We start from the raw sequence: 72,089 nt of genomic DNA on the forward strand, positions 1-72,089 counted from the left end.
GGAAATTGGGGAAGGGGGGGAGCTTTTAACCTCTCAGTGTGTTCCTGTCCTATCAGGAGGAGGCAATCTCAATTGGTGCTGTCGTGGAGACTCCTGGAAACCTGATTATCAGGTAGGTATAATCCATTTTTTTATGGGATGCGGATTTGTGGTTTTTTTTCACGCGCGGTTTGCTAAGTATAATTTCCCGGTGGACATGGAGCCTAAGGCTTCATTCACACGAGCGTATATGGCTGCGCTTTCGTGCCCATCTGATGCATTGGTGTACAATACATTTTGTTCAGATGGGCATATTCCTGCGGAGTAAAAGTGCCCGGCCGAAATGTGCTCCATACACGCTATCACGGAAGCTTTTATGCCAGCCTGGAACTAGTTCAGTAAGTATCTTTACCGTCCGGAATATGTCGGCCGCTGCCATAGACTCCTATGGGAGCCTATGGTAGCTGCCAGGGAAAGGAGTTGGGAGGGAGTTTAGCAGTGTGTCTGCTAAACCCCCACCCCCTTCCCTCCTCCTCTCCACCCCTTGCTGGCTGTTTGCAATGGGAGGGGGCGGGAGGGGGCAGGAGCTAGTTGCTAAGCTCCTGCCACGCCTCCTCCCATTGCTAGCAGCTGACAAGGGGTGGAGAGGGGGTGGGAGCTTAGCAACTAGCTCCTGCCCCTTTCCCTTGCCAAGACCTGGAAAGGGGGAGTCTGTTTAGCAAAGCTAAACTGTCTTCCCTTACCCAACGACAATCTGCGGGCGGTCAGACCCGGGCTCTCTGAACGGGTGCACAAACAGCAAATTTGTGTGCCCCTTCACACGCTTTTCGGTTGCACTGTGGCCCTTTTCACATGAGCATAAGCTTATTTGCAACTGCCAATTTTTTATTTTTTTTAGTGCATTTTACGCATGCAACCAATAAAAAAAAATGCACTGATGTGCCAGCCGTTAAGATGCCCAAATTCTTTAATAGGTGCCAGATTATATATATATATATATATATATATATATATATATATATATATATATATATATATATATATATATATATATATATATATTTTATATATCTTTTTTTTTTTTTTTTTGGCGCTTTTTTTTTATTTTTTATTTATTTATTTATTTTTTTTAGCACATTTGCGCACAACGATTGTCGTTTTCGTATGAACTAATTAACTATATTTATAGACATAATCATGTGATATCCTCGCCATTTCCCTCCTTAGCTGTGTACACACTGTGTATATGTGTGCTCGGAGGGTTGCAAGTGGTTATGTGAGGAATCTCTAGCAGGAGGTTTTAAATTAGTGTGAAGAAAAGCCATTGTGTACTGTGACATGTGTAAGCCAGGAGTCATTGTGTTTAGTAGGGCGAACAATCGCCCCTCCCCCCAGTCCTTTACTCTTTCAAAGGACTGGTGATTTAAACCAGGAAAAAAGCAACAACCATTTTTATGCAGGTTGAAACCCGGTGATGAGCAACAAGTGCAGAAATAGTGTAGGATGACGTCACATTCATACATAACGATTATCGTGCAAATTTTGTTCAATTGAATGAATTTCAAGGGATAATCGTTGCGTGTAAATGGGCCCTAAAGCAGTGTTCAAGAAATCACTGGAGCAGGAGGAACACCAGATGGTCAAACTGAATTTGTCACTGTAGGGTTCAGAACTAAAATATAACTTTTATTAAATCTTTATAAAAAAGAACTTGATGAACAAGTCTCAAATAGGACACACATATAGCTAAAAGAGAGTACTCCTTAAACAAAATTCCCAGAGATGACGGAATGGCCGTATTTCGGGATAGAGAATTTAAAGCTATACAGCTTTAAAAGGAGTAGACCATAGAAGGTTCAAAACAATCAGTGATTTGCTACAGAATTATGTAGTGTAGCTATAACCTTTTACTCAAAGGGTCAAACTAGCTAGTACGTTCAGAAGTTTCTCAGAACACCAACAACCTCGAGAAGTCTCCGTAGCCCTCTAAACGAGGGGTTAACTCGGTGATTGGGTTCAGAATTTTTGGAACTTCACACGTTACCCCAGCCTAGTTTAGTGCACAGAGGTATACATAAATCCCTCTAAATTGCACTCCAATAGAGACTTCAGGGTAATCTCAGCAGAAAAGAGAAGATCCACTCCTCCCAGATCTAGTCCACTATATATAGATAACTTCCCATGTGGCTATATCTGATGGAGAACAGACCATTGATAACTTAGAAAAAATTCCAAAATTGATTACTTCCAATCCAAAATAAGGAGAGGAAAGATAATCCATCAATTATATGGAATAGTCTTAGGACGTCACTTCTTAAGAAAAATTACACGGTTCGACGCGTTTCTGCTACAGTTAGAGAAGCGTCATCTGGAACCAAATTCCATATCTGGACGTCAAAAAGTCAGTAAACAATGTCCTTAAACTGCTCGACAAAAATTAGATTGTAGCGGAAGTTGTAAAGGTAAAGGAGAGGTAGACGATGCTAGCATTCAAAGGGTTAAATATCCCCCAGAGATTCCCCCCTAGAAAGCAATAAGAACGAGAGAAGGTAGCAGCACCAGCCTCTGTGGTAGGCAGGCGGCTAATGAGATTTATAAAGATTTAATAAAAGTTATATTTTAGTTCTGAACCCTACAGTGACAAACTAAAGCAGTGTTCACGCTGCGGTTTCTGTGTGCGCTAAACATATGTTTTTATGCTGTTAAAGGGGTTGTCCCGCGGCAGCAAGTGGGTCTATACACTTCTGTATGGCCATAATAATGCACTTTGTAATGTACATTGTGCATTAATTATGAGCCATACAGAAGTTATCAAAAGTTTTATACTTACCTGCTCCGTTGCTAGCGTCCTCGTCTCCATGGTGCCGACTAATTTTCGGCCTCTAATGGCCAAATTAGCCGCGCTTGCGCAGTCCGGGTCTTCTGCTGTCTTCAATGGGGCCGCTCGTGCAGAATGCCGGCTCCGTGTAGCTCCGCCCCGTCACGTGCCGATTCCAGCCAATCAGGAGGCTGGAATCGGCAATGGACCGCACAGAAGCCCTGCGGTCCACAGAGAGAGAGGATCCCGGCGGCCATCTTCAGCAGGTGAGTATGAAGACGCCGGACCGCCGGGATTCGGGTAAGTACTACCCGGTTTGTTTTTTTAACCCCTGCATCGGGGTTGTCTCGCGCCGAACCGGGGGGGGGGGGGGGGGGGATTAAAAAAAAATAAAAAAATCTGTTTCGGCGCAGGACAACCCCTTTTAATAATATAAAAGTGCGTACTTTGCGGAGCGTTTATGTATAATCTCTCTCTAACTCTTCACAGGTTTGCGGGTTTTTTATGGTTTTGCTACAGCCTGACGTATTCTACAGTATGCCGGACTGTAAAGTACATTCTCACTTTAGAAAACATACGTTTTTAAAAACAGAGCGAGGAAGATCTGCACCCTAGGCAAATAATTTTCATTTTCGATAAGTCTCCTTTTTATAAAAAAAAACATTTTTTCCAAACCGTATGCAAACATCTGCTTTACCAATGATATACCTTTGCATGTTCTTTACACTTTAGTGACACCTATGCAGGTGACATAAGGAGTAGTGCCGCCTCCTAGTCACACAGACTGTGCTGGTGCCTACTAGAGGTGTCACCATGCTCTTCCCGCTACCTCCCTCCCCAACTACTAGAGAGTAGCAGTATTCTACAACCGTCTTCACACAGGCCCAAAATGCTGCTGACTATTTCCGCTGGTGGAATGTCTGTGAACATTCCGCAGCGTTTACAGAAGAGGGGATTCTATAAAATCCTCCCACCATCTGGAAAGTTTCCGCAACGAATCCGAAGCATGTCTATTTATGCTGCTGTTTTGCCAACTGGGAAGGCAACAAGGTCGGATACGGCTTTAAAGGAGATGTCCCGCGCCGAAACGGGTTTTTTTTTTTTTAAACCCCCCCCCGTTCGGCGCGAGACAACCCCGATGCAGGGGTTAAAAAAACCACCCGCACAGCGCTTACCTGAATCCCGGCGGTCCGGTGACTTCAATACTTACCGCTGAAGATGGCCGCCGGGATCTTCTACCTTCGTGGACCGCAGCTCTTCTGTGCGCTCCACTGCCGATTCCAGCCTCCTGATTGGCTGGAATCGGCACGTGACGGGGCGGAGCTACACGGAGCCGCTCTCTGGCATGAGCGGCTCCATAGAAGAAAGCAGAAGACCCGGACTGCGCAAGCGCGGCTAATTTGGCCATCGGAGGCCGAAAATTAGTCGGCTCCATGGGAACGAGGACGCCAGCAACGGAGCAGGTAAGTATAAAACTTTTTATAACTTCTGTATGGCTCATAATTAATGCACAATGTATATTACAAAGTGCATTAATATGGCCATACAGAAGTGTATAGACCCACTTGCTGCCTCGGGACAACCCCTTTAAGGAAGGACCAGTGGGTTGGTATATAGCAGCTTATTAATACAAATGGATATATGATAAGAATAAAGCAGTTACATAAAAATAGGTAATATTGTATATACAATTCTTAGGCCTCATGTCCACGGGGACAGATCCGCAGCGGGTGGCCCCGCATGCGTGATCCGCGCCCCATAGGGATGCATTGGACACCCACAGGTAGTTAAATGCCTGCGGATGTCATTTTCCCCTGAGGCACAGATTGCGTGTGCGGGAAAACACCCGCAGCATGCTCCATTTTAGTGCGGGTCTCCCCCGGCGGTGGCTCCCGCAGGCTTGGAAGCCGTCCGGATCCGCAGCACACCCGCAGCTGAATTCCTGCTCTCCGGCGCGGGAGAGCAGGAGTTTAAAAAAAAAGAGTGCACGGTGCATGCATGCAGCACGCTGCTGGCGGGCCGGGCACATCCGCCGGCCCGAAGAAAGAAGATCTGGCCGCGATGGAGGGAAGATCCGCAGCGTCCGGACAGGTAAGTAAATCTTCTTTTTAGGCCTCATGTCTGTGGGAAAGAAGGGACCCGCTGTGGGATTCTGCATGAAGAATCTGCGGCGGGCCTGACTTTCCTCGTGGACATGAGGCCTAAATCAACGGTTACATCAATACTTACATCACCAAGAGCCTTAAGTGGACTTATCTCCTTTGTGCATCAACCTGAGAAGCAAAGGCGAAAAGTCAGAGAACGGGGAGGGGGCCTCTTGGAAACGACACTGTGAGAGGGCATTCCCCATCACAGGTCCAAAATGTTTCTGACTCCCCAAAACCCTCTCCTGTCTTTATACTTAGTAGGAGCTATTACTTGAATATTTGTATCACAAATATCAATGCATGGAGTTGCTTGTCTGAATAGGTCACAATCTGAACTGACCATTAGGGCTTATTTAGACGACCGTATATCAGCTCGGTTTTCATGCCGAGCCGATTTATGGTGTCTTTGTCTGCAAGGTTGTGGGGGGGGAGGGGGGGGGATGGAAGAGCCAGGAGCAGGAACTGAGCTCCTGCCCCTTCCCCGCCCCTCTCCACTATTTGCAATGGGAGGGGTGGGGTGGAGCTAAGCATCGGGACTTAGCTCCACCCTTGTCTCGCCCCCTCCTATTGCAAATAGTGGCAAGGGGCGGGAGCTCAGTTCCTGCTCCTGGCTCTTCCATCCTCCCCCCACCCTGCAGACAAGGACACCGTATATCGGCTCGGCGTGAAAACTGAGCTGATATACTGTCGTCTAAACAAGATCAGACAAACAAGACTGATTCTTACAACAATGGCAGCACTAAGCTTCCAATATACCTAAGGCCCCAGTTGAGTCTTAAGACAATGATGATAGATTTGCATAATTAATTAGATAATAGATAACCTGACTCTATAGACAATGGGATAGAATTACAGGACCATGGTGACCCTGTGTGCTGACACTAACACGGCTCCAACACGTCTAAGACTCAGATCTACAATCCTTATAACTTCTACATTGAACGTTCGTTTGGTGTGCATTTTCTACCAGATTTCCGCGGTGGAAAGCCTGCAGTAAATACCCCACGTGAGAAGGAAAAGGCCCCGTTCAGACGGCAGTATGACTTGGGCTGTATGCTGTCTATTACACAGCCCCATAGTACCCTGGGAGGGAGTATACACGGAGCAAGACTCCTTGTGGAATAAATCGCTGTGTGTTCTATTCTCCGTTTTCTCGCACTAGAATAGCGCGTGCAGCGTGCAGGGCGTGTGAATGGTGAACGGCACCAACGTGGGTATCCATGGGCTGTCACATGTGATTTGCACCCCAGTTTCTTGGCAGCAACTCCCATACAGATGTCTGATTACAGCCTAAGGGCTCTTTTACGGAAGAGTATTTGCGCAGTGTACAATTTTTGCGTGCGTAATACACAGTGATTTGAACCCATTTATTTGACTTTGTTTGTTCACATGACAGTATTTTTCACGCAGTGTTCGATCATGTGAAAAACTACGTGGAAGGACCTATTTGGGTGTGGATTACTTGCCACAATAAGACATTGAAGAGACTAGGTCGGCGCAAATCCGCAGTAAAGTGTGCAGCAAAGACCTGGGCCCTTCTGCGTATTTTTTACGTGCGCAAATCCATAGTGTATTGGCATGCACAAAAAACAGCAGTTCTAAGTGATTTTTGATCACGTAAATACACAGATGGAATGCGCTAATGCCCCTAAAATCACAGCAATATGCCTGGCAGGGAACTGCACTGCAGCCCCTTCATACTAATGATCAGCGGGGGTCCCAGCAGTCAGAGCCCACCAACAACGAGAAAACCCTTTTAGTTATTCTTTGTGTTATGAAACATTCTACAGTTTCCGGTAAAGATTCTGTTTCTCACGGATCACCAGATCTTCTTGCTGTCGTTTAATAGGATCCTTCAGTGTTTGCTTCCAGTCACACGTAGCTGCATGGTTGTTATGTTTGCAGGGGTTGAGTTTGCTGTAAACTGTCTGTAGCGGACAGTTCACGCTATTTGGTGCAGATTTTAAGGGACCTTCAACACGGGCAGAATTTTCTGCAAGTCACGGCAAATTCCGCACGGCTGTGTGTCTTTTGATGCCTAATTAAAATGGCTTAAATCCGCCTCTAAATCCGCAGTCGCCCATCTGGATTTTGATGTGAAATTCCACAATAGCAAATTCCGCTCATGTGAAAGGTCCCTAAGGCTGCCATCGCACTGGTGTGAAAATCGTGCGAGATTTGTACATTGCGAGATGCAGAAATATGAGCATCATTCTTTGGAATGGGCTTATACATATTAGCTAGGCGGGAAACAAAGACTTGTTCCAGGGGCGTACCTAAGGGCTCAGGGGCCCGGGTGCAAAAGTTCAGCTCGGGGCCTCCCCCCTGGGCCTCCACCCCACACTCCCCCGTACCCATACCTAGATCGTGCTGCATACATGATCTGCCCCTTGGCATAATCTTCCCAAACATGACGCATTTCCTGCACTACATGAAGATTTGTTTGTAGCCCCGCAGGCCACTCTCACACACACCGCTTTTTACCGCTATTAGCACAGTGCCCCGAGTGCCGTACTAACCGCGGTACAACACTCCCATTGATTTTAATGAGCTTAATCAAATCTGCGCTGGAACGCGGTGTCCCTATCACTGTGATTTTCGAGAGCTGTCTGTTCTATTTTTGCGTTTTCATGGTTTTTAACACATCTCATCACCCATCACAATCATGGGACGCATTAAAAAGCGCTGTCAAACGTGGTAACCTGTGTTCAAAAGCGCTGCTCGAAATTCCGGTAAAAATTCCACGATTTCAAGCTGCGTTTTCTGAACACGTGTGAGAGCGGCCTCAGGGGGGGTCATGTTTTTGTTGTACTTTATAAAGAAAAACACTAAAAAAAACTGCAGACACTATTAAAAACTGCATGTGGTTTAGATGCGTTTTTTTTTATTGTGTGTAAAGTGTGAAATTATATACAGTAAATCCAGGAAGATGTGTAACTTATGAGATAGGTAGATATGAGATAGATATTGGATGGATGGATAGATGATGGACAGCTAGATGGATAGATGTGAGATAGATAGATAGATAGATAGATAGATAGATAGATAGATAGATGTGAGATAGATAGATACATACACATATATACACTTACCCCGACACTGCAGCTCCACATTCAGCAGGAAGCAGTGGGCAGCACATGATCACTGTGCCCTGCCAGCCCATGTGACTTCCTCCTTCCTACTCCTCCTCCTCCTCCCTGTTCTGCCGGGATACACTCGGTCTGGCCCTTCTGCATGCAGCCTGATTGGAATCTTGCTGCACATAGAACGGCCACCCATTAATGCACTGAATGTGCATGTAGGTATGGCGGAGGGCGGCCTCGGGGCCCTCTGAGCTCAGGGGCCAGGTCGCCATGGCGACCGCAGCAACCCCTGACGCTACACCTATGACCTGTTCTATCGAGCTGCAAGATCTCGCATCTTAGCCCATTGTTTTACAGTGGGTTTAGCAACGCCGGCCACATTAAAAAGCAATCGGAGGACCCTGCAATCCCCTGCCGTGGCTCTGACCTCTACAGCGGGGGATTCCCTTGATCCTCAAAGTGATGTGTGGCTGGTTCAAGTGAAAACACCTTGCAACCCTGGGACTTTCACATGTTGGCAAGTGCAATATCAGACCATGATTCACGGCACGTATTGCATTCGCCACTGTGAAGAAACACTAACCCAGTTTAATACGACTGAGAAACTCGCGTGAGATTTGTGCGTTATGAGATTCTCGAACATGAACTTCAGTCATGAACGATGCGGTGAGAGGAAAAAATCGTGGCATGCTCTACCTTTTTCTGTTCCTCGAAACGCCTCGCCCATTGATATCAATGTGAGTGCGATGTGAGGTTTACCATCGACATCAATGTGAGTGCGGTGTGAGGTTTCCCATTGATATCAATGTGAGTGCGATGTGAGGTTTACCATCGATATCAATGTGTGTGTGCGATGTAAGGTTTACCATCGATATCAATGTGTGTGCGGTGTAAGGTTTACCATCGATATCAATGTGAGTGTGATGTGAGGTTTACCATTAGAGATGAGCGAGCACCAAAATGCTCGGGTGCTTCGTACTCGGGACGAAATTTTCGCGATGCTCGAGGGTTCGTTTCGAGTAACGAACCCTATTGAAGTCAATGGGCGACCCGAGCATTTTTGTATATCGCCGATGCTCGCTAAGGTTTCCATTTGTGAAAATCTGGGCAATTCAAGAAAGTGATGGGAACGACAAAGCAATGGATAGGGCAGGTGAGGGGCTACATGTTGGGCTGCATCTCAAGTTCCCAGGTCCCACTATTAAGCCACAATAGCGGCAAGAGTGGCCCCTCCCAACAATTTTTACTTCTGAAAAGCCCTCATTAGCAATGCATACCTTAGCTAAGCACCACACTACCTCCAACAAAGCACAATCACTGCCTGCATGACACTCCGCTGCCACTTCTCCTGGGACACATGCTGCCCAACCCCCCCCCCCCCCCCCGCACGACCCAGTGTCCACAGCGCACACCAAAGTGTCCCTGCGCAGCCTTCAGCTGCCCTCATGCCACACCACCCTCATGTCTATTTATAAGTGCGTCTGCCATAAGGAGGAACCGCAGGCACACACTGCAGAGGGTTGGCACGGCTAGGCAGCGACCCTCTTTAAAAGGGGCGGGGCGATAGCCCACAATGGTGTACAGAAACAATGAGAAATATAATCCTGTGCCACCGCCATCAGGAGCTGCACACGTGGGCATAGCAATGGGGAACCTATGTGCCACACACTATTCATTCTGTCAAGGTGTCTGCATGCCCCAGTCAGACCGCGGTTTTTTATAAATAGTTACAGGCAGGTACAACTCCGCAATGGGAATGCCGTGTGCACCCACAGCATGGGTGGCTCCCTGGAACCCACCGGCTGTACATAAATGTATCCCATTGCAGTGCCCTGGACAGCAGAGCTAACGTCAGATTAAATGCAGGTGGGCTTCGGCCCACACTGCATGCCCCAACCTGACCGGGCTTTTTAATTCATAGACACAGGCAGGTACAACTCCCTATTGTGAAATCCCTGTGGACCGACAGCATGGGTGGGTGCCAGGAAGCCACCGGCGGTACATAAATATATCCCATTGCATTGCCCATCACAGCTGAGGTAATATCATGTTTAATGCAGGTGGGCTTCGGCCCACACTGCATGCCCCAGTCAGACTGGGGTTCTTTAGAAGTGGACACATGCAGTTACAACTCCGTGTGGACTGACAGCATGGGTGGGTGCCAAGAAGCCACCGGCGGTACATAAATATATCCCATTGCAGTGCCCAGCACAGCTGATGTAACGTAAGCTTTAATGCAGGTGGGCAAAAAATGTATTGGATTACACTGTAGGCAAGGGCCCCAAAAAATTGGTGTACCAACAGTACTAATGTACGTCAGAAAAATTGCCCATGCCCAACCAAGAGGGCAGGTGAAACCCATTAATCGCTTTGGTTAAATGTGGCTTAATTTGTAACTAGGCCTGTAGGCAGCCCAGTTAAAATAAAAATTGCTGGAGGTGAAAGTTTCAACGCTTTAATGAGCATTGAAACGTATAAAAATTGTTTACAAAAATTATATGACTGAGCCTTGTGGGCCTAAGAAAAATTGCCCGTTCGGCGTGATTATGTGAGGTTTCAGGAGGAGGAGCAGGAGGAGGAGGATGAATATTAGACACAGATTGATGAAGCTAAAAGGTCCACGTTTTTGATGGTGATAGAGAACAATGCTTCCATCCGCGGGTGCAGGCTACGTATTGCTTAGGAATCGCTGCTGTCCGCTGGTGGAGAAGAGAAGTCTGGGGAAATCCAGGCTTTGTTCATCTTGATGAGTGTAAGCCTGTCGGCACTGTCGGTTGACAGGCGGGTACGCTTATCTGTGATGATTCCCCCAGCCGCACTAAACACCCTCTCTGACAAGACGCTAGCCGCAGGACAAGCAAGCACCTCCAGGGCATACAGCGCGAGTTCAGGCCACGTGTCCAGCTTCAACACCCAGTAGTTGTAGGGGGCAGAGGCGTCACGGAGGACGGTCGTGCGATCGGCTACGTACTCCCTCACCATCCCTTTACAGTGCTCCCGCCGAATCAGCCTTGACTGGGCAACGGTGACACAGTCTTGCTGGGGAGCCAGAAAGCTGTCAAAGGCCTTAGAGAGTGTTCCCCTGCCTGTGCTGTACATGCTGCCTGATCTCCGCGCCTCCCCTGTTCCCTGGCCCTCTGAACTGCGCCTTCGGCCACTAGCGCTGTCGGATGGCAATTTTACCATCAGTTTGTCCGCCAGGGACCTGTGGTATAGCATCACTCTCGAACCCCTTTCCTCTTCGGGTATGAGAGTGGAAAGGTTCTCCTTATACCGTGGGTCGAGCAGTGTGTACACCCAGTAATCCGTAGTGGCCAGAATGTGTGTAACGCGAGGGTCACGAGAAAGGCATCCTAACATGAAGTCAGCCATGTGTGCCAGGGTACCTGTACGCAACACATGGCTGTCCTCACTAGGAAGATCACTTTCAGGATCCTCCTCCTCCTCAGGCCATACACGCTGAAAGCATGACAGGCAAGCAGCATGGGTACCCTCAGCAGTGGGCCAAGCTGTCTCTTCCCCCTCCTCCTTATCCTCCTCATGCTCCTCCTCCTCCTCAACGCGCTGAGATATAGACAGGAGGGTGCTCTGACTATCCAGCGACATATTGTCTTCCCCCGCCTCTGTTTCCGAGCGCAAAGCGTCTGCCTTTATGATTTGCAGGGAACTTCTCAAGAGGCATAGCAGAGGAATGGTGACGCTAATGATTGCAGCATCGCCGCTCACCATCTGGGTAGACTCCTCAAAGTTTCCAAGGACCTGGCAGATGTCTGCCAACCAGGCCCACTCTTCTGTAAAGAATTGAGGAGGCTGACTCCCACTGCGCCGCCCATGTTGGAGTTGGTATTCCACTATAGCTCTACACTGCTCATAGAGCTTGGCCAACATGTGGAGCGTAGAGTTCCACCGTGTGGGCACGTCGCACAGCAGTCGGGGCACTGGCAGATGAAACCGATATTGCAGGGTGCGCAGGGTGGCAGCGTCCGTGTGGGACTTGCGGAAATGTGCGCAGAGCCAGCGCCCCTTTCCGAGCAGGTCTGACAAGCGTGGGTAGCTTTTCAGAAAGCGCTGAACCACCAAATTAAAGACGTGGGCCAGGCATGGCACGTGCGTGAGGCTGCCGAGCTGCAGAGCCGCCACCAGGTTACGGCCGTTGTCACACACGACCATGCCCGGTTGGAGGCTCACCAGCGGTCGGTCTGCTCTGTCAGACCCTGCAGCAGTTCGTGGGCCATGTGCCTCTTCTCTCCTAAGCTGAGTAGTTTCAGCACGGCCTGCTGACGCTTGCCCACCGCTGTGCTGCCGTGCCGCGCGACACCGACTGCTGGCGACGTGCTGCTGCTGACACATCCTGATTGCGAGACAGAGGTTGCGTAGGAGGAGGAGGAGGGGGGTGGTTTAGTGGAGGAAGCATACACCGCCGCAGATACCACCACCGAGCTGGGGCCCGCAATTCTGGGGGTGGGTAGGACGTGAGCGGTCCCAGGCTCTGACTCTGTCCCAGCCTCCACTAAATTCACCCAATGTGCCGTCAGGGAGATATAGTGGCCCTGCCCGCCTGTGCTTGTCCACGTGTCCGTTGTTAAGTGGACCTTGGCAGTGACCGCGTTGGTGAGGGCGCGGTCGTGCAGGGCTGGGACGGCACATCGGGAAAAGTAGTGGCGACTGGAAACTGAGTAGCGTGAGGCCGCCGCCGCCATCATACCTTTGAAAACCTCCGTTTCCACAACCCTATACGGCAGCATCTCCAGGCTGATAAATTTGGCTATGTGCACGTTTAACGCTTGAGCGTGCGGGTGCGTGACGGCGTACTTGTGCTTGCGCTCCAACACTTGCACTAGCGACGGCTGGACGGTGCGCTGAGAAACATTGGTGGATGGGGCCGAGGTCAGCGGAGTTGAGGGTGTGGGTGCAGGCCAGGAGACGGTAGTGCCTGTGTCCTGAGAGGGGGGTTGGATCTCAGTGGCAGGTTGGGGCACAGGGGGAGAGGCAGCGGTGTAAACCGGAGGCGGTGAGCGGCCTTCGTCCCACCTTGTGGGGTGCTTGGCCACCATATGTCTGCGCATGCTGGTGGTGGTGGCTCCCCGGCTGATCTTGGGGCGACAAAGGTTGCACACCACTGTTCGTCGGTCGTCTGCACTCTCAGTGAAAAACTGCCAGACCTTTGAGCACCTCGGCCTCTGCAGGGTGGCATGGCGCGAGGGGGCGCTTTGGGAAACAGTTGGTGGATTATTCGGTCTGGCCCTGCCTCTACCCCTGGCCACCGCACTGCCTCTTCCAACCTGCCCTGCTGCTGCACTTGCCTCCCCCTCTGAAGACCTGTCCTCAGTAGGCTTAGCAAACCAGGTGGGGTCAGTCACCTCATCGTCCTGCTGCTCTTCCTCCGAATCCTCTGTGCGCTCCTCCCTCGGACTTACTCCAATTACTACTACCTGAGTGATAGACAACTGTGTCTCATCGTCATCGTCCTCCTCACCCACTGAAAGCTCTTGAGACAGTTGCCGGAAGTCCCCAGCCTCATCCCCCGGACCCCGGGAACTTTCCAAAGGTTGGGCATCGGTCACGACAAACTCCTCCAGTGGGAGAGGATTCGGAACCATTGCTGCCCATTCTGGGCAGGGGCCCGAGAACAGTTCCTGGGAGTCTGCCTGCTCCTCAGAATGTGTCATTGTAATGGAGTGAGGAGGCTGGGAGGAAGGAGCAGCAGCCAGAGGATTCAGAGTTGCAGCAGTGGACGGCGCAGAATTCTGGGTGGTTGATAGATTGCTGGATGCACTTTCTGCCATCCACGACAGGACCTGCTCACACTGCTCATTTTCTAATAAAGGTCTACCGCGTGGACCCATTAATTGTGAGATGAATATGGGGACGCCAGAAACGTGCCTCTCTTCTAATCCCACAGCAGTCGGCTGCGATACACCTGGATCAGGAGCTCGGCCTGTGCCCACACCCTGACTTGGGCCTCCGCATCCTCGCCCGCGTCCACGTCCTCTAGGCCTACCCCTACCCCTCAGCATGCTGTATTACCAGTAGTGCGGAAACAGAACGCTGTAATTAAATGTGCCGCTTATTGGCCTGTGGTTGGAGGCTGACTTCGCTTACGGAACGCACAGCAGAGGCAGGAAAGAATTTTGCGCAAACCTGCTGTAACACTTAGCTGGCTGCGTATGAATTAGGACAACTACCCCCAGCAGAGACGCAGTACAGTCAGGACGGTCACAGGCAGCCCAAATAGATTTTTTTTCCCAAATTTATTTGGAAAAGCCCGCTGCCTATATAGACTGGATATGTCTTGCACTGTCCCTGCCTCACCACCACTACTGGCCGTGGACTATGTAAAATTACTGCAGACTGTTTCACTCTGGACAGGATGACAGCGGTGATGTAAGAGGCAACGCAGAGGCAGGAAAGAATTTTGTGCAAGCCTGCTGTAACACTTAGCTGGCTGCGTATGAATTAGGACAACTACCCCCAGCAGAGACGCAGTACAGTCAGGACGGTCACAGGCAGCCCAAATAGATTTTTTTTCCCCAAATTTTTTTGGAAAAGCCCACTGCCTATATAGACTGGATATGTCTTTCACTGTCCCTGCCTCACCACCACTAATGGCCGTGGACAATGTAAAATTACTGCAGGACGCAATGCTCTGGACGCAATGCTCTGCACGGCCGATATACAAAAAAAAAAAAAAAGTGCAACACTGCAAAAAGCAGCCTCAACAGTACTGCACACGGTCAGATGTGGCCCTAAGAAGGACCATTGGGGTTCTTGAAGCCTAAAATCAATCCTAACACTCTCCCTATAGCAGCTCCGGCATCAGCAGCACTTTCCCTGATCTCTGTCAGAATGCATCTGTGGCGAGCCACGGGAGGGGCCGATTTATATACTCGGGTGACACCTGATCTCGCCAGCCACTCACTGCAGGGGGGTGGTATAGGGCTTGAATGTCGCAGGGGGAAGTTGTAATGCCTTCCCTGTCTTTCTATTGGCCAGAAAAGCGCGCTAACGTCTCAGAGATGAAAGTGAAAGTAACTCGAACATCGCGTGGTGCTCGCCTCTAGTAACGAGCATCTTGAACACGCTAATACTCGAACGAGTATCAAGCTCGGACGAGTACGTTCGCTCATCTCTATTTACCATCGATATCAGTGTGAGTGCGATGTGAGGTTTACCATCAATATCAATGTGAGTGCGATGTGAGGTTTCCCATCGATATCAATTTGTGTGCGATGTGAGGTTTACCATCGATATCAATGTGAGTGCGATGTGAGGTTTACCATCGATATCAATGTGAGTGCGATGTGAGGTTTACCATCGATATCAATGTGAGTGCGATGTGAAGTTTACCATCGATATCAATGTGAGTGCGATGTGAGGTTTCCCATTGATATCAATGTGAGTGCGATGTGAGGTTTCCCATCGATATCAATGTGAGTGCGATGTGAGGTTTCCCATCGATATCAATGTGAGTGCGATGTGAGGTTTACCATCGATATCAATGTGCGTGCGATGTGAGGTTTACCATCGATATCAATGTGCGTGCGATGTGAGGTTTACCATCGATATCAATGTGAGTGCGATGTTAGGTTTCCCATCGATATCAATGTGCGTGCGGTGTGAGGTTTCCCATCGATATCAATGTGAGTGCGATGTGAGGTTTACCATCGATATCAATGTGAGTGCGATGTGAAGTTTACCATCGATATCAATGTGAGTGCGATGTGAGGTTTCCCATTGATATCAATGTGAGTGCGATGTGAGGTTTCCCATCGATATCAATGTGAGTGCGATGTGAGGTTTCCCATCGATATCAATGTGAGTGCGATGTGAGGTTTACCATCGATATCAATGTGCGTGCGATGTGAGGTTTACCATCGATATCAATGTGCGTGCGATGTGAGGTTTACCATCGATATCAATGTGAGTGCGATGTTAGGTTTCCCATCGATATCAATGTGCGTGCGGTGTGAGGTTTCCCATCGATATCAATGTGCGTGCGGTGTGAGGTTTCCCATCGATATCAATGTGAGTGCGATGTGAGGTTTCCCATTGATATCAATGTGAGTGCGATGTGAGGTTTCCATTGATATCAATGTGAGTGCGATGTGAGGTTTCCCATCGATATCAATGTGAGTGCGATGTGAGGTTTCCCATCGATATCAATGTGAGTGCGATGTGAGGTTTCCCATCGATATCAATGTGAGTGCGATGTGAGGTTTCCCATTGATATCAATGTGAGTGCGATGTGAGGTTTCCCATTGATATCAATGTGAGTGCGATGTGAGGCTTCCCATTGATATCAATGTGAGTGCGATGTGAGGTTTCCCATCGATATCAATGTGAGTGCGATGTGAGGTTTACCATCGATATCAATGTGAGTGCGATGTGAGGTTTCCCATCGATATCAATGTGAGTGCGATGTGAGGCTTCCCATTGATATCAATGTGAGTGCGATGTGAGGTTTCCCATCGATATCAATGTGTGTGTGATGTGAGGTTTCCCATTGATATCAATGTGAGTGCGATGTGAGGTTTACCATCGATATCGATGTGGATACAAGGAAGCCAGAGGATGGCCGCTGGACCTGACGGGATGTGAGCATGATCTGTGTGTGTTTGTGGGGCTGCGTGCCCTGCATTTTTTCAAGTTGCTGCTGAGGGACCAACGGTCTCCATGGCAACTTGTAAACAATGCAGAGCCTGGTAACGCAGTCCCCCGAACACAATTGTAATTGCGTTAGATGGGTCTCCTATCTTTTCTATGGGCACGGTGTTCGCGTTAGACACTGAACGCACGACATGTCGCATCTCCTTTTCTGGACACGACCTTCATCCATCTGCATGTGGAAATGCTTTCATTTAGAAAGCATCACCCACAGCCATCATGTTAGACGCGAGCCTTCAGAGCCTGTGTCTAACGCCATGAACAAACACATGTAGAAAAGTGGCCGCAAACCCCACTATTATGAGAGTCGTTTTGCCCAGAGCAAACCTGATTGGTGACAAAGAGTCGCCTCACACTTTCCAGAAGCTTCTGGAACTTGTTTATAAGTTCATTAGTGCCGCGAGCAAAACTACATCCTGTACAACACAAAGGGAAGGGCGGAATGTAAAGAAGGCAAATCGGGTCACCGAACCACAAGACACGTTTCTGCTTTACAAAAATCCATATTATATCGCCCTAAACTATCGATGTTACCGATATATCGGACAGAACAATATCGATGAAAAGTATCGCCAAAGTGTTAGCGATATATCAATATTTCGATATATCGGTTTTCAGTGTCCCAACCTTACTCCTCTATACTGATGTAAGAACTCAGACTGAGACACAAAGAGTTCTGGAGATGAAGACAACCCCAGAACCTCTTGTATTGAAGCACATAATATCTGCCCGTTACGGGCGTATAACATATTACATACGTGGGCCATGAGCATAAATACCGGGTCTCCAGCTAACCGATCCCCCTCCCCCACCTCCTCCCAGGGTCCGTCTCTGTAAGACCCTAAGGTCCTTTGTTCTTGGAGTTGAGGTGGGGGAGGGCTGGAGAGAAAAATAACATTACCATCAGCTCCGCTACATTCCTATGTAACTTAAAGGGGTTGTCGCGCGCCAAAACGTTTTTGTTTTTTTTTATTCAATAGCCCCCCCGTTCGGCGCGAGACAAACCCAATGCATGTGTTAAAAAAAAAAAACCGTTTAGTACTTACCCGAATCCCCGCGCTGCGGCGACTTCTTGCTTACCTTACTAAGATGGCCGCCGGGATCTTTACCCACGATGCACCGCGGGTCTTCTCCCATTGTGCACCGTGGGCTCTGTGCGGTCCATTGCCGATTCCAGCCTCCTGATTGGCTGGAATCGGCACACGTGACGGGGCGGAGCTACGAGGACCAGCTCTCCGGCACGAGCGGCCCCATTCACCAGGGAGAAGACCGGACTGCGCAAGCGCGTCTAATCGGGCGATTAGACGCTGAAATTAGACGGCACCATGGCGACGGGGATGCTAGCAACGGAACAGGTAAGTGAATAACTTCTGTATGGCTCATATTTAATGCACAATGTAAATTACAAAGTGCATTAATATGGCCATACAGAAGTGCTGAACCCCACTTGCTTTCGCGGGACAACCCCTTTAACCCTTCAATGGCTGCACCAGAGCTTTACATTAGGCTACTGTTATAGCACACATCCTTCACCATGCCATTGTCCAGCCATTACCATAATGAACCTATGTGGCCATCAGCCTCTACAGAGTCAAATCACTACAGCTGCGTAATACATCTAGTTTATACAGATCAATAGACATCTTACACTAATTAATTATTAGCATGAAGATACAGACCATGCATGTATTAATTAAGTTTTAGGAAGACCATTCTTTTATTAATTTCCTCTTCCAGACTAGCCCGGGCAGAAATAATTCATATTGGGGAAATCTTTAATAAGAATATTTGGTCGTGTTAAGGTCCCAGCCGGATATGAATCAGATTTTCACAATCAGGTGTCCTAGCCGGACAAAACGCATCCAATAATGGCGCATTAAGCACTCAGGAACCCTCTCAAATTATGTAACCCCATCCCTGGATGTGATTGCGGCTGTTTGGTACTCACACACAGCTAAAATCATAACCGGAAATATGGCGGGCATATCTTCCCGACCGGAGGCCCTCCCTCCGAGATATGACCAAAAATAAATCATTATGATTCCTCAGTGCACACCTCCTCCCCACCCGCTCTGAGGTCATACAAGAGCAATGTGAGGTTTCCCATTGAAATCGATAGGAGGCCCTTCCGATCCTCTGTCACGTGTGTATCTCGCGCAAGAGAGCCAGCATTTCACAGAAGCATGGCAAGGCATTCCTGCCTGAAAATCGCCTTGACGTGAAAATGCTTGTTGACCAGCACGATATCATACTTTCCCGTGTGGGCAGCCTAAGGCCTCATGTCCACGGGCGGTGCCCCACGCGGAAGACCCGCAGTTCAAGCCGCCTATAGGGAACCATGGGCATCCGCACTTGAGTTTTGACATGCGGATTTGTTTTCCGGATTCAGCATGCAGAAAACAAATCGCAGCATGCTCCATTTTAGTGCGGTTCCCACACGGACGGCTTCCGTTGAGGTCAAATGCGGACGCGCTGCGGATTCTGCGTGAAAGCAGGAGTTAAAAAAAGAAATGCGCTAGCCGGTTCTTCCGCAGACATCCGCAGTACAGACTATTGGACGGCTTCCATTGAGGTCAAATGCGGACGCGCTGCGGATTCCGCGGGAAGGCAGTAGTTTTAAAAAAAAAAAACATGTAGTGCGCCAGCTGGCACTTCCGCAGACATCTACAGTACAGACCCGGACAGATACGCAAGGTAGCCGGCCGCGGGCAGGGTCGGATTCCATTGCGGGGCCACTGCTGGTGGACATGAGTCCTAACTCGGATTTTGGTGTGGAATTCCCGCCGTCATTTGAAGGGGTAGAATCCGCTGATATAACTGACATGCTGCGGATACTGTAAGGGCTTATTCACACAAGCGATATTCTCGTACGAATTTTGTGCGATACGATGCGCTTAAAACGTGCACGAAAATTGCTGTAAAAATTGCAGAATGTTCCATCTTTGGGCGTTTCCTCGCAACGCCTCGCTCATTGCCTTCAATGGGACCTTAAAAGACATTGTGTGGTATTCGCAGGCCGCGCGATGAGCATACGTGTGCGATGCCTCCTATTGAAGTCAATGGGAAACACTTGTTAGGGGGGGACGATATTTCTCTCACCCGTGTGAATGCAAACTTCCTTGTAGAGATTGTGGAAGGAAAATCCGTGATAAATCTGCCACATTTGAACATTATCGGATTTGTTTACCTGCGTCCGTCACATGACAAAAACAGGTCTGCAGAGGCTGGCAGAAAAGCGATGCTAACGCCTCTTCAATTACAGCAAGCAGAGATCTTGAAAATGCTTAGGAATACAAAAATATATTGGAAAATGGTAGATACTTTCATGATACGAAGACTAAGCATTATTTGGCGCACTTCTGCCGTACTAGACAAACTGCCGCCAGGGGAGCAATAAATTTGGCGCTTTTGTTTTGATTGGTTTATCCACGTTGCTTTCGTGATTTTTTTATTTTTATATTCGGTCAAAGAAAAAGATTTTGTTTCAAAAATGGCGCACGGCCCGTCGTATGTCTAGTGGACTTCAGGAGAGACTTATCACAACGGCTGCAGAGGAGTTGTTGCTCCTAGCAACCAGCGCACCCCACAGAAGAGGTAAGAGCTGCCTGGTTGCCGTGGGCAGCTGCACAAAATTGCGCCTCTTGTTATACGTCCGGCCTATTATTCCGATTTTCTGGGTTGTAAAAGAAGCATCAAAAAGGACGTCCGCCATTTAATTTTTTTTTTTCTGTGACCTAAGGGACAAAATTGGAAAAAATGTGAGCGCTTAAACAAAGCACTAAATTCTTGACTTGTACGTATGAATGTAATGCTAAGAATGGTTTATAGTGCAGTCATGAGGTGACGTATGTATAACCCCGCCATATCTATAACCTCCAGTCTGCGCCATTTTAATAAATTGCGTTAATTATTTGCACTAAATATCTCATTTTTACTTCGTAAAGACATTATTGCCTCGCTGGCAGCTAGAATTGGTTATTTCATAACGATGGCTGCAGGGTACGCTGGGATATGTAGTTCAACAGCAGCCAGACAAGGTTTTTCTGACGTCTTAAGAAACTACACTTCCCAGCATGCCCCAATCTCCTGTAACAGACTGTCAGGTACAGTATTCCGTGGTAAAGATAGCCCCGCCTATATTTCACTATGCTATTGACGTCATATCTTGCACTTAGCCAATCGCATTCTAACGCTCTGCGTCACCCCAGCAACACGTTTTCGCTGATTGGTTGGCGTTCGCTGGTACGACAGCCTACTGTCCAATCGGAGTAGTCAGTCCACTGTGGAGCTGCGCAGCTATTGGTTGGTATCGAGAGATGGGGCAGAGCTAAAAGTAGACTGCCGGTGAATATAGCGGTACTGAAATGATACAGTAGTAGAAGATCGCGCATCGCTCCCCGCCGTCATGGACATCCTGAGGTCTCTGAGACACCCGGAGGAGATCTACAACCTGCTCAGGTTTAAGATGGGCGGCTGTCGGACTGCCCTGTCCCAGCAGGAGCGGGTAAGGGAGAAGCCACAAGTGCCCGTAGAGTCTATTAAGTGGTTCTGAATCCGCCTTTGGTTCGTGTTTATTACTACAGGTTAACGATACAATGGTGACCGCGCTCGTCGCAGCCGTATTTACGCCGCGGGTCGGATACAACCGTTACTCTCTCTCCTCTTACCAACCCGCCGCCTCCTTAGATGGCGAATACGGTTTTTATGAGTTGATCACCATATTACGGAGTCCTATAGGTCACCGGGGTTTTGTTGCGCCAAAGTTGCAATCCCAGGGAATCCTTACCGCCATAACTGGTATTGAATGCCTGAGATCAATAATAAATGAGGGTTTTCAGCAGATGCGTCTCCGTGGCGACCGTGGCTCGTTTGTGAGGTTTACTATTACAAAGTGTCTATACGGGATTTAGGTGTGTGTGTGTGCGCGTCTGTGCGTATGTATGTGCAGAATGGATTGCGTCTGTGCGTATGTATGTGCAGAACGGCGCGCGTATGTATGTGCAGAACGGTGTGCGTCTGTGCGTATGTATGTGCAGAACGGCGTGCGTATGTATGTGCAGAACGGTGTGCGTCTGTGCGTATGTATGTGCAGAACGGTGTGCGTCTGTGCGTATGTATGTGCAGAACGGTGTGCGTCTGCGCGTATATGTTCTGGATACCAATTTCTCCAGCAGGTTCCGGGGTATTCTGTAGCTTCCTAATTGCAACACTCCTCTATACTGATGTAAGAACTCAGACTGAGACACTAAGAGTTCTGATACTGAAGACCATCCCAGAACTTCTTGTATTGAAGCACATAATATCTGCCCATTACGGGCGTATAACATATTACATACGTGGGCCATGAGCATAAATATTGGGTCTCCAGCTAACTGAGCCCCCTCCCCCACCTCCTCCCAGGGTCCCTCTGTAAAACCCTAAGGTCCTTTGTTCTTGGAGTTGAGGTGGGGGAGGGCTGGAGAGAAAAATAACATTACCATCAGCTCCGCTACATTCCTATGTAACTTAACCCTTCAGTGGCTGCACCAGAGCTTTACATTAGGCTAATGTTATAGCACACATCCTTCACCATGCCATTGTCCAGCCATTACCATAATGAACCTATGTGGCCATCAGCCTCTACAGAGTCAAATCACTACAGCAGCGTAATATATCTAGTTCATACAGATCAATAGACATCTTACACTAATTAATCATTTCTACTACATATGTATGTGCAGAACGGTGTGCGTCTGTGTGTATATATGTATAATAATAATGTGCTCCTGTGCATATATATATGTATAATAATGTGCGCCACTGGCCACTATGGTGTTCACTTTTACTATACTGTCTTACAATTAGAATCGGCCCTTTGAAGGCAGCCATAAGACTGATGTGGCCCTCGGTGAAAATGAGTTTGACACCCCTGGGTTAAAGTGTATATATAAAGTATGACTGTGAAGGGTTAAAGTATATATCTGCATCATCACAGCTACATGTAATAATATTATACTCCTGAGCGGCACTCACTATTCTGCTGCTAGAGTCACTGTGTAGTGAGTGCAGCTCTGGAGTATAATACAGGATGTAACTCAGGAGCAGTACAGGATAAGTAATGTATGTATACAGTGACTCCACCAGCAGAATAGTGAGTACAGCTCTGGGGTATAATACAGGATGTAACTGAGGATCAGTACAGGATCAGTAATGTATGTATACAGTGACTCCACCAGTAGAATAGTGAGTGCAGCTCTGGGGTATAATACAGGATGTAACTCAGGAGCAGTACAGGATAAGTAATGTATGCACACAGTGACTCCACCAGCAGAATAGTGAGGGCAGCTCTGGAGTATAATACAGGATGTAACTCAGGATCAGTACAGGATAAGTAATGTATGTACACAGTGACTCCACCAGCAGAATAATGAGCGCAGCTCTGGAGTATAATACAGGATGTAACTCAGGACCAGTACAGGATAAGTAATGTATGTACACAGTGACTCCACCAGCAGAATAGTGAGTACAGCTCTGGGGTATAATACAGGATGTAACTCAGGATCAGTACAGGATAAGTAATGTATGTACACAGTGACTCCACCAGCAGAATAGTGAGTGCAGCTCTGGGGTATAATACAGCATGTAACTCAGGATCAGTACAGGATAAGTAATGTATGTACACAGTGACTCCACCAGCAGAATAGTGAGTACAGCTCTGGGGTATAATACAGCATGTAACTCAGGATCAGTACAGGATAAGTAATGTATGTACACAGTGACTCCACCAGCAGAATAGTGAGTACAGCTCTGGGGTATAATACAGGATGTAACTCAGGATCAGTACAGGATAAGTAATGTATGTACACAGTGACTCCACCAGCAGAATAGTGAGTACAGCTCTGGAGTATAATACAGGATGTAACTCAGGATCAGTACAGGAGAAGTAATGTAATGTACACAGTGACTCCACCAGCAGAATAGTGAGTGCAGCTCTGGTGTATAATACAGGATGTAACTCAGGATCAGTACAGGATAAGTAATGTATGTACACAGTGACTCCACCAGCAGAATAGTGAGTACAGCTCTGGAGTATAATACAGGATATAACTCAGGAGCAGTACAGGATAAGTAATGTAGGTACACAGTGACTCCACCAGCAGAATACTGAGTGCAGCTCTGCAGTATAATCCAGGATGTAACTCAGGAGCAGTACAGGATAAGTAATGTATGTACACAGTGACTCCGCCAGCAGAATAGGGAGTACAGCTCTGGGGTATAATACAGGATATATTCAGGATCAGTACAGGATCTTGTTGACACCGTCTGGCAGAGTTTGAGCTGTAGGCAGTTCTTGCGGTGTGTAAACAGCACCGCCTCGCCATTTCTCCATCGACCCTGAGAAGTCAGGACACACAGCGCTCAGCTGAGATATGAGTTGTTGTTTGCTTGGGTCCCTGTGGCACGGGTGATCCGTGGTGGTTTGCCTCCTGGCTGTAGTCACACGCGGTTGGGAAGTATCACCTGATACCTGGTTTCTTGTAGTGTTTACCGCATCAACATTGTGGTAAATGCCAATAACCCAGCAGGAGGCGCTACTGGTTGGGTGTATTCAGATCATGGCCTTCAGATATAGAAATAGCACGCCTGAATACGACATTTCAAAACTGCGCCATTTCACAGTAAGGCCGGCTTCACAGAACCGGAGTCCACGGTTGGTGTCCGTGAATGGGATACGCAGCAAATCGCACGCATGGAGAAGGATGGACTTTCACTGTTTCCTCCACACTTGCGGATACGAATCGTGTGTTCTTGCGAGCGGAGGAAAAATCGCAGAATGCCCTAAGGCCTGTGTCACATTTGCGCAGCGTTTTGCGCACACGATACGCAGTGAATAGAATCCATTGATTGCAATCGGTTCGTTCACCTTAGTGTATTTTGCGCTCGCATTTCATTCGCACACAAAAAATACGCAGTGCGCTCCTTTTTTTTTTTTGTACCTTTGCGCATGTTGAACTAATTACACTAATCGCCCATTTCAAGGAATAGAAGCATGGTGGCGTGTTTTTTTTTTTTTGCGTGCGCAAATTTACACGGAATTGCGCTTAAGGCCGTGTGACAGCGGGAATGACTGCAGCACACTCGGATATCCTCCTACTGCTTCTTTCTTCCATCCTCGGCTGTGAAGTTTATAATCACCGGCTTAGCAGCGGCTTATAATAATCCAATTTGTCATGCGCTTGCATCATCACCTGTCACTCCACACGTGGGCTGCACATGGTTCTACCTCACATCCTGCCCGCAGGAATTACTGTGTACTGTCACTTTAAAACTTTTTGGGAAACGTGTAAAGGGTTAACATGGAGGCCCAGCCCAGTATGCTAGACCATGAAAACACTGCAGGAGTGGGAGGGGTTGCAGTTAGGGTGGGTGCGCCGCCGAGTTGTTGTCAGGACCACTCATGCAGTGTGTTGGAATGCCAGGGCCCATGGGCACTCAGCTGCCAGCTTGGAAAGTATGCCCTTGGGCACTGTAGATGATCACTCGCAGCCCAGGAGAAAAGTTTTCCGCCAAGTTTGGCTCATGGCCAGTACAAACTGCAAAGTGGCCGTCTCCCTGTTCAAGAGGACTCTGAGCCTGGGCCCAGCTCAGAAGCCTGGCGGGCAGCGGTCACTGCTGACGGTCAGCAGGCTGCAGGAGAGGGGGCTGAAGGAGGGCCGCACCGTGCACAAGTGCTTTACCCCCCAGAGCCCGCTCGTCTGCAAACTTCACTCTGTTACTCTTCCCCGACAGGACTCTATGAGCGATAGTCTGCGGACCTGCTTCACGTACCTGAACCAGACCAGCAGGAGCTTCGCACCCGTCATCCAGGGCCTGGACGGAGAGCTCAGGTGGGTGAGACCGCTGCTCCGTGTTATACCTACTGATTCGTGGAGGTTAAACTCCTTTAATCCGGCATCATTGGTGCGGGGTTATCCAATATTCTGGATTAATAGATGGCTAAAGGTACAGCTTCTGTTTTCGGAGTGAAGCTGCGACACTGACCACCTCTAACGATAAGTAAACGTCTTTAATGCGGTCTATATTGTTCCGGATTATTAGATATTCTGGATTACTGGACGGTCAGAGAATGTGATTGTAATTTAGAGAGACTAAGAGGTTAATACACTTATGTTTTGTGCAAAAAACAGCAGTTTGTAAAACTTTCTGGATTATTGGATGCCGGATTAAAGGAATGTAACTGTCATGTATGTACAAAGTTAAAGTGGGGTAATCTGTGGTCCTGGTAGTTTATATGACCATCTGGATGTTACAAGGGATGTCTCACACGGAGCGGAATAAGCCGCACGATGCATCGCAAGCAGCGGTAAATTTCGCACCCAACCTCTGGTGTGGATTTGGCTCCGTCCTGAGGTGTAAATCTGTCACCTCCCTGCTATTGTGAAGTAACTGCCAGTAAGTCATGCTGGGGGTTGTAGTCTCTCAATGGGTGGAAAGTCACACTCTCTTCTGGTGCTCTGGGTATGTGGGCACAGGGCCGCATCCTGGGGGCACGTCCGGCACCCTCTCAGGACAAACCTTGCTGCCTCTTCCATTGTGATTGGCGCTTCATCGGGTGTCAGTCCCCTAACAATACCTGTGCTGTTCACAGCTGGCACTCTCCTGTATAGGGGGCAGTAATGCACAGAAATAAACCACAGTCTGTTCTGAGATTTACCACGCCAAGATGCCTGTGCACGTGGGGAAGAAGGCGGGGTTCAAGGGATTTAGGGAATAGCAAAGTGCCCCAGGTGTATTGTTATATACATTGCTGCATTCGTAGGTGCCTCAGATGTATTGGCCACTAATTATACGGTAATGCACTTCACCCTGTACTTTATAGCTGGTGGGAGGGGGAGGCGTTGTATGCAGTGACCTTCTCCGTCATGTTTCCCCTCACTCTTATCTGTCCGGTGGGTGACTTGACATTGGTCCCTCCCTGAATGTTCTGTGCTGGGATCACACACTAATGGCAACAGGAGCGTCCTGCCAGCTGTTCCACCAATAAATCACTATATGGAACAGTGAACTTCTCAAGACATCTTGGTCTTGTAGTGTTTGTATGCCCAACGGTCCATGACCTGTAAAAGGAGGTCATACGGTCTTTACAAAAGAGTGCGGTTCCTTCCAGAGTTTACATGAGGACAGAATACTACTGTGACACAGTTAGAGGCAGAAAACATAAGTGACTCACAGTCCTCTGATTGGACTTGTTCCTTTTCTTCTCCATTTTGTCCAGACCTCCATGACTTTTCCAGCTAATTCTTGCTGAGTTTGAGACCCAGCTGTCATTGACTCTTCTGAAAAATAGGGCTACTCACTATGCACCCTGAAATAAATAAGGCACACTGATATTAATGTAATACACACCGTGTCCCCTGAAATTAAAGAGACATTCTGGTAAACTTCTATATACTGGGGGCGCTACATAATGAGGGCATTAAAAAAATCACTTGTCTGACCGCAAGACCAGAGCGGTGGAGTCAGTAAGCCAAACCTCAGACTCCTCAATTCTCCCAAACTCCTTGACTCCTTCATATATGACTCATAAGTGGCACAAGATTAAAGATGTCATTAAAAGAAATTTACAAAAATAAGTGAAAAAAACGAAATAAAAAAAATTACAGAATGAAATAAAAATATATTTAAAATAAGAACTGCCAGCGCCAACCTAAACTGTCAGCAGATCCACCCTGGATATTAGAGATGAGCGAGCACCCAAATGCTCAGGTCCGCGTTATTTGAGTCGAGCTTTTCGTAAAATTCAAGAGCTCTACTCGAGTAACGAACCCCATTAACTACAATGGGAGACTCGAGCATTTTTGTATGTGGGACGCCGGGTTCGTCTCTCCCTTTCTCCCTGCCAGCCAGGCAGCCAAAAAATTTGCCCTTGCCGCGCGCTGCGGCGGGGAGGGGCCAAAAACTGGGGCCGGGTCGAACACTGCGTGATGCTCGTTCCAGTAACGAGCACAATCGAGTACGCTAATACTCCAACGAGCATCAAGCTCGGCAGAGTACGTTCGCTCAACTCTAATGGGTATATATATTTTAAAACTTTTTTTTTTTGCACACCTCACCCTTAAAGGGGTTGTCCCGCGCCGAAACGGGTTTTTTTTATTTTTAACCCCCCCCCCCCGTTCGGCGCGAGACAACCCCGATGCAGGGGTTAAAAAAACAACCCGCACAGCGCTTACCTGAATCCCGGCGGTCCGGCGTCTTCATACTCACCTGCTGAAGATGGCCGCCGGGATCCTCTGTCTCCGTGGACCGCAGGGCTTCTGTGCGGTCCATTGCCGATTCCAGCCTCCTGATTGGCTGGAATCGGCACGTGACGGGGCGGAGCTACACGGAGCCGGCATTCTGCACGAGCGGCCCCATAGAAGACTGCAGAAGACCCGGACTGCGCAAGCGTGGCTAATTTGGCCATCGGAGGCCGAAAATTAGTCGGCTCCATGGGAACGAGGACGCCAGCAACGGAACAGGTAAGTATAAAACTTTTGATAACTTCTGTATGGCTCATAATTAATGCACAATGTACATTACAAAGTGCATTAATATGGCCATACAGAAGTGTATAGACCCACTTGCTGCCGCGGGACAACCCCTTTAATGAAATTTAAAAAAATGGAAAAAAATTCTGTGAAAAAAGGTGTTAAATAGCTCTATATATGATGAAAAGAAATTTGCAGCAAAAATAATTTTCACAGGCCAGGAAAATAAAGGGCGTTAACCCTTTGCAATCCAATTTTGGATTCAGGGTTTCCTAGGGTCTTTCTCTTTCTGCCATTACACAATAGCGCCATCTGCTGGCTAGAGCCAGTACTGTGGTATGGGACATGCTGGAGAGGCCCCCGACAACAGAGCAGCCAGTAATATACAGTAAGAATACCCTGCTGGACGTCTTCCGACATCGGAGCTGTACAGCCTTCAATCAGAATGTCTTCAGACGTCAGACAGTGGATTGGAAAGGGGTAAAACCACCACATGGCTGAAAAGGGTCTGGTCCTTCTAGGACCGAAACACACTGGCCTTTAAGGGGTTAAGTGATTAATTTACTGTATTAAAATGTTAACCTCATTCTGTTTAGCATCATTCTGATAAAATAAGCTCTTTAGTTGGAATACTCTGTTTATTGAGCTGCTGCCCCCGCATCCTACTCATCAGTGTTTCTGATAAATGGGGGCTTAGATGAATCGGAGATATATTATAGGACACTTCAAAACTTTCCTAAATTCCTATAAAAGAAATGCGTAATAAATTCTGCATTGAAGTAATTACGCCATATTTATAATGTGTACACATATTATTATTTTCTTTTTTACAAGCTGGAGTCGGTACATTCCTACTGACGCGACCTAAATGGGACCCTGACTCCAACCGCAACCCTGCGAGGAACCCAACTGATCATAAGAGCTGATCACCTGGAGTGAATGGAGTGGTGGTACGTATAGGTCATCTCCACTCTATTCACTTCTATGGAGATGGCCAAGCTCGCCACTTGGCTCGTTCTGCCAGTCACATGGAAGAGAATAGAGGGGTGGTTACACATGCGTACTGCCACTCCATGGACTCGGAGTACTTGGGGGGGGGGGGGGGGGTGCTGTTCTCATTAGCACTGGGGGTCCCAGCAGTTGGTTCCTCATCCATCACATATCTAATTACTTTTTGGTAGGAAAGCCCTAGAATTATGGTGGCCCTTCAGTCATGGACCTCCTGTATGTTGTTCCACATGCCGCTCTACCTGTCCCATGTGCACCAAGACACCCTTCCACTTTTGTAGAGGTTTCCCACCTACCATCTGTTGACTGCTGCTCTGTAGAGGCGGCCATCTCTTTACATCGAGAGGAAGATCCTTCTTTCTGACCTCATGGCCTTAGTGACCCGAAGACTCCACCACAGTAGAAGCGCCTACCCTGTCCCACTGCTCAACAGAGGGATGAGTGGCAACGACCCGCCCCACCCTCGAGGAAACCTATCTATTGGTAGTTGGCGATACGCGGCACTACACCCTACAAATCGGGTCATATCTGATGCTTTGCTTCCTCCCCCTTTTGTTATATCTCTTCTATGAAGGAGGGTTAGGCTGGTGCCTGCAGTTCTACATTGCATTCATTAGGTTAGATCTCGCTGTTTTCTCAGGCTCCCTGCCAACAGTTCTGGAAAGTTTGCACAGCTGCCACTAAGGCTTCATATCCTTTCACTCCTTTGGCGCAACATAGTAGGAGGAGATTTTCTTCTCGGTGCGTTCGCTGTGTGATTGTAGACACGCCGTGGGGTAGATTCCACTAGGTGACGAAACGAAATCATTTTGCAGGATTATCGGCCCCTGCGGACAGGAAGCTACTTGTAGTTGCCACAAATTAGATGGAAGTTCTGATCAGCTGACAGGAAGGGGTCAGTGATTCATGCTGCCTGCTGGAAATTCTGGCATCAATGGCGCAGATTGCGACGCAGATTTTGGTGCCGAAAATCTGCACCAATTTTTCTATGTGTGAACGTATCCTTAGACACCAACTAGTCATCTACTGTTATAGCCCATCCGTTGCATTGGCTGCTCTTGCCTGTTCATCAGAACCATTCCTGACATCCTCTTTTGACCCCTTCTGGTGACTAGTTGTTACATCCACAGGATCACCTTTCGCTGGATATAGACTTTCTTCTCTCCCGCCATTCTCTGTATACTCTCCACATTGTTACACCAGAAAACCCCATGCGGTTGGCTGTGAAATCCTCAACCCGGCTAGTCCAGCATCGATGGCCGGCCTCGTTGGAAGGCGCTCAGATCGCTGGATCTTCCCATCTAATGTGGCTTCACCATGAAACTGATTCACGGGAAACTTGTCACGCAATTTTAGGCTGCAGTCCGGGGTGACGGGGGGAATCCATACAGGGAACCACAATCATGAGAGGGTCGGGGGCTCCAATAAAGTGGCCATTCAGTGTATATTGCCCTGTCTGCCTTCACAGAACTAGTGACTGTAGACACGGATAATGTCCTCCTATAACTCCTTACAAGACCCCGCCACCCAAACCAAAAAGAACTGCTATGATATGAATATACAATAATTAGGGACCTAATCCCATTTGTATCTACTAGTTGTAGATGTATAGACTCTGGACAATTAGGAGGGATCCTCATGGGTTAATCATTAGCACTGAGCTGCCCTTTTGAACTCTGCTGGGAGCTTTTCCCGCCAAATTTGTGTTCCGTTTGCTTCTCCTGGAAGCCAGCCGGTAACAGCAGCTGATTGGCTCAAATCCCTGGCCAATGGAATCCTTTTGCTCATGTTCACATCCGCCCAGCAACATCTGTATGATTGGTCGATGGTGAAGAGATGGGGTAAATGCACACTGGGCCTCGCTTATCAAAACCGCCTCAAAGAGAAACTGTCTGTGTGGCGATAACAACCAATCAGAGCGCAGCTTTCACTTTACCACAGCCGTTTCAGACATGGATGCTGAGCTCTGGTTGCTACGGGCAACAGGCAGTTTTAATAACTGCAGACCATTTTTGATAAACCTGCCCCCCATGTTGAATAGTAGAACTGTCTTTAAACAAGCGATTGTCACCGTCGCATTGCAGGAGCCATAACATGACGTGCGGCCTTGTTTTTTATGGTGCGAGTTGTATTTTTTTAATGGTGCCGCTCTGGGGTATATATGAATTTGAATGCTGACAACGTATCCTCAGTGTAAGGGGCGCCCGACTACCGTCGCCAATCAGCCGTTTGTTTACAGTGTACATTAAGGCCCGTTTACACGGACGATTATCGCTCAAAATTCGTTCGAACGACCAAAAAGGAGTGATAATCGTCCGTGTAAACGCCAGAAAATCGTTTACTAATCGATTTGTTTAACGCACCAAACAGTCCGCAAATCAAATCCGCATACTTAAAGTCAGTTGCAGATGCCAACGCTTCTCTGTGGGCACTTTGAACTGCAGATCTTTTGCGCAGGTGACCCTTGCAGATTCCACAAATCAAACCCGCCCGTGGACACTGCGCCTAAAGCTTACAGGTTCTCCCGCTGGACGCAGCGGTCGTGTAAATGCACCGACTGAACGACGAATGAGAAGGCATTTGCGTCTTATTCATCGTCCAGCTTCCGCGAACCGAGCGCCGGAGCGGCCGTGTAACCAGACGCCATTCATTATGAACAACCGCCAGCTGACTGTAGAAGCCCAGGAAGATCATCGCTGGGGCGACTGTTGGCATTTGTGCCCGAAAGGTTGTCCCGTGTACAAAAATGAGAGGCCTAAGCCGTTCTAGATGGACCCTCCCCGTGTCCGTCACATCTTATAGGGGAAACGCAAAATCTGTTTGTGTCGTCTACACATCCACAGTTCTGGTCCGATTTTTAGTGACATTTTGCAGGATTGTTCTCCAGCATCGGGCGGCGAATACTGGCGCAATTAAAAATCAAAAACCCACCGACTTCCCCGGTAATTTTTGTTGCCAATTAAAGCTCAGCTTTAATTTCTTACACAGCTGAGGTAAAATGAAAGCTGCGCTGTGATTGGTTGCTATTTCTTATACCGCTGAGGTAAAATGAAAGCTGCGCTGTGATTGGTTGTTATACATCATACCGCTGAGGTAAAATGAAAGCTGTGTTGTGATTGGTTGCTATTTCTTACACCGCTGAGGTAAAATGAAATGTTGCGATTCTCCGTAATGAACCTATCAGTAAGATAGGTTCATCGTGGAGAATCGTGGTGACATTAGTGCTCCCCCGCAGCGGAATATCGCTTGCCATATGCGGTCCCGCCCGTGGACACTCAGCCTTAGGGTTATGCTCACACATGGCAAAATTGGAAAATCTGCGGCAAACCGAGGGGGACGCCATCTTTTTCCCTTGACAGGCAGCCCATTTCCTCATCATCTGAGTGCATCGCGTGACACTAGTAGAGCGAGGCTTGTTGATAAGAGGCCACTTGTCCCCAACTGCAGATCCGCACCAATTCCGCTACATGTGAGCAGATCTACTATATTGAGCCTATGATATAACACTGAACAACCATGAGGACGGGGAAGCAGAGCGGCTGCAGGCCTGTAATCTCCGTTCTTCTTTCAGCTTCTCTCCTCCAAAAACAGCCAAGACGGAAACCCTGAACTGACCCAAAGGCTGGGCTCGCGCGAATGGGTCGGATTCTGCATGCGGATGTCTGCGGCATTGCAGATGCGAGTGTTTTCAGCACGGATGTACGCTATGCACAGCTTATCGTCCGCGCAGAAGAAAGATCTCTCCCCTCTAGCCGGCATTCTGGCTTTTCTATCTATTTTCCTGTGAGGTTGCACGCGTTTCCGCTGCTCATACACAATGTGAATTGCGTCTGGGGAACAGAACACTTGCATCTATTGACTTTAATTAGGGCCGTCCGCACGGAATTCGTGCTAAAATAGAGCATGCTGCGATATTTCTTTCGGTCGCGGAATATGCAATTTGTATCTGCGAGTGTGACGGGAAAAGTGAAAATGCATGCCTTTCAAGGCCCGCGCGGACGGCGATCACAGAATCCGCAGGCGTCCTCCACAGTATGGCCACGCTGTGAGTTTTAGGGCTAGTTCACATGGGCATATGCTGGTTTTGGTCTCGTAAATATGCTGCGTATTTACGCAACTGAAAACCGCCCTTGCCTCTGTCTCTCGCCCGTTCCTGAGTGTCTTTGTGCGCACAGGTACACTGCGTATTTACAAACGCAATAAGGACACAGAAGGGCCCACTGATTTCCTGCACAAATATATAGTGAATACGCAGTTTTCCTTCGTAATCGCTACGTATTTGCGCCAGCTTATTGATTTCAATAGCCTGTTGCGGTGCATAATGCGTGAAAAAAATCCGCACATGTGAACCAGCCCATTGCAACCATTAGGTTCTATTAACGGCGTAATAAAAACGCAAAAATTGCATGTGAGATATGCGGCGCAAATACGCCTGTGTGAGCGAGCCCTTATGTGATGGAGTCGGTAACATGCCTGATAAATCTCATTAATGGCGCTGCCGTTAATCCGGCCTGGACTTTATTACAACACGTGGGGGAGATGGGGATTATTTACAGCTCATTAAGTGGCAAGACAAAAACACCTCACTTCAGATTAATGGAGGGGGGATTGTCAGTGCCCATGCAGGTCGTTTAGACATCAGGTGTCATTGTATGAGTTAAGTCCATTTAAAGGGGCCGTTCACACTTTGACGTAGCAATCAGGTATTCTCTCCTGCTCCTCTATGTTTGCCATGTGGAAACTATTTGATGATAACCTGCGGGGCATTGGTGGGGAATAGGAGAGAACTCCCTGCAATCTTCACATGTAGTAGAAGAATTGTACCCACTATGTGCCCTCCAGATAGGACACTTATGGTGCCTGCTGACTATTTGATTATATTACAGAAATGCCGTGTGCATCTTCTATCTGGTGCTCCGAGCTCTGGATACGGTGGAGGACGACATGACCATCAATCTGGAGACCAAAATCCCCATTCTGCACAACTTCCACACGTACCTGTACCAGGCGGACTGGAGGTTCACAGAGAGCAAGGAAAAGGACCGCCAAGTCCTGGAGGACTTCCCAACGGTGAGGTTAAGAAATGGGCTGCAGGGGTCAGAGACGTTCTTGTCCGCCATCTAGAGCTCCAGATGCTGGGAAACGTGAATAATCTTTCACCCTGGATTGAAGGTGTTGTCCAGGGTTGGAAAAACGTGGCTGCTTTCCACCAAAACAGTGCCACATCCGTCCACAGGTTGTGTGTGGTATTGCAGAACAGCCCCGTTCACTTTAAGGCCGTTTCCACACAGGCGACATGATTTCGCTGCGAGAAAACCACAGCTATATCACATCGGTGTTGTGTGTTATATCCTGGTTTTGTGTTGCTACAAAGTCGCACACAGTGTATCACCACATGCGAGGATTTTTTGGGGGGGCCCTATCCCAAAAATAAGCTCTTGCTGCATTAAAAAAAGAATACATCATCTCTCTGGCACTGTCATCTGCCCACGCGTCTCGCTTGAAGCTCCCCAGCAGTTGCTTGAGGTCTGCAGAACTTCCTATTTGGGACTTGGAAAAACCCTCCTCCAGGAAGCTTTGCCTCTGATTGCTTTTCAAGCGCTGGCTGAGCCAATCAGAGCTAGCTCTCGATGAACCAATCACAGCCATTCCATAAATGGCTGTGATTGGTTCCTCGTGTGCTAGCCCTGATTGCAGAGCCACGAGCTGAGGAACCAATCAGAGGCAGCGTTTCTAGGAGGTGGGGACCAGGAAGCTCTGCAGGAGAACTTCAAGCAACTTAGGGGAGCTTTTTTTTCTTCCTTCCTAGGGCTTAGTTTAGGGATTTTACAGTAGGATTTCCTAATGTAGAAGTTGCATCGTACGAAAAACACATTTTCGTACAATGTGATGCAACACACAAGGAAACGTGGGCTACAAGAAGTCGCAAATCCCGGCTGCATAGAGCATGCAGTGATTCTGTAGTCTCACAATGTCGCAGGCTACAAAACCTCACTCATATGATAGAACCCATAGGAAAGCATGAGCTCTACATGGAAGCGGCCTTATGGAGATTCAATACCAGACACGACCTGTGGACAGGTGTGGTGCTGTTTTAGGATGAAAGCAGCCATGATTTTCTAATCCTGGACAACCCCTTTAATGATTGTAGAGACACCCAGGCAAGAGTACAGAGTGGTGTGAGTCCACTGGTCCGCCTAAACATGTCATTGCTCACTACTTGGTGACCATGTGCAGCCTTTCATGGACTTGTCACGCACAATGATGGCATATTCCAACAGGATGATGTCATCGAGCCCAAGTTGCTCAGGACTGGCACTAGGAGCCTTCTGGAGAGTTCCTGCACTTTCATCGGACATGAGGCCAATTAAGCATTTATGGGATGTGCTAGAGAGGTCCGTTCACACCGGAGACCCTGCACCTACAAATACCACTGAGCGGTGGGTGGCTGTCCAGGTGACATGGCTCTGAAATCAGTGCTATGTCAAAATGCAGTACCTCATTAGACTCGAGGGTGTCCTACATGATATTAGTTCCTATCCCATGACTTTTGGCATGTCAAAGTTTGTGGTTATCCCTAAGAGCGGGGAGACAACGGGTTACTGAGTGAGGAAGCACCTTACATACATAGGATGAGCACAGCGGACCTGGAAGGACTCAACAAACAGGTTTCCTGTGCTTGCTCTATTGATACAATATGACATGGGCAACATACTTACCCGCATGGCTTCGGGGCACCAAACACACAAGTATTTTGCTACATGGATTGTGTAATGCATTTGGCAAATACATTTAAGCCCTCCCTGACATGCACCGTACATGTATGGTATACGTCGGGTGTGATTGCATAAAGCTGAGCCCACTCCATACACCATGGGTGTCTGCTGTCTTTGGCAACTAACTGCAGCAGTTGGAGAGAATGTCAATCATGGCTGTTAACCCTTTATATTCCCCTGTTAAGCCCGGTGCGATTCTATCACTTTGTCAATCACAGGAAACCATATCCGTGTTTAGGCGGAATTATTCCCCACAGGCCTCGGAAACAGTTTGGATAATCCAGATTTTCCATTTTTGAGTAGGAATGCCCTAAAGGCACCACTGATGACTCAAATCCCTAGTGATGTATACCTCAATTACACCCCGGGTATGTTGTCCTGGATATATGATCTATTAAATCAACCTGCTTCATTGGACAAGCTTCCGTTTCTGGTGAAGTGGGAGGGTGACATCCATAGCACTTGATCACTTGAATGGTGGTATGGCTGTTGTGAACTCTTGAGCAAAGACAGTTGGCAGGTTACCTTAGTGGAAACCTCTATGAAGGTCCTACACCTGGCATGTTATATTCCAACCACACTTCATGCTGGTTATTCCTCAGTCTCTCCCTTGTGTTTCCAGAGTTGCCAGGCCGAAGGTGATATGTACCACATTTAGTGATCTTGCCCTATGGTGGGCAGATTATGAAACCGGGTCTTCCAGCTAATTGCAGATTTAGCAGGCAGGTTGCTTCCTAAATTTACCAAACTTTTTTTGTCTTGTAGGAGGTCAGCCACTTGGAGCTCCTCGTTCCACTTTTTTAATTAATTCTCCTAGCAACCTGCATACATATTGATTCTCAATGGAGGACTCGGCCCCTTCATATCCCAACAGTCCTATACGTCTTAAAGAGAACCTGTCAGTAGAAAAATACTTTATTAACCCCCACTATAGAGTTATGCAGCAGGGCACACATGGTTGTACACTAAAGGAGCCTTTTGGCTTCACCAGAAATTCTTACTTTGAAGGTTGCACATTCAGTATGTGAATCTGCCATCCCAAGTCAAAGATAGTGCCATCATCCTTCTGAGTCAGCGCATCATGGCAGAAACCAGGCCTCTCCTCCCTCTTGCCAGCTTTCCCTGCGCATTCTAATTTCATTACCCAGAAGTCCTTTCTTCTACATGACATACATGACAGATTGGAGTCTCCCTAATGTATTTTGAACTAATCGTCTCTTCTAGATTTCCCTGGAATTCCGAAGTCTGGCGGTAGTTTACCAGGAAATAATTGTCGACATCTGCCGCAAGATGGGGATGGGCATGGCGGAATTCTTAGAGAAGCAGGTGGAATCTCTCCTGGAATGGGATAAGGTAGGAAATGTCGTGTATTATATATATTAGCGAAAGCCCTCACTAACTGACTGGCCATTAATTCTCTAACTTGCCGGGTCGTACAAACATGAAATTTGGCAGGAGCATTCTTTAGGTCCTAAATAGGAAAAGTAAAGGGGTTGCAACTTAATTATTCAATGCTAAGTTTAAAACTAAGTGACCCCCCCCCCCCCCCCCTCTCCATGTAATATGACTAATAACACACATGTGTACCGCACAAATGTGAAATTTGGCGCTACCATTCTTTAGGTCATAAATGGGAAAAGTTAAGGGATCAAAACTTGATGATTCAATTCGAAGTGTGAAAAAGTGCGGAATTCCACGATACATGAGAGAGTTCTTTTCTCAGAAACCATAAAGCCTAGGGAAATTATGTATGTACTTAGGAGAATCTAACTGACCTCTGTGTATATACTGAAAGGCTGTAAAGTACATAAGGAACGGCCATGAACTGCAGGGGTGGAACATGCCCTGAAGGCTAAGAAGGGGCTGCTACCCCCAGTCTGGAGGTAAATTTGAATAAAAAGGGGGATTGCCTTTAAGGGTAAAAAGTGAGGAGAGTGGGAGGGGTGGCACATTCTGCAGAGGGACATTGGTACATGCAGCCTGAGGAGAATCTAACGCTCTTCTATGTGTATACATATTTTATTCCTCTGAAGTAACCACAGATTCATAAAATTTACTGTGCGAAAAACAGGTAAACGCCTGTACTGAATGAACACGGACAAAGCCGGGGATGTCAGCTAGTTCTCTATACAAACCTCATTATTTTCTATTTTACCTTTTCTTTACGGGAGAGGTTGTTTATGGCGTTCATCGTGTGGTGAAAATGACATGTTATCTTTATTCTGTAGGCTAGTACAGTTACAGCAATATTAACTATATATAAAACTAGCTGATATACCCGGCTTCACCCCAGGTTAATTTGGTACTGGTGTTTATCTGGTGTTCACACTGAAAGTCTTATGAAGTCGTGGTTACTTTAGAGATACCGGAAAAACATATGTTCACCATTTTGCATAGTTCTCTGCGTTACCCAGGAAACACCACGTGGAGGTAACCATGCAACGCTTCCTTTATATAAAATGACATCAGGAAGTGAGAGAATTAGATTACGTACGTAAAATTTGGACGCTAATTCTTTTGCGCATAGAATTGAATAATCGAGTTGGGACCCATTAGCTTTTCCAATTTATGACATAATCAATGCCCGTGCCAAATATTAAGTTTCTATGACACCGGAAAGTGAGAAAATTACATTCCGTACGTAAAATTTGGACGCCAATTCTTTTGCGCATAGAATTGAATAATCGAGTTGGTACCCATTAGCTTTTCCCATTTATGACATAATCAATGCCCGTGCCAAATATTAAGTTTCTATGACACCGGAAAGTGAGAAAATTACATTCCGCACGTAAAATTTGGACGCGAATTCTTTTGCACATAGAATTGAATAATCGAGTTGGGACCTATTAACTTTTCCTATTTATGACATAATCAATGCTCGTGCCAAATTTTAAGTTTCTATGACACTGGGAAGTGAGAGATTTAGATTATGTACGTTAAATTTCGACACTAAGGCCTCCTTCCCACGAACGGATTTCCGCCGCGTAATTCGCGGCAAAAATCCGCTGCGTTGCCAGCAGCTATTAGGTTCTATTGAACCTAATAGCTCAGGGCACACGGTGCGTAATTCCACCGTGGAATTACGCACCGTGAAATGTCCCGTCCTCACCCGCGGCATGCTCTATTTGCCGCGGGTGTATGCGCTGACTGCTTCTATTGCAGTCAATGGAAGCCGTTCGTTCACGCTATCTCCCGCTGTAACACAGCGGAAGATAGCGTGAAAACGCTTTCCCGCCTACCGCCGTCACGTGACGCGGCCGGCCGCGTCACGTGATGCGGCGGTGGGCAGGGAAGCGTCATGCGGGCGCGAAGAAGACGGATCCACTGGTAAGTATAGGGGCTCTGGGGGGCGCCGTGATGGGCTTCGCCGCGGAATATTCCGCGGCGGAGCCCGTCACGCTTGTGGGCAGCCGGCCTAATTCTTTTTGTTTGTTTGTTTTGGTTTTTGCACAGTGAACTCTAATTTTTATCCATACTCTGTGGTACATATGACTGATTTGCTCTTTATTCATTTTTTTTCATGGAGACAAAATGATCAAAAAGCGCAACTCTGGTGTTGCAGTTTTTTTTTGTTTTTTTTTTCTAATGGTGTTCACTGGGCGGGATAAATAATGTGACCTTTTAATAAATTGGACACAGCAATACAGACTTTCCACTTCAAAAATTGGCCTGTTTTATTGTGAATGGGCAGGAATGGCCCTCTCGACTAGTGATGATCGTTCCTGTTTAAGAGTACAGAAATGATTATCGCTAGTATGAGCCGTCGTGGATCCGTCAGGTACCAGACCCGGAAGAAGAGGCAGGCGCCGCTTGTCTCCACATCTAACAGATAACTTCCTGTAATATACTTTCATTACTACGAACCTTATGCTTATTACAGGATTTCATTGCTTAAATATGCACAAAGATAGGCCATGCCATGATTTTTTTTGTGACTAAAATACGCTGCAAAAATGCGCAAATTTAAATGAAACCCTTGGGCTCAATTAACGGGAATTGTGTCCGCAGAAAAAAAAGTATTTGCAGCGTATATATGCTCTTATGAATGAGTCCTAAGTATGAGTCGTACGTAAGTCAGATGCTCATAACTCTGTAAACTTTGTACATTTACCGTATTTTCGGGCGTATAAGACGACCCCCAACTTTTTCAATTAAAATATAAAAGAAAAAAAAAAATCAATACTCTCCTCCCGCGGCATTCTGCGATGATCTGCGGCGCTGCTGCAGGCTGTCTCTCACTCCTCTACTCCGACAGTGCATTGCTTTCTGGATGCGGGGCTTGAATGCCCCGCCTCCAGAAAGCTAATGCTCTGATTGGCTAACTCTGCGCTGAGTTAGCCAATGAAAGCCTGTGCTGCGTTAACCAATTACAGCCATTCAATGATGTCATTGAACGGCTGTGATTGGTTAACCCAGTGTGGCAGACCATCGGGAGGATGACACGCCGTGGGAGGGAAGTATAGACTTTTCCCCTGAGCCTTAGCGCAGTCCTTGCTGCTTTCATACGGTCGCAGCATACGTCGGAGAATATGGCCGTTTTTGAGCTCCCCCCACCGTATGCGGCGACCACAGATTCTCCAGTCCGGCCTATAAGTCGACCCCCGACTTTTGAGAAGATTTTCTCGGGTTAAAAAGTTGTCTTATACGGTAATGTCTTCCTAGTAAGCCCTGCCCCGGGCTGCTGTAGTGACTGAACAGCACCGAACAATCTCATTGTGGGGGTGGACCATTCAGGAGACCAAGGGAGCTCCTTCCTTAGTCAGGCCTCTTAAACATTGCTGTCAGTACTGTCAACAGCATCTAAATGTGTTAACCTCGATCCCAGCTGTTTATGTCTGATCCCGGCCGTTGTGGCCAGGTGTCAGCTGTCAAAGATAACAACACCCGCCACATACAGACTTGGCTCAGCCCTCGAGCCTATTCTATACACTGATACTTGAGTATTAACACTGATATCTGGAACTTTCTGTCTTTGTTCAGTACTGTCACTACGTGGCTGGATTAGTGGGGATCGGTCTATCCCAGCTGTTCTCCGCCTCAGAACTGGAAGACCTCATAGTTGGCGAGGACACAAGACTGTCAAACTCCATGGGGCTTTTCCTGCAGAAAACCAACATCATCCGAGATTACCTGGAGGACCAGCTGGAAGGACGAGAGTTCTGGCCTAGAGAGGCGAGTATGGACTAATGTCCCATGAGTTCTACGAGTAATTATACTGTGTTTCCCGCAAAATAAGACCCTGTCTTTTATATGAATTTTTGCCCCAAAAGAGGCTGGGTTTTATTTTCAGGGGAGGTGTTAATATACTTACCTATCAGGGTCAGTCCACAACATCCCTCCTGCTATTCTCCACAGCTCCGATGCGCTTCCCGCTGTCCTCAGCTACTCGTACAACATCCCTTCCTGGTTACAGGATTCATAAATTCCGCCTCCAGGAAGCGATGGCTATGATTGGCTGAGCAGTGGTTGAAGAACCAATCAATGCAGCAGTGGATGAACCAATGCGATGGCTGTGATTGGCTGAGCAGCAGTGGAGGAACCAATCGATGCAGCGCTGGATCAACAGCTATCACGTTGTAGAGGCGGGATTTATGAATTGGCTCACCCACGGCCAGTCATAGCCATCGTATTAGTTCATCCAGTGCTGCATTGACTAACTGAGCAGCGGTCGAAGAACTAGTCACAGCCATCGCTTCGGAGGTGGAATTTATGAATCCCGCAACCAGGAAGTAATGCTGTATGAGTGACTGAGGACTGCGGGAACCGTACTGAACTTCTAGATAGCAGCAGGAGGGACCTGGACCGAGCCTGCTAGGTAAAGTATTCTTTTTTTTTTTTTTTTTTTTTTTTTTTATTTAGTGTAACTAGGGCTTATATTTCAACTCTCCCTGAAAATTGGGCTAATGCTTATTTTCAGGGTAGGTCTTACTTTCAGGGAAAAGGGTGGTGATCACCTCTCACTAAACCCATACTGTCCCCATTCTGCTGCCATCAGGTGTGGAGCAAATACGGCAAAAAGCTATCGGACTTGGCCAAGCCAGAAAATATTGTGCCGGCGGTGCAGTGCTTGAATGAACTGGTGACGAATGCACTTCAACATGTCCCTGATGTCTTGCTCTACCTGTCCCGGCTGAGAAACCAGAGCGTATTTAACTTCTGTGCTATCCCACAGGTAAGTGTGCCTATGTGCGTTTCCTTTGGAGACCACATCCACTTAGATATCATATCACTTTAGCAGCACAGTGTGGAAGATCTCTATGCCTCCATGCTAATAGATCCTCCTTGTGTCCTCAGGTCATGGCTGTCGCTACACTGGCCGCCTGTTATAATAACCACCAGGTATTTAAAGGAGTGGTGAAGATCCGCAAGGGACAGGCGGTGACACTGATGATGGAGGCCACCAACATGCAGGCGGTCAGAGCCATCGTGTACCAATATGTGAATGAGGTAAAAAAAAATTACTGTGTTTCCCCAATAAAGTAAGCCGCCACCCCCAAACCCCCCCTAGGGTAGGGTATATTATCAGGATAGGGCTTACTTACAGGGAAACGCTGTATTTGCAAAATTTACAAACTTTCACTCGTTTGTTTAATTTTTTTTGTGCAATCAAACAAGAACAACATAAATGGCCCAGCACAACTAATATAAGGGATTTCTGCAAATTCAGCACTAAATTCCACTTTTAATGGCTACTGCAGTCTCAGAATTATTCACCCCTCTAATCCCCTCAAATACAATTCCTTATTTGCAAGTAAGCCGTTGTCTTAAATGTACCTGATGCCACTAAGCAAGGGCTTCATTAGTTGCATCAGGTGTGCTTAAGATAAAATGCATCAAATTGCACTCCAAGATGTGCACCTCTACTGACCCCAAAACTCAAGACAAGTTGCCTCTAGTATGCGTAAAACCATATAAATAAGTCAGAGAAGTTTTGTGTTTCTGTGTGGAGCTGTGAAACAAAACTGGAACTTTTTTGGGCCTGTGTATCAGCGATATGTCTGTAGAAGGAAGAATGAGGGATAGGTGGTGGCTCAGTGATGCTCAGGGCTGTTTTGCTTCCTCTGACACTGGAACCCTGGGAGCGGTAGGGATTTCACAGAAATCCAACAGAGAAAAATGATTGCATCTTCAATTAGACTCACGTATGAAGGTATAAGGAAGCATTTCTTTTAGGGATGAATACATCCAATGGGGCCCGTAAAGCAGCATACAAGGACTATATAGCTCTGTAGTAAGGAGCCCTACAGCCTGTCTGTGTATGAGCCCTAAGAATTCTTCGGGACTGAAATGTTGACCTACACAGCAGATGCCTATAGGTGGGACTTCAGATCATTGTCTTCCTTGCGGAGAACAGCTATGAAAAAAACGATGGACCTGTTGGGTTGAGGTACCAGTGACCTATGAGGCCTGGTGGCCCACTGAGATTATTTTTTCCAGGTGCATTCACTGTTTTAAGCTCTAACATTAAGGAGTTCTCCAGGGAGAAAAATACTTTCCCATCCAATCTGGGTTCTGCATTACAGGCACCTCCACTTCTGGTTTGCTTCTGACACCTCTTGTTGTTGGTGATATCAATTCAAGGGCTTGTGGTTCATTTCAGTACCTAAGTCTGCCCTTTCTCTGTCTCCATCCGCTATGACAGATAAGAGGCTCACTTAGTTATTGAAACATTAAGCCCCCTGCAATGACACCATCAGCAAGAGGTCCATACCACATGACCCAGTGTCGGAAGTTGGGGTTGCCGCAACTGCTGGTTCTAAAGAAGAAAGAACCAGAATTTCCCTCACTGGATAACCCCTTTCAATGTTCCCCATTAAACATCATTTTGGGTCTTCTCCCCCCCCCCCCCCCCCCCTCATCCTTTTTTTAGTGTAGTCTTCAAATTTCCTGTATAAATATAAAGATGTACCACAGACGTGAGCAAATAAATGCTCAAGGTATAGTGCGTGGCAGAAGCTTGGACTATATAGAACTCCTAAGTAATTCTACATTTTAAACTTTAATCTTCTATATTTGTTACTGTTTCTTCTTCCTCAGATCTACCCGAAGATCCCCCTAACAGACCCCTCCTCTGGACGTACACAGAACATCGTCTCCACTGTCCAGAAGCTGAGTCTGTCCAACGGCCCCCTGGTGTCCCGTCACGGCTTCTCCCCCATTTACCTGTCATGTGCTATGTTGTTGGCCGCCCTCAGCTGGCAGTACCTGAGCACGGTCCAGGCTTCAGAGGAGGTGCACACGAGCCCGTGACCAGATGCTATCGCCCATCAATAAAGCCCTCCATATGGTGGTAGTCCGTAGAGTGCCCTCCCCCTTGTCTCAGAGGATTATGGGACAGGGAATATCCATTCAATCAAGATCATAGCACATTTTACAGGCACTGTTTTACTGAGATTCCCTTGGGGGACTTGATCTAGAGGAAGGGGATTCTCTTAAAACGATATAATTTGTAGGACTTTTCCATCAACCAGTATGTTTGTAGCTGGACATTAGCAGGGACTTCATCGGTGGTGGAACGTCAGTCGAGACGTTGGAGATTTAGCTCTTGGTTGGGAATACAGTAGGAGGTCACTGCTGACCAAGACCTAAGTATGTCCTGGAGTGGATATGGTCGTCTTTCATCTCGTGAACTGGAATATAAGTGGGTATGTTGGCTCTGTTACGTTGGATGCCTCCAGTTGTTTCGCAACTGCTTTGAGGCTGCTTCCAAGACTTTCAGTCACTGACGTAGGCTGTATGATGAAAATACAGTCTAAACGAGTGGGAACAGTCCTCCATCAGAAGACTGGCTGAAGATCTGTGGTCTCCAAACTGTGGTCCTCCTGCTGTTGGAAAAATACAACTTTCAGCATGCAACAGGTTGTAGGCCACGGAGGGTCAGGAGTTGGTCAGGATTTTATGGTACTAGTGCATGGACTGTAGACCTCGATCTACAGATCATGACAACCATTGGTGCTATATTCATGGGGTTGCCAGACTCTCGTGCAATTTAAAAAAAAATAAACTAAAATTAGACAAGTTTGTCTTATTTTTTTTTTTTTCTTGGCTTGTTTTGTTTCCCTCATGACAGCCACTCGTCTCCCCATCTGTTATGTTAGTAGACATTTCCTCCATTCAATGTCTGAAATATAAAGATTTGACGGGATGGTGGTTGAGACTAACCCAGAGAATCTCCATTCTTGATGCTTAGCTTGTTAAACCTTCATCTACTGGCTTAAATAGATGGTTGCCGGAGATGGTTCCACAATCCTGGCACTTTTACCGCGACGATGTCTGTATGTCAGTGATTCGCTAGAGCACAGTGTCAGCGCAGATCTCATTGTGACGCTACAACCATTCACTCCGCTCTCTCAGGAGGTCTTAAATGGTCGGTATTGTGATGCTATAACCATCCACTCTTGCAAGGGGGCCTGTAGGAGACGGTTGGTATTGTGACATTGTTATACAATGTGTTTTTAATTTTTATAAATAAAATTATGAAATGAAGTTCATTTCCGGCATCGGCCGCTGTTGTTTCTTTCCATGCGACCTTCATACTCTCGTCCTGGCCCATTACACGCTCATAGCTTCTCCCTTCTCTTATGTCTCAGTTGAGTAACTTTGAAAGACCTGGTAAACTTACAGAATTAAGTACAGTGCGTCCAGAAACTCTTCAAACATTTTGTAATGGGGTCTTCTGCAAATTAAAATTCCCGTTTTTCTTCCACATCATTCTGCACTCAATACCCCATAATATTAAGTGAAAACACAATGTTAGATTCTCATTTTTAAAAGATTTCTAACATTTTGCTTTGACATAACTATTGGTATGACTCTTGGAATTTAGCTCTTAGTGCCTCCTATTTCTCTTCATAATCTTTGAGATGGTTCTACACCCTGATTGGAAACACCTGGGGTCAATTCAGTTGATTGAACATAATTGAAAAAAAACAGGATCTGCAGAGAAAAATTGTAGAAAATTCCCAAATCCAGATATACAAACCTTGTGACATCAGACCCAAGAAGACTGGCGGCTGTAATGGCTGCCAAAGGTGCTTCAACTAAGTACTGAGTGCAGGATGTGAATACTTATGCCAATGCAGAATGGTAGAATTCTTTTTTTTACTTTGTTTTGTTTCATTTGTGGGTTTTTTTTTTTTTGTTTTGTTTTTTTTTTTAATAGTGAAAAACTTACTGTTTTCACTTTGTCATTAAGTGCGGAATGATGGGGAAAAAACTGAATTTTTTTGTACAAGGCCACAACATAACAAAATGTGGAAAGGTCTGGAGATTGTCCAGACTCACTGAATGTGTTGTGTCGTAGTCTGTTTTGCAAGGACCTGAATTACACAGTAGTGTATTAATCTGGCATAGAAAAAAGGGATATTTTAGTTTCCCATATTTGCTTGGAGACCATTGAGGGGTGAGGCTTAAAGATGTTGTCTGGGTTTGTTTGGACAGGGGTCTGCCTCTGAAGACTCCCCCCTCCATCAGCTGATTGTCTGGCCTGCTGTCCAGTACAGCGGGTAAGATATTGTCATCAGCGGACAGGAGAGGGAAGTGGGACCACCGGCTTCACTCATTGAAAGCAATGGGAACCTTGTGCTGTTACTGCACTTCCTGCCCCTGTTATAGACTTCCTGCCCTGTGTAGGAAGTGCTGCAGCAGTGTGCCTCTCCCATTTAATAAGAGTAATTCTGGAGCCCACACTCTTCCCTTGTCCGTAATGATGATGTCTGGCCCACCGCACTGCAGGCCGGACGATTAGATGACCCCTGTCCGGAGGATAAGTTATCAGTTGAAGTGAAACCAGACAACCCCCTTAACTAAAAGGCATGGTGAAGCTTTCCTGGTAACCTATTCTATCGCCACATAAAAGTTTTAAGTGCACAGGTATTTAAGTATTCTAATATCGGCCACAGTCTGCCATGATGCCGGCAGAGCGTGGGATGTTCTGCCGTATGTTCCTTTAATCCTTCCTCCCATGGAAAAGAAAGTGGAAGTTTCTGTCGGGCAGGAGATAACAACAAATCACTTTCTGCTGGGAATGAAGTTAGTGGCACTGCTGATAGCATGTTAGAGTTATATTTTGAGTGTTTTGCCAACTTAAAAACAACACGTTAGATACGGCATTAAGGAAGGACAAGTGGGTTGATGAACACAATTTATTAATACAAATGCTAAAAGTTAAACAAAGTTACATAAAAATAGGTGATATTGCATATATGTTTTGTAAACCATTCTTAAACAACAGTTACAGCAATACTTACCTCACCAAGAGCCTTAGGCCGCCTGCAGACGAGCGGGTCGGATCCGTCGGCGAGAATTCTCGCTGCAGGACACGACCCGAGAGCCTGCAGTGACGAGCGCATATTCACCCGCGCCTGGCGGCCCCGGCTCTTTCATGTGCCGGCTGCCGCGCAACCGGCGCATGCGCAGACCGTAGCCGGCGGCCGGGTGAGTGCGAGCCCCGCACAAAAATAGGACATGCCGCGGTTTGTTTGCCGCACGAGATTTCGCGCGGCCAAACCGCGGCCGTCTGCATAGGAGTGCGTATTGTAATGCACTCCTATGCAGACTTTCAGCGGCGGAAATCCCGCGGGAAATACCGCCGCGGGATTTCCGCCCGTGTGCAGGCGGCCAAAGATATACTTCATCTGCTTTGTGCATCAGCCTGAGAAGCAGCGGTGCAAAGGCAGAGATCAGGGGACTTCTTGAGAACCACACTGAGAGGGCGTTTCCCATCACAGGTCCAAAATGCTTCTAACTCCCCAGACCCCTTTCCTGACTCCTATACTTAGTAGGATCTATTGCTTTAAAATTTGTATCGCAAATATCAATGCATAGAGTTGTGTGTTTTGAAAAAGTCACAATCTAAAGTCACCATTCCTCAAATAGAACCAGATCAGACAAACAAAACTGATTTTAAAAACAATGACATCAACAAGCTTCAAATATACATAAGACCCTTAGTTCAGTCTTAAGACAGTGATAATAGATTTGGATGACTAATTAGACAAAAGAATCACAAGACTCTATAGACCATAAGATAGAATTACAAGACCATGGTGACACTATGTGCTGACACTAACATGGCTCCAACATGTCTATAAGACTCAGATATACAATCCTTATAACTTCTGCATGGATACATGGAGGGCTACAAACAGCCAGTTATATTTGCACTACAAGTGTATGTTTAGCATATACAGTCCCCCAGGGCTGACTGAAGAAGGGTCTTCCCATCACTAGCGAGATGGGAGAGAAGAGTCTCCTTTGATATGTGAAGGTCAGGTTCCTCCAATCTGAATTACACTCTTTGTGAGAGAGAAAAAAATCCCACCCCTTAGAAGTTGTCGTTCTGCTGCAAAACGTGGATGTAAAAGCATGCAGTTACATCTCAGGCAGATATGCAAATGATTAGAGTTGTGGGGTGATGAGATGAACGGTGTTGTATCCTGAGACCCTAAAAGTGGTTCCCCCTTGGCCTGTAAAAGGCTCTTGGAGGCTCCTTGTGTGTAGTGGCCTCTTCTTCCACTTGTGTAGAGCTGGTTGACCACTAGACGCCTCTACGACGCAAAGAAAAGATTTCACCCCATTACCAGAGCGGGGCGCATTATTGGGATGTGAGACGCTGGATGATCATATCGATGAATTGTCCCTCTCCTGGGCTGTTCTGACCAGACTGTTAGGAGGTGGGGAATCAGTGGGTGCATTAGGGACATGCACACAAGGCGAACAGGCTCAAGTTGCCCTTGATATACCACCAGTAGGGAGGATCATCTGATCGTATAACAGGCGCAAGCAGCTCCAACTGTTTCATTGTCTGCCAGCCAGAGACAGATGCTGCCATCGTTACACCCCTATGTCCGTCGGAACCATTTCCAGGCGCTTGTCTGAAGCACATGGGATCTCATGGCGCCCATTAAGTCTACTGACTTTGACACTCACCCACCATTGCCTCTGTTTGCAGTGGTGTTATGAACAATGAAACTGGACTGCTACAGAGTGCAACGGGGTTGTCCTCAGTGATGAATCCAAGTAGAGTTTGAGCACTGACGACAGCCGTATTCATGTCTGGAGCCTTAGGGGTAAAGGGCCTCAATCCTGCCTTTGCTGTGGAGCGGCACACTGCCACCACTGCTGGTGTGATGGTCTAGGTAAGCCATCGTATATGACAGTCAGTCGGCCCTAGTAGTGGTTTGAGGGACAATGATAGCTCAGTGATATGCTCAGTACTTCTGGCAGCCACGTGTGTTCCTCTCATGGCAAGGCTTTCAAGATGCTTCAGGATAATGCTCGGCCGCACAGATAAGGGGGTCACAGGAATGTCTCCACAACATCGCCACACTTGCATGGCTGCTCGGTTGCCAGATGTATCGCCAATAGAACATGTATGTGACATTCTGGGGCCCCAACTTTGATAACTTATAAGTTTGCACGATCTAGAGGCTCAGTTACAGAAAATGTGGAGTGATATGCCACAGGATATACAGAACCTGTATGCCTCCATGCCTGTCCGTATCACATCTTGTATCATAGTTAAAGGCTGCCCAACAGGGTACTACAGCCTTCATAACCGCCCATACCACATTGTGTACAACAGGCTACTAGAGCCTCCATTCCCACCCTTATTACATCTTGTATTCAAGCTACATGTGCTACAACAGATTATTGCAACTCGTTGCTGATCGGCCTGCCCTGCACCAGACTCTACCCTCTCCAATCCATCCTGAATGCGGCAGCCAGGCTCATCTTCCTGTCCAGCCGCTACTCGGACGCCTCTGCCCTGTGCCAGTCATTGCACTGGCTGCCCGTTAAATACAGAATTTAATTTAAACTTACTACCTTCATCCACAAAGCCCTCCACAGCGCAGCGCCACCCTACATTCCCTCCCTCATCTCAATCCATCACCCAGCCCGGGCTCCCCACTCTGCTAATGAAACTATACTGCGCACCCCTCTAATACGAACTTCTCATTCCCGCTTCCAAGACTTCTCCAGAGCAGCACCAGTCCTCTGGAACGCACTACCAAAGGCTATCTGGGCAATCCAGGACTCACAAAACTTCAGGCGTGCTCTAAAAACGCACCTCTTCAGGGAAGAATACTGCATTTTCTAAACAAACCCCTCTGTACTCCGCCTGATAACATGCTCCCTGACCTACTGACTGCAATCCCTGCTAGCCACCATCAACTGCCCCTGCAGTCATACCGATTCTGCCATCACATGGCTAAATGTCTGACCATTGCTTATGTGTATAGCATCCCTCACTCTCCACCTCGCCATACAGTGCACATCTCCAGCCCCTTTACCTTCTGTGTCACCCCATTATGTAGTATGTAAGCTCTGTGGAGCAGGACCCTCGCCCCTATTGTTTCCATCAAATGATTACTATGTAACCGTCGTTCAGTAATTTTTCTACTTTTGTCTTTCTGTATTCCCCCTGTCTATGTAAGCGCTGCGGAATATGTTGGCGCTATACAAATAAAGATTCCCCCCCCCCCCCCCCCTCTCTCTCACTATCCCTTATCCCCCTGTTTGTCAGTTATGTTTTTGTTATAGTATAAGTCTTGATAGGATCGGACAGTATACAACTGTCCAAGTAGGGGAAAAAAAGAAAAAAGATGCATAGCCGATCTCTTGAAGTACAAAGAATTTATTTACTGTTGTCTATATTATTGCATGCCACTCCAAACTTTTGCGCAAATGACTACTGTATGTATATGTTTTTGAAACTATGCAAATAAAATACTTTTTGAACGAAAAATGGGTTAGTTCACATGGTAACGACGTTTGACCCAAACAGCGGTAGAATTAATAACATCATCAAAAGATACTGGCCGATGCTTCAGAGGGGTTGTGAGTGGAGATAAGAAAGCGTACTCTGTAAGGACAGATACTTGAGCGAGTATCGTACTTACCGAGCACCTGCCTGCTCGCCTGCAAATTCGGGGATGAGCGCTGTGTTGCGTGAGTGAGCAGGAGGGAGCGGGGGGAGGGAAGAGAGGGAGATCTCTCCCCCGCCACCCCCTGCCCTCCGCCAGCACCCGAATCTTTGTGGGCGAGCAGGCAGGTACTCGGTAAGGACGATACACGCTTGAGTATCTGTCCTTACCAAGTACGCTCGCTCATCTCTAGTTGTGAGGTAATGGAGTTCTCCTCACCCCCAATCATGGCCTATAGAAGATCCCAGAACTTAAAGGATGGGCTGGTAAAACCTTTTCTTCGTAATAAAGAGGGCCCTATGCAGCAGACTTTGGCTCCTCCCAAGCAGGGTGATTTTCCTTGTCTGGGATGTGCGTGTTGAGGTAACATCGTTAAAGGTAATGAATTAAGATGCCGCTTGACGAGCAAAAAATACAAGATAAAGGGCAGGTTTACTTGTGCCTCATGCTTTGTAGTTTACTTATTAACTAGAGATGAGCGAGCGTACTCTGAAAAGCACTACTCACTCGAGTAATTTGCTTTATCCGAGTATCGCTGTGCTCGTCCCTGAAGATTCGGGTGCCAGCACGGAGCGGGGAGCTGCAGGGGAGAGCGGGGAGGAACAGAGGTAAGATCTTTCTCTCCCTCTCTCCCGCCCGCTCTCCCCTGCTCCCCGCTGCGACTCACCTGTCAGCCGCAGCGGCACCCGAATCTTCAGGGACGAGCACAGCGATACTCGGATAAAGCAAATTACTTGAGCGAGTAGTGCTTTTCCGAGTACGCTCGCTCATCTCTATTATTAACCTGTCCCTGCGGGATCGGTTATGTGGGGCACACCACAAGGGAGATTCGGGAAAGAATTAGTAAACACAAAAGCACTATACGCACGAAAAATAAGGAACTCCCTGTACCAAAGCATTTCCTCTAAACAGTAACTGGCTTATAGCGTGATTGTTCTAGAGTCCTTGACAGGGTGCCACCCTTGGAAAGGGGTGAGGATAGAATTGAGATGTTAAAAAAACTAGAATTACGTTGTATTTTCACTATTGATACAATGTCACCTAAAGGGTTAAACCTGGAATATGACTTTATGCCACATATATAATCTGCATGGATTCTGCCCGGTTAGAGGTATGTCCTATAGCAGATATAAACAGCACTGTTCTGACATCAGCTCTTGTATTTTAATGGATTTTATATACATTATATGTTTTCTGCTTCTCTTCGGGTGTACATCTCATAATATACATGGATATGTGTATAGCAATGTTCACGCCGACTCGCCCTGGTTCCATGTGGTGAGGCCCTTGGACTTGGTATGACGATAAGTTTTAAAGACCCAGTACGACATTCTATTATATGTAATATTATGGATCATTGACAGGACAGGACACCGGGCGACAGAACGATGACCCCTGTGTTAAATAATGATTAATGAATAAAAATTATTTTGACGGCATATATATATAAATTTCCTGTACTCATTCTTCTATTGATAATAACTAGAGATGAGCGAGTATACTCGCTAAGACACATTACTCGAGCGAGTAGTGCCTTAGCAGAGTATCTCCCCGCTCGTCTCTAAAGATTCGGGGGCTGGCAGGGGGCGGGGAGCAACGGGGGGGGGGGGGGGACGGACGGAGGGGAGATCTCTCTCTCCCTCCCCCCCGCCGCAACTCACCGGTCAACCGCGCCGGTCCCCGAATCTTTAGAGATGAGCGGGGAGATACTTGGCTAAGGCACTACTCGCTCGAGTAATGTGCCTTAGCGAGTATACTCGCTCATCTCTAATAATATAAGAAAAAAAAAATTTCCCCCTCTGTATGTGTGTGTAAAATATATATATATATATATATCTAATGCTATAGGCCATTCAAGTGGATGGGCCGGCACAACTATGCAGGAAATCTGCATCTTCACTACGTATTTGTGCACCCTTTAATGGGCCTGTTGGCGTTCTTTTTTGTGTCCACAAATACGCAGTCTATTTGCACACACAAAAACATGCTGAAGAGGCCAAAAGTGATTATCAGTTACATAAAGTGTGATTGTTCTCAGTGAGAGAAACCAAGGAATCTTGTAGATAGGAGACCTTCTAATGGCCAACAATAATACATGATGTTACAGCGAGCTTTCAGATTATCTATCTATCTATCGATCCTTCCTCAGGCTAAAATGGAACTGGTTTGGATGGGGCCTTATTAAGTATTACACAACACTACGATGCCGCCTTATTAAGACTGTATAATCAGGAGCGCATTGCCCTCTGACACACAAAAAGGAACTTATCCCTGTAAGGTAAGGAGCTGCAAGACCTGCTCACATGTACTGACCGCGGACAGGATACAAATCTGCAACACACAGCAGGTCTATAACATCCCACGGACATTCACATGTTCCACGTCTGATGTTGTATACCCGATCCTGTGCAGTAAATGTCCTGGTGGGGGGCTTTATATTGGAGAAATGGGACAAAAACTGAGAGCCAGGATGAGATCTTGTCTCCACACAATTAGAGAGGGAAAGACTGAACTACTTGTAGCAAAACATTTTTGTGGTCAGGGACACAGCACAGAGCAGATGAGAGTTATTATACTGAAGGGCAACTTTAAAGGGGTTGTCCCGAGGAAGCAAGTGGGTCTATACACTTCTGCATGGCCATAATAATGCACTTTGTAATGTACATTGTGCATTAATTATGAGCCATACAGAAGTTATAAAAAGTTTTATACTTACCTGCTCCGTTGCTGGCGTCCTCGTCTCCATGGTGCCGACTAATTTTCGCCCTCCGATGGCCAAATTAGCCGTGCTTGCGCAGTCCGGGTCTTCTCCTCTTCTCTATGGGGCTCCGTGTAGCTCCGCCCCGTCACGTGCCGATTCCAGCCAATCAGGAGGCTGGAATCGGCAATGGACCGCACAGAAGCCCTGCGGTCCATGGAGACAGAGGATCCCGGCGGCCATCTTCAGCAGGTGAGTATGAAGACGCCGGACCGCCGGGATTCAGGTAAGCGCTGTGCGGGTGGTTTTTTTAACCCCTGCATCGGGGTTGTCTCGCGCCGAACGGGGGGGGGGGTTTAAAAAAAAAAAAAACCCGTTTTGGCGCGGGACAACCCCTTTAAGTCACAGCATCACAGAAGAATTTGGGGGTACAAATCTATGGCCATGTTTGACACCCTCAAGAATGTAATGAACCTCAGCCTGGGATTCTTGCATAAGTGGAAAGTCTGAAAGGTCTGAAGGAGGTCAAGAGGTCAAGAGGGATGTCCTCTTTCCAATCATCTTTTTTTCTTTTCTTTTTTTCCTTTCTCTAAAACTTCATAAAAATTCCGAACTTGACTTGTAATAATATTGCCATCCAATAGGTGGTGCTGCATCTCCTTCCATGTGCACTGATTAAAATCTGTTACGTAATGACAAACATATAGTGACATTGGATTCCTTCTGGAATCAGGAACGTATAACAAGGTGGGCACAATTTATTGTTTTACATTAATTTACATCATTGTACTTATAAAAGAAAAAACGACATGGAACCAATTTATGGAAATGTAAAAGGTAAAAGCATATTATCGCCTGCTACATGACCACGGGCACCGTGACCTGAACCAGCAGCTCCAACGGGAGGATAACACATAAGTGTGTCCATAATAAGCAGCTGCTGGAAGAACCCAACCATCCGAGAGCCGTCCTGCGGCCAAACTAAACGTATTGTCATGTCCTATTGTTGTTAACATAAACATGTTCTAATATATATTGGTCTCGCGTTCTTCTTTTACTGCACCTCTAAACACACCCCTCACACATAGCAGAGAATGGTGATGACTTGTTGAAGTGCGCTTTCGGAATTCTTGCTAGCAAGTGTCACATTTTCTGTGGCATTCTTCAGCAGGTTCAGAAGATAACGTCTGCGTGGTCCTACATGAAGTTTTCCTGGTAGTGCTGCCACTTTAGTGACTCTCTTTTTTTTCATCTATTTGTGTTTGTTTGTCCTATTTTTTTTATTTTTTTACTGGGGATGGGGATAGTTAGGGACTTGCAAGAGAATTAGCACTCGACGTGGGTTGTGATTTTACGTATTTTGGCACCAAAAAAAGTGACTCTTAAAATGTTTGTTTTTGTGTTAAATTAAAGGACATTTTCCGTCAAGTTGATCTTTGCCAAAATATTACCAATACCTCATTAACCTTTCTATTTCTTAACCCCTTAACGACTGTCCATATGTCCTTTGACGGCGACCACTAAGGGGCTTTATATAGATGTACTGTCATGTTACAGCGCTGCATCAGACCCAGGAATGTGACAGCTCCCTGATTTCAGCTCCAGGAGGTAGCTTACAGCTTGGAGCACTGACCAGGGGCTGCAGTGAGTAGTTGCCATGAATAACAAGACTATGGAAAAGTGAAAATTCTTCTAGTTTCCTCTCCTTTCACTGTTCCGATTGTTGAGAGGAGATAAAAACATAATACCTGAGGCATATAGCAACTACCGGTGACCTTTGTCATTGGTCTCTGATCACATGGATCGCAGTGACCCGCCTATGACAGGAACCCATGTCATTTGTTTAGTAAATACAGCGGAGGATTAATGCAGTTTATTTCTCTCCCCTCACTAAGGCCGGCAGCACACGACCGTGACGGGCTCCTCCCAGGGACCCCAATACATACCTGCGGATTCGGCGTCCTACGTCCCGCAAGACGCGCCGGCCACGTCACATGACACGCCCACAGCGTCACATGACTCGTACACACGCGGCAAATAGAGCATGCCGCGGGTACCATGAGCATTGAGCTATTAGGTTCAATAGAACCTAACAACTGCGGGCAACGCAGCGGATTTCTGCCGCGTATTACGCGGTGGAAATTGGTCCGTAGGAAGGAGCCCTAAGTGCTTTTGTGGAGTGGAGAAATAAGGAGCTACTAATCCTGAGCTGTAGAAAATGCCCCTGATAACCCCCCTTTACCTATATAAAATTTGGGGTGAGTCCCCCCAGTTTTTCCTGCTTGAATCAAAGAAAACTGAAATGAAAGTAACATAATTGTGAAAAAAATGCATTTTGTTCAATCTGCTTTATATTAAATTTTGCAAAAACTGTGGGTTCAGGATGCTCAGTAAACCTAGATAAATGGGGTCTAGTTTTAAAAATGAGGTCATTTGTGGGGGTTCTCCATCGTTTTCTTCGCTCAAGGGCTCTACAAGTGTGCTATAGGGTCTGAAACACCTTCAAGCAAAATTTCTGTTCTGAAAGCCACCGGCTGTTCCTTTCTATTTGGACCCCATTGTGCATACAGACAGAAGATTGGGGCCACAATTGGTATGTTTCTAAACACAGGACAAACAGGGGGATCTATTCTGAGGTGCAAATCGTCATTTTCACATGCACTGTAGGAAAAAATTGTCTTTAAAATGACATATGTGCAAATATATGAAATTTTATCTTTTTCCCCTCTAAGTTGTATTAATTCCTGAAAAAAAACTGTGGCGTCAAAATACTCCTGATCCCCCTCAGTGAATACATTAAGGGTTGTAGTTTTTAAAATGGGGTCATTTGTGGGGGTATCTTTCTTTCTGACACCCATGAGCCTTTGCAATCTTAGCTTGGTGTAGGAAAACAAAGTGTTTCCCAAAATGTTAAGTAATGTTTAATTTGTGCATCACCTAAATGGTTAAAAAAAACAACAAGGGTTTTTAAATATGTGCCAGAATAAAGTAAACCGATGGAAAAATACATCTTAGCAAAAATGTATACAGTATGTTTGACATATTTGAGATACTACAGTTGAAAATGTGAAAAAATATTTTTTTTTCCAAATATTGGCACTTTTAATAAATATTCACAAATTCTATGCGTCTATTTTTACCTCCTAAATGAAGTACAAAATGTGGTGAAAAAACAATGTCAGAATCACTTGGATATGCAAAACCTTTACGGAGTTATTCTATGTTAAAGAGACACTTCAGATTTCCAAAATTTGGCTCCGTCACTAAGGGGTTAAAGTGATACATCAGGTTTCCAAATTTCAGCCTGGTCATTAAGACACAAACAGGTTTCATCACTAAGGGGTTAATAAAGTGTTTCAAAATGTGTAGGTAAATTTTTGCACAGGAGGTAACGTTGCAGCCTTGGAGTAGCAGGATTAGTTTTGCAGGATCCTGGAGCCTAAAGGTAAGTTTTCACAAGGCGACTGTCGGGTGTGTAAGTGCCCAACAGCCATCCCACGGACCCCTGCCTGAATATTGCTGCTATGCTTTAAACAGGAGCGATAGTTGTTCAATGGATGGAGGCGGAGCCACTGGAGATTATTCCCGTCGCCTCCATTCACAGTAAGCAAGAATTGCTCAATGATTGAGTGGATCCGGTTTACACGGCCGACCCGTTTGGTATTTAGTTCTGCTCACAACGAAGTGACTCCAAGAGGTGAGCGGTTTTTCTCGCTCGGTGTCTGTCAGCGGCAGAGTACACACGGGACAATTATTGCCCAAATATACTGCTTTCAGCTATGATTTGTGTGATAATCACCCCGTGTAAAGGTCCCATTAGGAGAGACAAGTCCTTCTTGTATATCATATTTAACTTGTCGTTGAACCCTCGCTGACTGCCCACAAGCTCGTATACGGCAGTCTAAGGGGCCTTCATTCTGATGTATACGTCTTTTTACAGCGATGCACCTCAAGCCTGACAGGTCCTTCCTAGGAGAGATATGGAAACAGCGCTTGGCTGAAGTGCTCAGGAGGGGCCCCGGCTGCAGCGCCCGCTCCTTGCTTCCCCGCAGGCTCAGAGAACCTTCCTGATATACCCAATACCCTCAACATACATTACTTTTCATGTCCCACCATGAGCTGTGCGTCTGGATATCACAAGCGCCGTAACTCTGCTGATGGTCCTTTCTAGAGGCAACCTGATTCTGCTGCCTCAGGTGGCAATTTGCAGGACCTCAGAGAGGGAAAGGGAGGGGGGGGGCAGGAGGGCGGGCGCCACCGGGCCAGTATTTATTTTTTAATGGCCATAGTAAATAATTGCCAGCTTCAACCTGACAAGCAGTGCACTGCTACTGTAATCAGTCTGTGACTATGACCCCTCCCACACACATGGCATCTGCGTTACTGCATGCAGACAGTGGCCTGTACACCATGTACATGCCGAGGCTGGGGTTTTAGGGGAGAAGAGGAGGTCAGGGGTCACAGACAGAGTACAGCGCAGCCGCCCAACTGGACCTACATACAGTGTGAATGAAATGCTTGTGGGGTGGCTGACCACTGCAATTATTTTTCAGTGGCCAAAATAAATACTGACCAGGTGCAAGCTGTCGCCTCTCTGAGGTCCAGAGCTTCAGGTTCAGGTTGCCTCTGTGATCTGAGTGAGTGCACTATTTGTGGGGTTGCTGTCTGGGTTATTTAACTACTGGGGCCACTATTACTAATGAGGTCAATATGGCTAATGGGGTCACTATTACTCTGACAATTCAGACAAGCCTCAATGCTTTAAATATGTGTTTGGTATCTTGAGTATTTGGCGCTTTTAATTCCTGTAAAATAAGGGGTCTTTTTGCTTGGGGGTTGGTGGTGACACCATTTCACACTTTGCCTCAGGCAGCATAAAGACTTGGGGCACCGCCGCACATGTCGAACACCACATGCCCACCTCCAGTGCTTCCATCAAGCTCCCAGGCTCTCCTCTGACAACTGCAAGAGGAACATAACTCCTCAGAGCTCTGCTGCAGCAGCACATAGGGAGACCAAAGACACTTATGGGCTGCTGCAGCAGAGAGCTGAAAGCCAGTTCAGGGATGGACAGCAAATAGGGAGCAGCCTGGTTTATGTGGTTCCACAGGGCTTGGGTAGTATAACAGAGGGTAGGCTCTGATGAAGGCCTGGTCTCAAGGATTCCCCACACAGGGGACATAATAGACCTGGACCACATGATACAGGAATCCAATCAACTGCAACCTGTAGTTTAATGAGCCGCAGGACAATAACATTTGCTGTCACTGGCGACAAGCAGTGAGACCCATCCAATTTCTAGTGTCCTCTGTAGGGAGGTCCTGATACCCCATAAGTAAAGATTCTTGTCTGCTCTGTAGGTTGGCAACTGGTGCAGAAGATCTCCTCCATATCTCTTACTCTATAAAGTGACACCACTGGCCCCCACCCTTTAAATACTGCCAGCAAAAAAAAATAAGCAAATTCAACAAAACGTGTGAACACACCCTAATTGACCCCATGTTCCTATCATTAAGGCCCAATTCACATGGCCATATGCAAGTTGCACTCAAAAAACTCTGGTGCAACTCGCATTGGACAGCACATGGACACACGCGAATGTAATGTAACCTGCTGCCTGCTCCCGTGTGCACGCATGTCCCATTTTCATCCGTGATACAGACTAAAATAGCACATGCTGCCATATATTCTTTAAATAGACCATCGGCCCATGTGAAAAACAATGCCTTGTGTGGAGCGTAATTAGGCTTCCCCTAGAAGTTCAGTTCAATTTCCACATATAGGGTAAATGTGTCAAGCTGTGATCAGCCATGACGTCACCAGTGGGATTGTACATAGGGTGTGGAATGTTCCAGTTGCACATTTTGCGGCCAACGAGGAGGGTGAGCACTTCGCTATACTTATTTCTCTGGAAGACAGAATACAGCAATGGCTTTTTTGGGCAAGTAAATCAGTTATGTCCTGCCACGTTCTACTCCATCCAATGGCATTGTCCATGTGGCTGGAGAAGACAAAACAGAAGTTGAAACAGGAAGCTCTGAACAGAATAAGGACATTGTAAGTCTTATGATGCCGGAGCCTAAAAGCATCAATACTACAGCAAATATTCTAGACGGCTTAATAAAATGGACTAATAGAACAATATCTTGGCCGAAGTGGGCTTATGACAAAACTAATAATACTGCAGAAAGAGCTGAAATGTAAGAGGGTCCACACAATGGATTGGAAGTGTAAATATTCTACCACTGTGGGTCCATCAAAAAGCCAATAATAGTGCAGCTGATGCCGATATAATTTATAGTATACTTCAATTTCTAGGTATTATTTTTGATCATTATCATTCTCAGCTGGATCCGGAGTGGTCATCATTTACGTCTGCGTGGTCCGACATTGTTTTCCTGTTATGAGAATGAGAACCCTTGAAATGGGTTGCAAGCTTACGCATTTTGGTCCAAAATACCTATTTCTGACACTTAAATGTGTTTTTTTAAATAATAAATCTCTAGACTTTTCAAAACCAGCCTAGATGATAAACTCCCCCCTCACCCGCTTTTCTGGTTTATAGATTATTGTTTTATAGTTAAGGTGAAGATAACGCTGGTCTACAAAAAAAACCTATTTTTCTGTTACAAAAACAAAACACACGTTTTCTGGAAGATAATTCTTCCCTGAATCCAGGTGTCATATCAAAATTTCTGTATCAGCCTCAGTTTTCATGTGATAATGGTTTTTGTAAATGCTTGCGTCGGCGTATCTAGCTATTATATGTATCTGGCAAAACGCTTCTGCTACAAGAGTTCCAAAAAACCCCTGTGTCAGTTCACAAAGAAATCAAAGATATAAGCAACATAAGAGTGAGGCCTCATGTCCACGGGGAAAGTCAGGCCTGCCGCGGATTCTTAAGGTAGAATCTGCAGCGGGTCCCTCCTTTCCCGGGGACATGAGGCTGAAAATAAGATTAAACTCACCTGTCCGGACGCTGCGGAACTTCCCTCCGTTGCGGACGGACTTCTTTCTTTGGCCCGGCGGATGGGCTCGGCACACCGGCAGCGTGCCGCGCGCATCTGCCGGGCCGAAGAAAGAAGATCCAGCCGCGATGGAAGGAAGATCCGCAGCGTCCGCACAGGTAAGTTTTAATTCAGGTACGGCTGTTCCGCGGATCGGGACGGCTTCCATAGGCTTCAATAATAGCCTGCGGGAGACCTGCACGAAAATGGAGCATGCCGCGTTTTTTTTCCCACACGCGGATCCGCGCCTGAAGGGAAAAATGACATCCACAGGTATTCAACTACCTGCGGGTGTCCAATGCATCCCTATGGGGCACGGATCCGCGTGCGGGAGAAACGCTGCGGATTTTAAATATTGATTATCCCGTGGACATGAGGCCTAAAGAAAAGAGAAGTGAAGAAACATATCTAAAAAGATTTCCTGCGGTACTTTGCTCACTTTCGTATTGGGAGAAAGAATATTCCATCCTTTTAATCCCGAACCTAAAAGCTCAGCCTGTTGCTTCAACAAACTTAAATCACGAAGAAGATTGTTGAGATCCCTTTGGGTCAAAAAGTGAGGCTCATTTGATCCCCAGAGGTCCTGAAATGTTGGGTCGGTATGCATATCTCTGTCTTCTGCATGTTCATCACTGTATTGATCTTCACTCACTATCACATTCTCAGGAGGCGCTGCTACTGGCAATTCTTCACGGTGACATACAGGTCTCATAGCAGATGGGAAGTTACAATATCGCACACTTTTCCTTGTTTTCGAGGTGATTCCTGCTATTTTTGTCAGACAGAAATAACAGTCTGTTGTGTGATCCGTTGGTTCCCTCCAAATCACGGCAACAGCAGAGGGCATGTGATGTGTTAATCAGCCTGTCAGAAGTGTAGCACATATCAAACAGTAAATGTGCGGTCCCGTTCACCAACCTGACACCCAAAATACAGTTCGCAGCACTTTTTTACATTTTTGCGATTTCAGAGTAAACTCTCCACAGATGTAACAAAAAGCATTCAGGCTATTGGCACAGGTACGAGGCATCTCTCCTGAATGGACACAAAATGCAAACCTTCACAAACGCAGAACTACAAGCCGTCACTTCCAACAGAAATTGTTTCCTGAACTCTCAGTGCTGAGATAGAGGGGGCACCGGGCGCAACAGAACATGTTTGTACGTGTTCCAGCATGACTCACGGGCAATGTGGCCAGACCTCCCTTATTTCCTGGGGGTGGCTTTCTAAACTAAGGGTTTGGTATTGTTATTCCTAGTAGATTTCAATGGTTTTTCAATAATTACAACTGCTTAATTAATGAAGCCACAGCAGAAAACCAAAATGCAGCATTTTCAAGGAATCCTATAAAAAGGGTAGCGTGCCACAAGAAAACGGATTTCATTTTTGAATTCAGCACCCATGACTTAGCTGAGAACAGCATTCACATTCTTTGTAACAAAAATGCTGTTTACCAGTTAGGGTGCCTGTCCACGGGCGTGACTTCACCGGTGGTAAACCACTGTCAAATCACGCCCTCTGAAGCTTTCCATGGCACTGCTATGGAAAGCTCTGTCACCTGTCCACGAGCGGAGAATCATTGCGATTCTCTGCTCGCGGCGGGTAATTCGCAGCATGCTGTGAATTGCCCCGATTCTTCGCGGTCAGCATATCTATCAGATAGGGCTGACTGGCAGGGATTCGGCGGCGACTCCTGCTCCTGGGCGGTGGCTCCCGTGTCGGAGGTTCGCCGCGGGATACAGCAACGCCCGTGGACAGAGGGCCTTAGGCCTCCTTCCCACGAGCGTGACAGGCTCCGCGCGTAATATTACGCAGTGAAGCCCGTCACGGCGCCCCCCAGAGCCCCTATACTTACCTGCGGGAGATAGCGTGAAGCCGCTTCCCCGCCCACCGCCGTCGCGTCGTGTGACACGCCCACCGCGTCACGTCAAATGACGCTGCGGCGGTAGGTGGGGAAGCGATTTTTCACGCTATCTCCCGCTGGTTACAGCGGGAGATAGCGTGAACGGACGGCTTCCATTGACTGCAATGGAAGCCGTCAGCGCGTACAGCCAATCCTCACCCGCAGCAAATAGAGCATGCTGCGGGTGAGGACAGGAGAAATCGCGGTGCGTAATTCCGCGGTGGAATTACGCATCGTGAGCATTGTGCTATTAGGTTCAATAGAACCTAATAGCAGGGGGCCACGCAGCGGATTTTTGCCGCGAATTTACGCGGCGTAAATCCGTTCGTGGGAAGGAGGCCTTAATCCTTGCAATAATTGCAGAGTAGACTCTGATCAGTCACCCTTGATGGGTGTATTAATGCTGTTGTGAATTGTAAATGATTGCTTCCTATGCGAGACCTGCGTGTCTCAGTCACAATGTTTCATAACTTTTACTCCCCTCTCGCCCCTTCTGCATGGGGATTCATGGCACACGGCAGATTTGTTCGCAACATACTTTCCTAATAAAAATAAAATGTTTAAGAAAAAAGTATATATATATATATTTTTTTTTTAATTAAAGGACATTTTCTGTCATGTTGATTTTGGCCACAATATTTCCAGCACCTCATTAACCTTTCTACTTTTTAACCCCTTAACGACTGTCCATACATCCTTTGACGGCGACCGCTAAGAGGCTTTATTCTGATGCGGTCATATTACAGCGCAGCATCAGAATAAAGTTGTGGGACCCAGGAATGTGACAGCTCCCTGATTTCAGCTCCAGGAGGTAGCTGAGTGCTTGGGGCAGTGACCAGGGGCTGCAGTGAGCGATCCGCTGGTCACTTGATCACCGTCATTCCATGAAAAACAAGACTATGGAAAAGTGAAAATTCTTCCAGTTTCCTCCCCTTTCTCTCTTCCGATCGGTGAGAGGTGAGAGGAGATGAAACATCATACCTGAGGTCCCCGCCGGTGATCTGTGCATGCCCGTGACCTATTGTAATTGGTCTCTGATTCAATGGGATTGTGATCTTCAGTATATGTTATGTTCTCAATGGGGTCGGTGCTGCTGCCGCTGGCCCAATTGAGCGCAAGGTGAAACCCCTGGATGCTGTCGCATTCAGGGGTTCCACATACACAGAGCACCGGTTTGCGCAGAACGCAGTTACATGCATTCTGCAAATCGTTGTGCCCTATAATTTTTGCCACAGGCGTTTTTCCGCATGTTAAATTCACACATGTGACCGCTGCTATTGAAAAGCATTGGGTCTATCTAGTGCGAATTTTTTGACGTGCGGAAAAACATCCGTTACAAACGCCCGTGTGACTGAGCCCTCAAGCAAAATGTCTGCTCTGAAAGCCACCGGCTGCTCTTTTCGGTTTGGGCCCCATTGTGCATCCAGACAGAAGATTAGTGCCACAATAGGTATGTGTCTGAACACAGGACAAACAGAGGGATCCATTTTGGGGTGTAAATCCTCATTTTCATGTGCACTATAGAATAAATACCTGTCATTAAAATGATATATTTGCAAATATATTAAATTTTATTTTTTCTCCTCTAAACTGCATTAACTCCTGAAAAGAAACTGTGGGGTGAAAATACTGATGACCCCCCCTCAGTGAATATATGAAGGGGTGTAGTTTTTAAAATGGGTCCATTTTTACTGTTTTCGCACATATTCGGCATATTGTAGTTAAAAATGTGAAAAAAATGAAAGAAAAAAATTGTTAAGATTTTCCCATATTTGGCACTCTTAATAAATATGCACAAATTCTATCCATCTAGTTTTACCACCTAAATGAAGTACATGTGGCGAAAAAACAATGTCAGAATCACTGGGATATGCAAAACCTTTACGGAGTTATGCTATGTTAACCTCTTAATGCCACAGGGCATAAATGTACATCCTGTGGATGGTGGGGAATCAGAAGTGAACCCGTGCCATTGCACAGTAGGAGCCAGCTGTTACCGATACCCCCTACAAATAAAGGGTTCACAGGCATTAATGCTATTACAAGCGACAAAGGCATTGCAGTACAGAAGTCCTGCAGTGCCTTACCATAGGGATTATAGCTGTTATGTATCAAGTGGGGCATGAAGAGTGTGAGAAAAAAAAAAGTGTAAAAAAGAAACCATTTTTTTGCTCATTTTCTCCTATTTGTATGAGGGAAAAAAAGAATTTTAAAAATTTGAGAAAATCCCCTCATATCTTGTATCCTCGTGTCCGTAATGACCTCTGCTATAATTTAAGGACACTTTTATCCTGCACAGCAAAAAGTGTTAAAAAAAACCCACTACAGTTTGCCACGCAAAAAACAAGCCCTGTACAGCCATATCGACGGAAAAATAAAAGTTATGGCTTTTGAAAAGTGGAGATGAAAATCCCCCAAAAAGCATTGCATTCTTAAAGGGGGTGTGTAAAAAGAAAAAATTACCTATTCCTCCCCAGGCACTCTACTTACCGCACCGTGTCTCTGCCGATCTTCCTCTGTCTCCTGCAGTCTCCCCGGGTCACCTCACCTCCACCCAGCCGGTTCTTCATCTCCCGGTGATGGAGCGTCCATCGCCGGCATTCCTCTTCCTGCAGGACAATGTACACTACGTCACTAGTGATGTAGCATTCACTGCCTAGCAGAAAGTGCCGGGTGCTATGTCAGGCTGATGCCAAGACTGCACATGTGCGTAGTCTCGTCGCAAGAGTTCCTATACTAACGCCGCAAAACAGCGCACATACGCAATCCCGGACACAGCCCGGCATGGCAACCGGCGCTTTCTGCTAGGCAGTGAACACTACCTCACTAGTGACGGAGCCTAAACTGACCTGCCGAAAGAACAAAGCCGCTGCATAACAGGAAGAAGAGGATCCAGCCGGCTGGAGGTGAGGTGACCCGAGGGACTGCAGGAGCCGGGAGAAGAACGGTGAGTAGAAGATGCAGTAAGTAGACTGCCTGGGGAGGAATAGGCAAGTATAGAATTTTTTTTTTTTTATGACAAAACCCCTTTAAGCCCAAAATAGGCCGTGTCCTTAAGGGGTTAACGTGACACGTGTCAGATTTCCAAAATTTGGCCTGGTCATTAAGATGCAAACAGGCTTGGTCACGAAGGGGTTAAGTTTTATGATATGATCAGACTTTCTTTCTGTAATCGGAGCATTTCAGACATACTATTTTAGTTTTGCAGAAGTGATGAAATTAACCGTTGATAATTAAGCAACGTGTGACAAGTAATCAAGCCTGGGAACCAGACCTCAGAGGCGATGACCGGTGCTCCAAGACAAGAGCCATACTTTATTCGTACATGTTTTAAAGCGGTATGGTAGAAATGTACATGTTTACATAACACTATTGTTTTAGACTACATCACGGCTGCCCAGGGAGGCGTGTGTCAGATAATAGGACCTACCTGTTGCCATTATATAGACCCAGAGAGAAACCTGCAGACAGGGGCATAACTAAAGGCTCAGGGGCCCTGATGCAAAACGTGAACTGGGCCCCCCCCCCCCTCTATCTGTATCTGTACCTGTACCCATACCTAAACCATGCTGCACAGAGACATAACTTGAAGCTTCTGGGCTCCAATGCAAAACCTGTAACAGGGCCCCCAACTATAATGCTTTATTCATAGTACTGGGCTCCCTATATGGAGAAGAGAGGCCTTGTGGGCCCCCTAAGGCTCCAGGGCCCGGGTGCAACCGCATCCCCTGCACCCTCTATAGCTACGCCCCTGCCTGCAGATAAGAGCAGGAGTTCAGGTGGTCTCAGAAATGAGACAGACGATTATTGCTGTTCCCTGCTATATTTTGGGTGACTATCACCCTGTGAAGGTACCATAAGGAGAGGCAAGTCCTTTCTGTATTTCATATTTAATATATCGTTGATCCCTTGCTGACGACCCACAAGCTCTTATACGGCAGTCGTAAGGCTTCTATTCTGGTGCGTACGACTATTTACAGTGATGCACCACAAACCGGAGGGGAACCATTTCTGTGACAGGCACGGAAATGCTTGGCTGCTCGGCTTCTGTATTATTCTGCATTATTATTAACCCCTTAATGACATAGCCTATATTGGTCTTAAGGACGCAAGAATTTTTGGCGGATTTTCTTCTCCATTTATCAAACATCATAATTTTTTTATTTTTCCGTTGACGCGGCCGTATAAGGGCTTGTTTTTTGCGTGGCGAACTGTAGTTTTTATCGGCGTCATTTTTGGGTACATAAACTATATTGTAAAACTTTTATTTTCTTTTTTATGATATGAGAGAAAACGCATCAATTCTGCCATAGATTTTTTTTTGTACAGCGTTAATCATGCAGCATAAATGACACAATCCATTTTTTCTGCGGGTCGGTACGGTGACAACAATACCAAAATTCTTACATTTTTTTTAGGTTTTTCCACTTTTTTGCAGTAAAAACTAGAGATGAGCGAACCTACTCGTTTCGAGTAATTACTCGATCGAGCACCGCGATTTTCGAGTACTTCAGTACTCGGGTGCAAAGATTAGGGGGGCGCCGGGGGGCGGGGGGAGGCGTGACGGAGCAGGGGGTAGCAGCGGGGAACAGGGGGGAGCCCTCTCTCTCTCCTTCTCCTCCCCACTCCCCGCTGCAACCCCCCGCTCACCCATGGGGCCCCCCAAATCTTTTCGCCCGAGTACGGAAGTACTCGAAAATCGCGGTACTCGGGCGAAAAAGGGGCGTGGCTGAGTAGGTTCGCTCATCTCTAGTGAAAACCCTTTTTTGGAAATCTTTTTTTTTCTAAATCGCTGCATTCAAAGTCCTGTAACTTTATAATTTTTTTATGTACGGAGCTCTATAAGGGCTTATTATTTGCGAGAAAGAGTTAACTGAGAAAAGAGGAAGAGAGAGAACAGAAGAGGAAAAGGAATCAAGTGTATGCTGGGGGGTTGGTATGAGCAAGACACAGGAGCAAGTTAACCCTTTCCAGTCCCCGTTCACTAACTAAGTCTTGTGAGGTACTGAGGGGCGTGATAGTGGATGGTCGTTACATCGCCCCTAGGTTCCGTTATTATGCCTAGTGGGGCTGGAGGAAGTCCATGTCCCGCTATTAGAGACATGAAAGTCCAGGAATGCAATGTAATCTCTAGCAAGTAGTTGCTGGAAATGGTCTCTTTAAAAATCTTTGGGCCTGGATTTTTGGAATGGATGGCAGGTTGGTAGTGGGGCCATCCATTCCACTTCCTCCACTCCGGGGTAAGTGCGAGGTTAATCAGCACAGGTGCTGAGGGTGGGCCAGAAAGTGTTGCATATAAATAGCAGTGTGCACTGACACAGGAAAGACTGGATGGTTGGTGGACCCAGGCAGCCTGAGATACCTGCTGGAGGTAAAAGCCCTGCTGTGCGGTGCACCTGCTGAGCGTGACCTGGTCAGGCAGGGACTGCCTATTATCCTAATGCTGGACTGTTGTTTTCTTGCCTGAAGCTAAGGCTGGATTTGTTTGATTTTCTGGACTGAAGTAAACACAGGTCACGCCTGCACTTGGACTTTAAATACTTGTCTCCATCTCTGACTGCCGAAAACCCGCACTCTACCGAGCTGTCTTCCCACATATGGTGTTTCAGATGCGGGCAGTGGAATACGCAGTCTTAAAGAGACATACGCAAAGAATTGACACCTGTGGCTAACACTGTATGTCCTGGGTAAAAGCCGCTGGTGCCCTACCTAAGAAGACTCCTGCCATGGAGGACCTGGTCCGAGGCAAGGCAGGTGCAGCAAGAGACTAATTGGCTGCTAATGGAACAAATTGCAACACTGCGAGAGGCGGTGATGGTACAACGGCCTGCGGTTGCAGCAAGTCAGAGCACCCACCGACAGGGGGCCCAAGGAGGACAACCACAAGGGCCATGGTGCAAGCTTCGCTGCAGAAGATGACTGCCGCAGATGACGTGAAAGCCTACCTCAACGTCTTCGAGACGATTGTGGAATGAGAAGGGCTGCCCACGGACCAATGGGCAGATGTTGTGGCCCCTTTTCTGTTGGGAGAGCCCCAAAAGGCCTATTACGACCTAAGTGAATTGGACTCCCGTAATTATGCCAAACTGAAGACCAAAATCCTGGCACGACTGGGAGTGACCATACAGGTGCGTGCAGGCCGGGTACATGCCTGGAGGTACTCGGAGAGCCTACCACCGTGGTCCCAAATGCATGACTTAATACACCTTGTCTCCAAGTGGCTTCAGCCAGAGAACTGCACTCCTGCTCAAATGGTAGAGTGGATCATTTTGGATATCTTCCACTGTTCCTTGCTACCTGCGGTGCAGCGTTGGGTGGGACAGGCAGGGCCGACTGACGCCAGCCACCTCGTGAATCTGGTTGAGAGGTACTGTGCCACGGAGGAACTGTTACAAGCATCTACCAGACGGGGTCGCGACAGAGAGGCAAAGTCGAGTTGGTAAGACTATGCCATTTTCTACTCCCAGTGGGCCTATGTGGAAGAAGGGGGGGGGGGGGGCTTAGGGGACGAGCCAGCGGTTGGCCCACATCAGGACGCTCGAGAGCGGGACCCTGGACGCCTACAGTGCTGGCGGTGCTACGAATGGGGTCATGTTGCGGCGCATTGCCCCCTAGGCTCCGAGCCGATGGACTGCAGCTCCGGGTGGAGGGTCTCCCTGTACGCACGCCCCGTGCTAGCTGCCGAAAACCTGCCGGGGATGAGCCGCAGGTATGTTCGGTGAACATTGAGGACTTTCTGGTACAGGCTTTGCTGGACTCCAGTAGCCTTGGGACACTAGTGAATGGTTCGTTGGTTAACTCAACGTCTTACAATAGAGGCCGAGTGGGTGTACTGTGCATCCACTGGGACACTTGGGAATACCCCACCGCTACCATACGAATAGCCACCCCTTGCGGCACAGCTACCTACGAGGTAGAAGTGGTTAAGTCCCTAATGCATGAGGCCATTATTGGAAGGGACTTTCCACTGTTTTGGGCCATGTGGAGGAAAAGGACTTTGGACAATAAGAATGTTGCTAATGTTGTGTGTCAGGAGGTAAGCCCTGAGCCGTATGACCCAGATACTGCTGTGCCCACAGTAGGGGTGACCACAAGTGACGATGTCGATTGTCCCCCTAGCTGTACTGGTTAGTGACACTGAAAGCTCAGCAGAAGTTCCTGCCATGCCGAAACTTGAGGTTTCGTGTGAAAATTTTGGGTCTGCTCAGTTGAAAGACCCAACATTGATTCGGGCCCGTGGGGCTGTAAAAAAAATAAACGGTGTACCTCAAACTCCAGGTGGGAGTGAAGCATACCCTTATATGACTGTTAATAATGATATGTTGTACAGAGTGGATAAGGTGCGCAGGGAAGAACTGGAACAGCTGGTGGTACCCCAACCATATCGCCGGGTAGTTCTCGACCTGGCTCATAAACATGTGCTGGGAGGTTATCTGGGGGCGGAAAAAACGAGTGTTGTAAAGGTTCTGTTGGCCCAGGGTACATGAGGAGGTTAAGCGGTACTGCGCCTCATGTCCTTATGTCAATTAACTGCCCCTAAATCTAATTTCAGGTGTCCGTTGGTGCCATTACCCATTATCGAGCTACCATTTGACCGGATTGCCATGGATTTAGTCGGTCCAGTAGTGAAGTCCGCTAGGGGACATCAGTATATACTGGTCATCCTAGACTATGCCGCGTGGTATCTGGAGGCAATCCCTCTGAGAAACACCTCCTCCAAACTCATTGCCCGAGAGCTGTTCCAGATGTTCTCTCGCACCAGTATTCCCAAAGAGATCCTTACCGATCAAGGAACTCCGTTTATGTCAAAAGTAATGAGAAAGATGTGCAAACTTCTAAAGATTAAACAACTGCGTACCTCAGTATATCACCCGCAAACTGACGGCCTGGTCAAAAGGTTTGATAAAACTTTGAAGAGTATGTTAAAAAGGGTGGTCAGCCAAGATGGGAAGGATTGGGATTGTTTGCTGCCAGCCTTGATGTTCGCAATACGTGAGGTTCCCCAATCCTCCACAGAGCTTTCTCTGTTTGAACTGCTGTATGTTAGACACCCACGCAGTCTCCTCGACCTCGCCAGAGAAACTTGGGAAAGTGAACACACCCCCTACAAATTGTGGTAGAACATATTTCAGTGATGCAGGACAGGATAGCAGCTGTCATGCCCATCGTGAAGGAACACTTGGAACAGGCACAAGTGGCACAGAGTCGAGTCTATAACAGGTCGGCCAAAGTCAGAACCTTTTGCCCGGGAGATAGGGTGTTAGTTTTGGTGCCAACAGTAGAGAACAAGTTCTAAGGCAAATGGCAGGGGCCCTATGAGGTGCTGGAGCACATAGAAGTCAATTATAAAGTGTACCAACCTGGCAGGAGGAGGACGGAGCAGGTATACCATGTGAATTTGCTTAAACCCTGGAAAGAAGAAGAGTCTCTGGCAGCTGTGAATGCACCGAGCAGCCAGGTTTTGTGAAGTCGATGGACAAAGATCCTGAAGTGGCCATCTCAGGGTCCCTATCTAGGGTGCAAAAACAGGAGGCAAAGGAGTTTGTGCTTCGAAACACGGAACTACCGGGACGTACGTCAGTGATCAAACATGACATCGTCACGGAACCTTATGTACGGATCCGGGTGAAACCATACAGAATTCCTGAAGCTCGTAGACAGGCTATATCAGAGGAAGTAAAAAAGATGTTGGACCTAGGAGTCATTGAAGTGTCAAAAAGTGATTGGTCCAGTCCCATTGTCCTGATTCCTATGCCCGATGGCACCTTGAGGTTTTGCAAAGACTTCAGGAAGTTGAACGAAGTCTCGAAGTTTGACTCCTACCCGATGCCACGAGTAGATGAACTAATAGAAAGGCTAGGACATGCTAGGTTCTTCTCTACCTTGGACCCGACTAAAGGGTATTGGCAGGTACCACTTACCGACAAGGCCAAAGAAAAGACTGCCTTTGCTACTCCCGAGGGACTCTTCCAGTATGTCTGCCTACCTTTTGGGTTACATGGGGCACCTTCTACTTTCCAAAGAATGATGGATATTCTCCTGAAGCCTCACCGTCAGTATGCCTCCGCCTATCTGGATGACATCATTATATTTAGTGATGACTGGGAGAGTCACTTGGCAAAAGTACAGGCGGTAGTTGATTCCCTCAGGGATGCAGGGTTAACAGCAAACCCCAAGAAGTGTACTTTAAGAGTGGAAGCACATTATTTGAGGTACATAATAGGAAGAGGAGTTATTAAGCTCCAAATTAATAAAGTAGAGGCCATCCAAAACTGGCCCCAACCATTGACCAAGAAACAGGTGAGAGCGTTTCTAGGGATTGTAGGCTACTACCGCAGGTTCATCCCTAGCTTCGCCACCATAGCAGCGCCCTTGACAGAGCTAACAAAGGGAAGAAGTTCCACTATGATCAAGTGGAATGACGAAGCTGAGCAGGCATTTCGGAAAGTAAAGTCAGCCCTGTGTAGAGAGACGGTTTTAGTTACTCCCGACTTCAGCAAAACTTTCGTAGTACAAACAGATGCTTCTGATGTAGGTGTGGGGTTGTCCTTTCCCAAGTGGTTAGAGTCGAG

General features: G+C 47.1%; 1 protein-coding gene across 2 annotated transcripts; it reads left to right on the plus strand.

Annotated features, from left to right (window-relative positions):
* Positions 1-21,043: 21,043 nt before the first annotated feature.
* LOC136620401 (squalene synthase-like) lies at positions 21,044-45,473 on the plus strand. 2 transcript variants are annotated; one of them, XM_066595161.1, is made up of 8 exons: positions 21,044-21,195; positions 25,461-25,558; positions 34,093-34,276; positions 37,207-37,335; positions 40,963-41,154; positions 41,978-42,154; positions 42,277-42,429; positions 44,020-45,473. In XM_066595161.1, the coding sequence occupies exons 1-8, from the start codon at positions 21,097-21,099 to the stop codon at positions 44,230-44,232; spliced, it is 1,245 nt and encodes a 414-aa protein (XP_066451258.1). In that variant the 5' UTR covers positions 21,044-21,096; the 3' UTR covers positions 44,233-45,473. The 2 variants fall into 2 exon arrangements, with proteins under 2 accessions (XP_066451258.1, XP_066451250.1); XM_066595153.1 differs by lacking the exon at positions 21,044-21,195 and having other exon boundaries at positions 25,083-25,558.
* The last annotated feature ends 26,616 nt before the right edge of the window (positions 45,474-72,089 follow it).

Source organism: Eleutherodactylus coqui, chromosome 1 (genome assembly GCF_035609145.1).
Source record: "Eleutherodactylus coqui strain aEleCoq1 chromosome 1, aEleCoq1.hap1, whole genome shotgun sequence".
NCBI classification, from domain to species: Eukaryota; Metazoa; Chordata; class Amphibia; order Anura; family Eleutherodactylidae; genus Eleutherodactylus; species Eleutherodactylus coqui.

What these genes read in the sequence shown, in the direction of transcription:
- LOC136620401 (XM_066595153.1), top strand. Translation starts at nt 25,185, where the DNA reads ATGCCCTTGGGCACTGTAGATGATCACTCGCAGCCCAGGAGAAAAGTT. An exon ending in TCCTGGAGGACTTCCCAACG is followed by an intron (nt 34,277 to 37,206) that starts GTGAGGTTAAGA and finishes CGTCTCTTCTAG; the next exon opens with ATTTCCCTGGAATTCCGAAG. An exon ending in CTCTCCTGGAATGGGATAAG is followed by an intron (nt 37,336 to 40,962) that starts GTAGGAAATGTC and finishes GTCTTTGTTCAG; the next exon opens with TACTGTCACTACGTGGCTGG.